We start from the raw sequence: 72,089 nt of genomic DNA, 5'->3' as shown, positions 1-72,089 counted from the left end.
AAAGGAGGAATGCTCACTAAGAGGGATGTAAACAAACATTAGAGAGAAATCAGCTTGTTGAGCAGTAAGGAACATTTCTGAGATATTTTATTTCAGCTCATGAAACATGAGACCAACACTTTACATGTTGCATTGTATATTTTAGTTCATTGTAATAACTGTAGCACACAACCAGTGAAAGCCACCCTATAAAACCCACACAACCAGTTCCCTACACAGCCCAGTTCAGTTCCACAGAAGATCTTCTCATTAAAGACAACAGCTGACCTCAGTTCAGTTCACAGTCTCAGCATGTAGTCTGTCCCATGCATGTTTCAGTACTGTGGCTATGTGCTATGTCATGCATTTGTGGACACGATTTCTCTACAAAACCAATTGTTTTGTCTTTTTAGTTACAGTAAATAAGTCTACTGGGTTGCTCAACAATCAAAAACTGGGTCACTGAAGGAGTATTGACAATTATAAAATTAGTGTTCCTCCTATTACAATAATACGTCGTTATAAAGACAACTTCTATGAGACCCAGAGCTTTGCAAAATATGTGTTATGCAGAGTGTGTGTGTGTGTGTGTGTGTGTGTGTGTGTGTGTGTGTGTGTGTGTGTGTGTGTGTGTGTGTGTGTGTGTGTGTGTGTGTGTGTGTGTGTGTGTGTGTGTGTGTGTGTGTGTGTGTGTCTAAAGATGTGTTATGCAAAATAAACCTGGCACAGTGTGTTTGTTTAAAGAGCCACGCCTGAAATGATCAAAACATCCTGCTCGGACTGGGCACCATCACTAGCCTGGATAAACCAGACGGGACTTCAGTGTCTATGGTGAGACAGTGGTTTAACCAATAGTCACACTATTGAATGTGCTGCTGTCTGACAATAACACGGACCCTGAGAACTGATATATACTGGAAACAAACACGGCAGATAGCCTAGCAGTAAAGAGCATTGGGACAGGACACTAGTCTATCCTGCTGGATTAATGACAGGACACTAGTCTATCCTGCTGGATTAATGACAGGACACTAGTCTATCCTGCTGGATTAATGACAGGACACTAGTCTAACCTGCTGGATTAATGACAGGACAGTACACTAGTCTACCCTGCTGGATTAATGACAGGACAGTACACTAGTCTACCCTGCTGGATTAATGACAGGACAGTACACTAGTCTACCCTGCTGGATTAATGACAGTACACTAGTCTACCCTGCTGGATTAATGACAGGACAGTACACTAGTCTACCCTGCTGGATTAATGAGAGGACACTAGTCTACCCTGCTGGATTAATGACAGGACAGTACACTAGTCTACCCTGCTGGATTAATGAGAGGACAGTACACTAGTCTACCCTGCTGGATTAATGAGAGGACACTAGTCTAACCTGCTGGATTAATGACAGGACACTAGTCTACCCTGCTGGATTAATGACAGGACAGTACACTAGTCTACCCTGCTGGATTAATGACAGTACACTAGTCTACCCTGCTGGATTAATGACAGGACAGGACACTAGTCTACCCTGCTGGATTAATGACAGTACACTAGTCTACCCTGCTGGATTAATGACAGGACAGTACACTAGTCTACCCTGCTGGATTAATGAGAGGACACTAGTCTAACCTGCTGGATTAATGACAGGACACTAGTCTACCCTGCTGGATTAATGACAGGACAGTACACTAGTCTACCCTGCTGGATTAATGACAGTACACTAGTCTACCCTGCTGGATTAATGAGAGGACACTAGTCTAACCTGCTGGATTAATGACAGTACACTAGTCTACCCTGCTGGATTAATGACAGGACAGTACACTAGTCTACCCTGCTGGATTAATGAGAGGACAGTACACTAGTCTAACCTGCTGGATTAATGACAGGACAGTACACTAGTCTAACCTGCTGGATTAATGACAGGACACTAGTCTACCCTGCTGGATTAATGACAGGACAGTACACTAGTCTACCCTGCTGGATTAATGACAGTACACTAGTCTACCCTGCTGGATTAATGACAGTACACTAGTCTACCCTGCTGGATTAATGAGAGGACACTAGTCTAACCTGCTGGATTAATGACAGGACACTAGTCTACCCTGCTGGATTAATGACAGGACAGTACACTAGTCTACCCTGCTGGATTAATGACAGTACACTAGTCTACCCTGCTGGATTAATGAGAGGACAGTACACTAGTCTACCCTGCTGGATTAATGAGAGGACACTAGTCTACCCTGCTGGATTAATGAGAGGACACTAGTCTAACCTGCTGGATTAATGACAGGACACTAGTCTACCCTGCTGGATTAATGACAGTACACTAGTCTACCCTGCTGGATTAATGACAGTACACTAGTCTACCCTGCTGGATTAATGACAGGACACTAGTCTACCCTGCTGGATTAATGACAGGACACTAGTCTACCCTGCTGGATTAATGACAGGACAGTACACTAGTCTACCCTGCTGGATTAATGAGAGGACACTAGTCTAACCTGCTGGATTAATGACAGGACACTAGTCTACCCTGCTGGATTAATGAGAGGACACTAGTCTAACCTGCTGGATTAATGACAGGACACTAGTCTACCCTGCTGGATTAATGACAGGACAGTACACTAGTCTACCCTGCTGGATTAATGACAGGACAGTACACTAGTCTAACCTGCTGGATTAATGAGAGGACACTAGTCTACCCTGCTGGATTAATGACAGGACAGTACACTAGGCTACCCTGCTGGATTAATGACAGGACAGGACACTAGTCTACCCTGCTGGATTAATGACAGGACACTAGTCTACCCTGCTGGATTAATGACAGGACACTAGTCTACCCTGCTGGATTAATGACAGGACACTCGTCTACCCTGCTGGATTAATGAGAGGACACTAGTCTAACCTGCTCTGGGCAACTGCTGCTCACCAGCCACATCCTCACAACTCACACACTAGACTCCTGTGGTGACTGAATAATTAGAAGCATTCTGTGAATAAGAGTACCCTTTATTGTATTAAACACACCATAAAAAGGTAACAGGACAGAGGATGATAAACAACACACACATAAACACCAGGCCAAAGCTCGTCTCGCTTTTGTCAGAAATCACAACATCTTCTTTGTTGGAGAAGATTTGTAAACGGTTGAGGGTGAGGCTAGTTGAGAGTAAATGGAAAGGGAAGTGGGTCTCAACTCGTGAACAGCTGGCATTTCCAGTAACTGCCTCTGTTACGACTTCCTCCCAGCATGGTAACTGAGCTGGTTTCCACAGAGATATCTCGGTTTGTCCATATTTTCTACTATACCTCATTACAGAGATAACAACATATCACAGTTTATATTATCATACCTCAGAGATAACATCCTGACATGTGTTATATTATACCTCATGACAGAGATAACAACCTGACATGTTTTATATTATACCTCATTACAGAGATAACATCCTGACATGTGTTATATTATACCTCATGACAGAGATAACAACCTGACATGTGTTATATTATACCTCATGACAGAGATAACAACCTGACATGTTTTATATTATACCTCATGACAGAGATAACATCCTGACATGTGTTATATTATACCTCATGACAGAGATAACAACCTGACATGTGTTATATTATACCTCATGACAGAGATAACAACCTGACATGTGTTATATTATACCTCATGACAGAGATAACAACCTGACATGTGTTATATTATACCTCATGACAGAGATAACAACCTGACATGTTTTATATTATACCTCATGACAGAGATAACAACCTGACATGTGTTATATTATACCTCATGACAGAGATAACAACCTGACATGTTTTATATTATACCTCATGACAGAGATAACAACCTGACATGTGTTATATTATACCTCATGACAGAGATAACAACCTGACATGTGTTATATTATACCTCATGACAGAGATAACATCCTGACACGTGTTATATTATACCTCATGACAGAGATAACAACCTGACATGTGTTATATTATACCTCATGACAGAGATAACAACCTGACATGTTTTATATTATACCTCATGACAGAGATAACAACCTGACATGTGTTATATTATACCTCATGACAGAGATAACAACCTGACATGTTTGATATTATACCTCATGACAGAGATAACAACCTGACATGTGTTATATTATACCTCATGACAGAGATAACAACCTGACATGTGTTATAGTATACCTCATGACAGAGATAACAACATGACATGTGTTATATTATACCTCATGACAGAGATAACATCCTGACACGTGTTATATTATACCTCATGACAGAGATAACAACCTGACATGTGTTATATTATACCTCATGACAGAGATAACAACCTGACACGTGTTATATTATACCTCATGACAGAGATAACAACCTGACATGTGTTATATTATACCTCATGACAGAGATAACATCCTGACATGGAGGCTGTTCAGTGGTAGTCTAGGAAACCAAACCACCTGTGTAATAACTGTTTAAAGCAACAACTGAATGTTATTACATATGCTGTGATCAATCACATTCACTTTTACTATACCATCTCCTCCTCACAGCTGAAACCATGGATACTGTTACACACCCTGTGGTTTTGGATTTGGTTCCTTTTACTATACCATCTCCTCCTCACAGCTGAAACCATGGATACTGTTACAAACCCTGTGGTTTTGGATTTGGTTCCTGTTTTGGTTCCTGTTTTGGTTCCAGATATAAAAGGCGACTTACCCAAGCCGCCTTGGCAGATGTCGGTTCTTGAGGCTCCACCAATGATGAACTCTGGGCTGGACACCAGTTCCTATTCAGGGAGGGACCAAAGCATGAGTAAAACTGTGAAAGATATTACTGAGAAGTTCAATAAAATAAAAGAAGTACAGATTTTGGAGATTCCAAACATTTGCAGCCCTAAATAAAGCAATACTCTAGCTGGGGGGGTAATATCTGCACAATGAGCTACTAGTGTAACCTCCGTTATTTCATAGAGTATTGCATTTGATATATTATCAACACTATTCAGGGACCAAAACATAATTAAAACTGTGTTTTGAACTTTTAAAGCAACTGTCCAGTGTTTCCAGATTTCTATTAGATAAAATAAATAAAAAATGACGTTCAAACTGCTCTCCTGCGAAGTCACGACATACGCCTAGTTTCCTGAATCAGGTCACACATGACCTATAATTAATTACAATATGAGTGAAATAGTTTTAATTCCCCCCCCAAAAAATGTGTAATTAAGTATGTTAAAAAAGCTTTTCTGTGTTTGAATGGTGTGTGGGCGTATACCGATCATTAAAACCATTCATGCGAGTAGACTGCTGATTGGCTCAGGAGGATTTCACCAGAGCGCAAGAGCTCAGGAGGATTTCACCATAGCAAGCATTTTTTAAATAGTCTGTTCGATATGGGGGGGGGGTTATTCTCCAATTTATGCTTTGGCCACAAATACGAGTATAGGATGAGTCAACAACCTTATCTGTGTATGAGTTAACAGAATATTAACTTTTAAAAGTCGACAGTAACATTCATAGCAGATTTGACTGGGAGGATCGGTCATTACCAATAATAGGTATGAAATAAAAGCACATGGGAATGAAGAGGGTAGACTGATAAACATTAAAAGTCATGCACAAGTAAAAAGGGCAGGGTCCACAATGACCTCACGTAACCTCAATTGTCTCAAAGTACACTGTCTACGAGTTGATCTGTTGACAGAGAAAACAAAAAGGTGTGGGATCAGATGACTAAACGCCAAAGTTCCTGCCAAATAGTTGGAGGATGAGTCACCCTGACCAGGTTCCTCGTTCATTGAGTCGTTATGGTAACAGTTCCAGTTGTTTTTGGGATTGAATGATGAACTGATTCCTTTACGGCCAACGGTCCAATCATATCAAACGGATAACAAGCATCTGGACACGCCCATCAGACTGCTGTGACATCACTGACTCAGGCTATAAAGAGATATTTCCAGTGAGGACTTTTGTTTGATGATAAAGAATTTGATCAGAACAAAGTATATATATATATATATATATATATTATGAAGAGATACATGATAATATATATATATATATATCATGTATCTCTTCATAATGTCTGATACATATTATGTACAGAAACGCAAGTGGGAAAAAGAAAAGCCCAGATTCTGACTTTTTCTAAATAAAATTGAATATTATTTGAAAATGCTGCATAGGCTGAAAACATTAAAGCAAAGGCAAGCCTAAAATGTAAGGCCTGTTAAACCTTATGCACCCTAAAATGTAAGGCCTGTTAAACGTTATGCACCCTAAAATGAACAGTCAAAATCATGTTTGTCATTTAAATGTGATGATATTTGAAGGAAACCAGATCAAAGTATGAAAACTGACTGTTTCTTCTACATAGATAAAGTTTGGTCATAAAGTTACTGGTTCCCTCCCCCATGTCAAACACTTGGATCCATTATTAAAGAGGACAAGGTGACATCGCCTTAACTCTCATTTTAATACACCAATGGTAACATGATGTTCTCTTACCTAATTTAAATAAGTAGAGCCTCGTTACCAACATCGGAGAAGGCGTGTTTGCAGAGGGGCGTGGTTTATATAGCTAGATAGCTACTCTACTGGTGCCAACATCTGATTATAGGGTGTCAGCAAATATAATTAAAAGTTTACCCTATTCATCTATGGCAAAGATACTTATATGTTTCCCCTTTCATCTGTGTCTGGTGTTAGCTAGTTACTGGCTAGCTAGGTCTTCATCTGTGTCTGGTGTTAGCTAGTTACTGGCTAACTAGGTCTTCATCTGTGTCTGGTGTTAGCTTGTTACTGGCTAGCTGGGTCTTCATCTGTGTCTGGTGTTAGCTAGTTACTGGCTAACTAGGTCTTCATCTGTGTCTGGTGTTAGCTAGTTACTGGCTAGCTAGGTCTTCATCTGTGTCTGGTGTTAGCTAGTTACTGGCTAGCTAGGTCTTCATCTGTGTCTGGTGTTAGCTAGTTACTGGCTAGCTGGGTCTTCATCTGTGTCTGGTGTTAGCTAGTTACTGGCTAGCTAGGTCTTCATCTGTGTCTGGTGTTAGCTAGTTACTGGCTAGCTGGGTCTTCATCTGTGTCTGGTGTTAGCTAGTTACTGGCTAGCTAGGTCTTCATCTGTGTCTGGTGTTAGCTAGTTACTGGCTAGCTAGGTCTTCATCTGTGTCTGGTGTTAGCTAGTTACTGGCTAACTAGGTCTTCATCTGTGTCTGGTGTTAGCTAGTTACTGGCTAGCTAGGTCTTCATCTGTGTCTGGTGTTAGCTAGTTACTGGCTAACTAGGTCTTCATCTGTGTCTGGTGTTAGCTAGTTACTGGCTAGCTAGGTCTTCATCTGTGTCTGGTGTTAGCTAGTTACTGGCTAACTAGGTCTTCATCTGTGTCTGGTGTTAGCTAGTTACAGGCTAACTAGGTCTTCATCTGTGTCTGGTGTTAGCTAGTTACTGGCTAGCTAGGTCTTGATCTGTGTCTGGTGTTAGCTAGTTACTGGCTAGCTAGGTCTTCAGCTGTGTCTGGTGTTAGCTAGTTACTGGCTAGCTGGGTCTACGTCTGTGTCTGGTGTTAGCTAGTTACTGGCTAACTAGGTCTTCATCTGTGTCTGGTGTTAGCTAGTTACTGGCTAACTAGGTCTTCATCTGTGTCTGGTGTTAGCTAGTTACTGGCTAACTAGGTCTTCATCTGTGTCTGGTGTTAGCTAGTTACTGGCTAACTAGGTCTTCATCTGTGTCTGGTGTTAGCTAGTTACAGGCTAGCTAGGTCTTCATCTGTGTCTGGTGTTAGCTAGTTACTGGCTAACTAGGTCTTCATCTGTGTCTGGTGTTAGCTAGTTACTGGCTAACTAGGTCTTCATCTGTGTCTGGTGTTAGCTAGGTCTTCATCTGTGTCTGGTGTTAGCTAGTTACTGGCTAACTAGGTCTTCATCTGTGTCTGGTGTTAGCTTGTTACTGGCTAGCTAGGTCTTCATCTGTGTCTGGTGTTAGCTAGTTACTGGCTAGCTAGGTCTTCGTCTGTGTCTGGTGTTAGCTAGTTACTGGCTAGCTGGGTCTTCGTCTGTGTCTGGTGTTAGCTAGTTACTCATCTGTGTTTAGTGTTAGCTAGTTGCTGGCTAGCTGGGCCTTCAGCCAGCATGCAACAAAAGGGGCGGGGGGGGGGGGGGAGTCGTTCAAAACTAAGACGCAGTTGTCAGGTCAACACATCTATCAGTGCTGCTGTGAACCGCATCACAAGAGAAATGCCAAACTGAAGATGTGTATAAAAAAATACTCAAACTTCCTGGTAGTTAGCCATGAGAGAGACGTTCTTGTTTGTTGTTCTTGCCATAATATTGACTTGGTCTTTTACCAAATAGGGTTGTCTTCTGTATACCACCTCTACCTTGTCACAACACAACTGATTGGCTCAAACTCATTAAGGAGGAAAGAAATTCCACAAATTAAACTTGTAACAAGGCAGACATGTTAATTGAAATACATTCCAGGTGACTACCTCATGAAGCTGGTTGAGAGAATGCCAAGAGTGTGCAAAGCTGTCATCGTGGCAAAGGTTGGCTAATTTGAAGAATCTCAAATATATTTTTATTTGTTTAACACTTGTTGTTGGTTACTACATGATTCCAAATGTGTTATTTCATAGTTTTGATGTCTTCACTATTATTTTACAATCTAGAAAATAGTTTTAAAGAAAACCCGTTGAATGAGTAGGTGTGTCCAAACGTTTGACTGGTACTGTACATATAAACATACATTAATATTTCAGCGGAAAACAATTCAGAAAACTAAACAGAAACATTTCAAGTATACATCTTGTCTTGTCGCATCTTCAAGCCTCGAAGATAACATCTGCAAACAGGAATACTTATTTCCTAAATAAACATTCAAGTTTTTCCTTCATCTCTAATCCAGAATAGTTCCTGTTTTCTTTGCAACATTTTTATCAAACAGTACAGCTCTCAGATCATCACATAAAGAACTATCAAATAAAAAGTTAATTCTCTACCTCCTCTAAATCACAGACAGTTCCTCTTCTTCATCTCTGTCATTGAACCTACCTACTCCAATTACCAGAGGCAATATACCGGTTTTCAACTGGGCACAGAAGGACATTTGGTTTCTGGTTAGGTGAGAGGTGACATAAGGTTCTGGATCTTAGCTGTTTTTGATCTGGTTGTAAAGTTCTGAGTTTTGGTTTAAACTATAAATCCATTTTCTTTGCGGTTTAGGGTTGGTTAACTTGTGTTTGATCATATTTACATTGCATCCTAACTTGTTTATGTTGTAGATCAACTTCCTGTGGATAAAGTTTGTCTGTTTTGTTTGGTATATGGTTTTATCAAATATTTTGTTATATATTTTGTTATATTTGTTGTAAAAAAACTTTTTTCCCCAGAGATAGATAACACTTGTCTATTTTGATCAATACAAATACAGCCATAGAGTAGGCATTTAACTTGTGTTTAAAGGCAGTAACTTACCCCAGGTCGTTTCCATTGCACACCTCTGGTTTTGGAAGAGTTCTGTCCAAGCTCATTGAATCCCAAGGACGCAGGTTCGGCTGGAAAAGTGGAATCCGTGAAAAGTGAACCTCTACTCAGACACTCGCTCCTGAGAGACTCGAAGTCCTGGTTTAGGTACTTCGACGCATTGGCATTAGTGCCAAATCCTGCGGCCAAAGCCCTCTTCTTGGCCAACGTTGATGCCACCCCAGCCATTGTGCAAGTCCTTTTCCTTCTCCTCTCTCGGGTCCGGTGGCTAACTGCGTCGACACAGTGAAAAGAGGAAAAGAGTTGGGATGCGTTTCACTGGTGGAAAAGTCTAAATTCCTTCTACGCCCCTGGTTTTTCAGGCGTGGTCTGTCTGCCTCTGACTGCAAGTCAGAGCCAGTTTTTTTCCCCAACAATATGTACATAAGATTTCTGTGACCGGAACTGTTGCTTCTCATCAACGTTTAACGTTACTAGTTCAAAAAGTATTTAGTGTGAATATGAACACTTTTTTAGGCATATGAACCAAACAATCAACCACTCAACTCATGTGTTTGAGTCTCATAACGGGTGGATGAATATAAAGTCCGAGTCGTAATATTCCATTTGAACCTGACGTAGCAGTCGTAACTCCACACAGGTAGACAGACACGGTTGATCGGTTGGTGGCCGGTAGATGTCCTTCTTCCCTACGACCTGTGTGAGAGTCAGTGTGACCTGTGTAGATTTAAAATGCCTCTGTGTTGATCGGCGTAAAGACATGTTCAGCGTTGGTCTATTGATGTTGTATTACGATAACGGAAAGAAACGACGGTGTTGCTGTTGTGTGTTGGGGAGCATCAATGGGGGGTTTGTATGTGTGAGTTGAGTATAAATGGTTGAACTGATTCCTGTCTGCAAGTTGAGGACGTTCATATAAATGGTTGAACTGATTCCTGTCTACAAGTTGAGGACGTTCATATAAATGGTTGAACTGATTCCTGTCTACAAGTTGAGGACGTTCATATAAATGGTTGAACTGATTCCTGTCTACAAGTTGAGGACGTTCATATAAATGGTTGAACTGATTCCTGTCTGCCGTCTGAACTGTTATAAAGATGCAGTAATGAAACACAACTCCTCTCTTGCACATGATGACAGCAGGCAGGGCGTAACGTACCACTGCTCTCGTCTATATCAGTACAGTGCGATGTAACGCAACGGACAGTATGTAGAGGCTATAAGCACAGGTAATAACAAGACGCCTATAAATACATGATCTATAGACCCAGGTTAGCCACCTGTCTCAGTGACAGACAGGCGTTACAGACACTAGTGACACAAGAGGTTTATAATCCGTCTTTGGAAGTGATGTGCACTAGCGTCAAAAATAGCTAGCTAGCTCAACAAACACACGACATGACTAACAATGTTCATCAATGAAAAGTTATGCTGCCCTTATAGTCCAACTGTCAGGTAACGATGAACAACGAAGGGGACATGAGTAGCCCTGCTATCCCAATGACAACATGTACACTACTATAGCTAGCTAGCAGGTAGAGCATAAATTAACAGAGAAAAAGTTCATAAATGCATTAAAATACATTAATATCCCAATATGCTGGTAGAATACCATATTGTTACAATGTCAGGGACCATATAAACTCATTATCTGTGTTTTTAAATATTAGATTGATGATTTTGTGTGTACCTACCTCTTACAGTACAGGGAAGCTGGTGTTTATGAGGGAATATTATTGATGTTTCCAACCTGTTGCAGTAACCATGCCTACCAACAGGGGTCAAAACAGAGCCAAATGATTTAAAAGCTACTTAAATCTGGATATTTGCAGGTACTCATTCACTTATGTAAGTTGTTCTGGATAAGAGTGTCTGCTAAATGACCAAAAATGTACTGCTAATGAAAATGTTCTGGATGCCAAATGTCTGGGCTAGGGTCAACCTTGTGCCCAGACAGGATCAACCTTGTGCCCAGACAGGGTCAACCTTGTGCCCAGACAGGATCAACCTTGTGCCCAGACAGGGTCAACCTTGTGCCCAGACAGGGTCAACCTTGTGCCCAGACAGGGTCAACCTTGTGCCCAGACAGGGTCAACCTTGTGCCCAGACAGGGTCAACCTTGTGCCCAGACAGGATCAACCTTGTGCCCAGACAGGGTCAACCTTGTGCCCAGACAGGGTCAACCTTGTGCCCAGACAGGGTCAACCTTGTGCCCAGACAGGATCAACCTTGTGCCCAGACAGGGTCAACCTTGTGCCCAGACAGGGTCAACCTTGTGCCCAGACAGGGTCAACCTTGTGCTGTAAAGTAAACATACCCTCATATCTAATCACATCTTCTTGGGCGACATTAGACCTGGGTCATATTTGACTGCTATATCTAACTGACCTGATCAGTGTAGGCTACTACATAGACTATCAAGACTGTGATTTCTCTGTCAATACAGGGTGGTAAAACACGATGGTAAACAAATTGCAATTCTGGGTCCATAATACACTCACCCTTCCTCTAAACCCACAGAACAGACTAGACCAGAACAGACCAGGCCAGAACAGACCAGGCCAGAGACCAGAACAGACCAGACCAGGCCAGAGACCAGACCAGAACAGACCAGGCCAGAACAGACAAGACCAGCCCAGGCCAGAACAGACAAGACCAGAACAGACCAGAACAGACCAGGCCAGACAAGACCAGACCAGGCCAGACCAGAACAGTCCAGACAAGACCAGGCAGAGAGAGAGAGAGAGAGATTTGGGACTGTGGTGGATAACTTCAGCACGGTGAGTCTCTCAGGACGCTCTGTGAAACCACTAGGTATGTAACCTCTCGTGATATTCAGGACACATTTGGTTCTAGGTTTCAGAGATTATTGTAGAACAGAGATTACAGGGTGTGTAGAGGACTGTAGAACAGAGATTACTGTAGAACAGAGATTACAGGGTGTGTAGAGGACTGTAGAACAGAGATTACAGGGTGTGTAGAGGACTGTAGAACAGAGATTACAGAGTGTGTAGAGGACTGTAGAACAGAGATTACAGGGTGTGTAGAGGACTGTAGAACAGAGATTACAGGGTGTGTAGAGGACTGTGGAACAGAGATTACAGGGTGTGTAGAGGACTGTAGAACAGAGATTACAGGGTGTGTAGAGGACTGTAGAACAGAGATTACAGGGTGTGTAGAGGACTGTAGAACAGAGATTACAGGGTGTGTAGAGGACTGTAGAACAGAGATTACAGGGTGTGTAGAGGACTGTGGAACAGAGATTACAGGGTGTGTAGAGGACTGTAGAACAGAGATTACAGGGTGTGTAGAGGACTGTAGAACAGAGATTACAGGGTGTGTAGAGGACTGTAGAACAGAGATTACAGGGTGTGTAGAGGACTGTAGAACAGAGATTACAGGGTGTGTAGAGGACTGTAGAACAGAGATTACAGGGTGTGTAGAGGACTGTAGAACAGAGATTACAGGGTGTGTAGCGGACTGTAGAACAGAGATTACAGGGTGTGTAGAGGACTGTAGAACAGAGATTACAGGGTGTGTAGAGGACTGTAGAACAGAGATTACAGGGTGTGTAGAGGACTGTAGAACAGAGATTACTGGGTGTGTAGAGGACTGTAGAACAGAGATTACAGGGTGTGTAGAGGACTGTAGAACAGAGATTACAGGGTGTGTAGAGGACTGTAGAACAGAGATTACTGGGTGTGTAGAGGACTGTAGAACAGAGATTACAGGGTGTGTAGAGGACTGTAGACAGTCATACTGATGATTCATATGTGCTTCTCTTTCAATGGACTTTATTCATGCGGTGGCCATGACTGTTCGAACAATAAACACGGGTTAGGAAATCCCCGAGGGTAAATACCATACGTAGCCACCCTCTAACGTCGTTCTCAAATGAATGTACGATGAGGAAATCCACTGAGACCACTAAAAGAGGGATGTAGATAGAGATATAGAAAGGGAGAGAGACTCTGAGCGTGAATGGAGAGGCGTGTTTCCTCATTCGAGGCTTCCTATTTGTCCAAGTCCCTTTATGACTGTTTACAGTATTTGAGTCACCACCAATATAATATGAGGCCTCTGATGGAGTAGAGTAGCATGTTGTAGTTATGTAGATAAATATCACAGGGTGGGGCTGGTGAGGAAGCCTGGGTTTTCCCTGCAGGATATAGGCTGTATCCTGTACAGGGGATAGCCAACCAGGTTTGTAACTTCTAGGACAGAGTTAAACCTAACCCCTTTAGGGGATGGTCTATCAGGTCTGTCACTTCTAGGACAGAGTTATACCTAACCCCTTTAGGGGATGGCCTACCAGGTCTGTCACTTCTAGGACAGAGTTATACCTAACCCCTTTAGGGGATGGCCTACCAGGTCTGTCACTTCTAGGACAGAGTTAAACCTAACCCCTTTAGGGGATGGCCTACCAGGTCTGGACAGAGTTAAACCTAAGCCTCTTTAGGGGATGGCCTACCAGGTCTGGACAGAGTTAAACCTAACCTCTTTAGGGGATGCCTACCAGGTCTGGACAGAGTTAAACCCCTTTAGGGGATGGCCTACCAGGTCTGGACAGAGTTAAACCTAACCTCTTTAGGGGATGGCCTACCAGGTCTGGACAGAGTTAACCCTAAGCCTCTTTAGGGGATGGTCTACCAGGTCTGGACAGAGTTAAACCTAACCTCTTTAGGGGATGCCTACCAGGTCTGGACAGAGTTAAACCCCTTTAGGGGATGGCCTACCAGGTCTGGACAGAGTTAAACCTCTTTAGAGGATGGCCTACCAGGTCTGGACAGAGTTAAACCCCTTTAGGGGATGGCCTACCAGGTCTGGACAGAGTTAAACCTCTTTAGAGGATGGCCTACCAGGTCTGGACAGAGTTAAACCTAACCCCTTTAGGGGATGGCCTACCAGGTCTGGACAGAGTTAAACCTCTTTAGAGGATGGCCTACCAGGTCTGGACAGAGTTAAACCCCTTTAGAGGATGGCCTACCAGGTCTGGACAGAGTTAAACCTCTTTAGAGGATGGCCTACCAGGTCTGGACAGAGTTAAACCTAACCCCTTTAGAGGATGGCCTACCAGGTCTGGACAGAGTTAAACCTCTTTAGAGGATTGCCTACCAGGTCTGGACAGAGTTAAACCCCTTTAGAGGATGGCCTACCAGGTCTGGACAGAGTTAAACCTCTTTAGAGGATGGCCTACCAGGTCTGGACAGAGTTAAACCTAACCCCTTTAGAGGATGGCCTACCAGGTCTGGACAGAGTTAAACCTCTTTAGAGGATTGCCTACCAGGTCTGGACAGAGTTAAACCTCTTTAGAGGATGGCCTACCAGGTCTGGACAGAGTTAAACCCCTTTAGGGGATGGCCTACCAGGTCTGGACAGAGTTAAACCTAACCCCTTTAGAGGATGGCCTACCAGGTCTGGACAGAGTTAAACCCCTTTAGAGGATGGCCTACCAGGTCTGGACAGAGTTAAACCTAACCCCTTTAGAGGATGGCCTACCAGGTCTGGACAGAGTTAAACCCCTTTAGGGGATGGCCTACCAGGTCTGGACAGAGTTAAACCTCTTTAGAGGATTGCCTACCAGGTCTGGACAGAGTTAAACCTAACCCCTTTAGGGGATGGCCTACCAGGTCTGGACAGAGTTAAACCTCTTTAGAGGATGGCCTACCAGGTCTGGACAGAGTTAAACCCCTTTAGGGGATGGCCTACCAGGTCTGGACAGAGTTAAACCTCTTTAGAGGATGGCCTACCAGGTCTGGACAGAGTTAAACCCCTTTAGAGGATGGCCTACCAGGTCTGGACAGAGTTAAACCCCTTTAGAGGATGGCCTACCAGGTCTGGACAGAGTTAAACCTCTTTAGAGGATGGCCTACCAGGTCTGGACAGAGTTAAACCCCTTTAGAGGATGGCCTACCAGGTCTGGACAGAGTTAAACCTCTTTAGGGGATGGCCTACCAGGTCTGGACAGAGTTAAACCCCTTTAGGGGATGGCCTACCAGGTCTGGACAGAGTTAAACCCCTTTAGGGGATGGCCTACCAGGTCTGGACAGAGTTAAACCCCTTTAGAGGATGGCCTACCAGGTCTGGACAGAGTTAAACCCCTTTAGAGGATGGCCTACCAGGTCTGGACAGAGTTAAACCTAACCTCTTTAGAGGATGGCCTACCAGGTCTGGACAGAGTTGTACCTAATTCTAAAGTTGATGTCTGCCTCCCCGTGTAAATCAAATTAGCATAGTATAAATCCCCATAAAAATCGGTCTGTTTTTTTTTGCATTGGATGAATCCACTGCATCCACCAATGTCGCACTCCCGTATCTACGGTGACAGGTGACAGAGCTAGAGCGGTGCTGGTCAGACCATAACACTTCCTGAGAATCGGTCTTCTAACACAATCGTCTGTAGCGTCTGAACAGGTTGGCCTACAAACTATTATACCCCACTGATAAGATGAGACTCTCACGAACAAGATGGCGTTCTCAGTTTTGGTGTACGACCTCCACGAGAGCCTTGAGACTCGTCTGAAGTGGGTACAGCAGATCTGCAGCGTGGGAAACCGTTTGGTGTACACACTGATATGACCCCTCTGTGTAAAGGTCAGACTCTTGTTTTGCTCTAGGATGCCCACACGCTTCACAATACTCGTCTGAAGGTCCCCTGGTACCAGTCTGATGTGTTGTTTTTAATGGAAGTGTATACGGACACTGTTTAATGACCAAAATATGGGGTTGAATACATGTCAAAAAAGCAAACAACTGTTTCCTGATTTTTCTTATCAAATCAAATTATATTTGTCACATACACATGTTTAGGAGGTGTTATTGCGAGTGTAGCAAAATGCTTGTGTTCCTAGCGCCAACAGTGCAGTAATATCTAACAATTCACAACAATACACACAAATCTAAAAGTAAAAGAATGGAATTAAGGAATATATAAATATTAGGATGAGCAATGTCTGAGTGGCATTGACTAAAATACAGTAGAATAGAATACAGTAGAATAGAATACAGTAGAATAGAATACAGTAGAATAGAATACAGTATATACATATGAGATGAGTAAAGCAGTATGTAAACATTATTAAAGTGGCCAGTGATTCCATGTCTATGTATAGAGGGCAGCAGCCTCTAAGGTGGAGGGTGGAGTAACATTATTAAAGTGACCAGTGATTCCATGTCTATGTATAGAGGGCAGCAGCCTCTAAGGTGGAGGGTGGAGTAACATTATTAAAGTGACCAGTGATTCCATGTCTATGTATAGAGGGCAGCAGCCTCTAAGGTGGAGGGTGGAGTAACATTATTAAAGTGACCAGTGATTCCATGTCTATGTATAGAGGGCAGCAGCCTCTAAGGTGCAGGGTGGAGTAACATTATTAAAGTGACCAGTGATTCCATGTCTATGTATAGAGGGCAGCAGCCTCTAAGGTGCAGGGTGGAGTAACATTATTAAAGTGACCAGTGATTCCATGTCTATGTATAGAGGGCAGCAGCCTCTAAGGTGGAGGGTGGAGTAACATTATTAAAGTGACCAGTGATTCCATGTCTATGTATAGAGGGCAGGTAGTTTGCCCCCGGTGATGTGTTGTGCACCACCCTCTGGAGAGCCTTGCGGTTGAGGACGGTGCAGTTGCCGTACCAGGCGGTGATACAGCCTGACAGGATGCTCTCAATTGGGCATCTGTAAAAGTTAGTGAGGGTCTTAGGGGCCAAACTACATTTCTTCAGCCTCCTGACCTTGAACCTAACACATCTGGACAAATAGGAACAGCTATGTGAGAATGCTGTTCATTGACTACATCATTCAACACTATTGTTGCCTCCAAGTGCGACACCAAGCTCAGAACCCTGGGTCTGGATACCACCCTCTGCAACTGAATCCTGGACTTCCTGACGGGCAGAACACGGGCTGTGAGGATTGGCAACAACACCTCCTCCACACTGACTCTTAATGTAACAGTTTAACTTTAGTCCGTCCCCTCGCCCCGACCCGGGCGCGAACCAGGGACCCTCTGCACACATCAACAACAGTCGTTACCCATCGCTCCACAAAAGCCGCGGCCCTTGCAGAGCAAGGGGAACCACCGATTGAAAGGCTATTAGCACGCACCACCGCTAACTAGATAGCCATTTCACATCGGTTACATTAACACAGGGGTCCCCCCGGGATGTGTCCTCAGTCCTCTGCTGTACTCCCTGTTCACCCACACTGATTCTTAACACAGGGGTCCCCCCGGGGTGTGTCCTCAGTCCTCTGCTGTACTCCCTGTTCACCCACACTGATTCTTAACACAGGGGTCCCCCCAGGGGTGTGTCCTCAGTCCTCTGCTGTACTACCTGTTCACCCACACTGATTCTTAACACAGGGGTCCCCCAGGGATGTGTCCTCGGTCCTCTGCTGTACTCCCTGTTCACCCACGACTGGGTGGCTTTGCACGACACCAACTCCATCATCAAGTCTGCTGACGACACCCACGGTTGTACGGCCTGATAACCGACAACAAAGAGTCAGCCTATAGGGAGGAGGTAAGTAAACTGGCATTGTGGTGTCATGACAACAACCTCTGCCTCAATCGTCAACAAAACAAAGGAGTTGATTGTTGACTTCAAGAAACAGAGGAGGGAACATGTCCTGATCCACAGCAACAGGGACTGCAGTAGAACGAGTCAGTAGTTTTAAGTTCCTCTGCGTCCACATCACCGAGGACTTGACATGGACCAACAACACCACCAATGTTGTCAAGAGGGCTCAACAGCGTCACTACTTCCTAAGGCCGCTGAGGAAATTTGGCATGCCGCCACGGGGTCCTCTCCAAGTACTACCGCTGCACCATCGAGAGCATCCTGACCGGTTGCATCTGGTACCTTCCCCAAAACGTGTAAATATTGGACTATAAATTGTGCCTTCCTGTATTATACTGATGCTAACATGTTTATTATTTTCTACTGAACCATTTCCTTTATGTTCATATTCTTAACCTTTTATTATTTCCTATTGTTGTTGCATCGTCCAGAAGGAACCCTGCAGTCAGCATTTCATGGCCGGTGTATACCATGTGTATCCTGTATATACTGTACGACAAATAAAACTTGAAACATGCAATGATGTCGTCTACAGATGTATAATAAAGTGATCTGTTTAAACATTGCATTCAGGAAGTATTCAGACCCCTTTACTTTTACCACATTTTGTTACGTTACAGCCTTATTCTAAAATGGATTAAACAAAAACAAATCCTAATCAATCTACACACACTACCCCATGATGACATCACAATACCTCATAATGACAAAGCAAATACAGTTTTTTCAAATACCTTATTTAGATAAGCATTCAGAGCCTTTGCTATGAGACTCAATTGAGCTCAGGTGCATCCTGTTTCCATTGATCATCCTTGAGATGTTTCTACAACTTGATTGGAGTCCACCTGTGGTCAATTAAATTGATTGGACATGATTTGGAAAGGCACACACATTTACATTTAAGACATTTAGCAGACGCTCTTATCCAGAGCGACTTACAAGTTGACACACCTGTCTATATAAGGTCCCACAGTTGACAGTGCCTGTCAGAGCAAAAACCAAGCCATGAGTTCAAAGGAATTGTCCGTAGAGCTCCGAGACAGGATTGTGTCGAGGCACAGATCTGGGGAAGGATACCCAAATATTTCTGCAGCATTGAAGGTCCCCAAGAACACAGTGGCCTCCATTATTCTTAAATAGAAGAAGTTTAGAACCACCAAGACTCTTCCTAGAGCTGGCCGCCCGGCCAAACTGAGCAATCGGGGGAGAAGGGCCTTAGTCAGGGAGGTGACCAAGAACCTGATGGTTACTCTGACAGAGCACCAGAGTTCCTCTGTGGAGATGGGAGAACCTTCCAGAAGGGCAACCATCTCTGCAGCACTCCACCAATCAGGCCTTTATGGTAGAGTGGCCAGATGGAAGCCACTCCTCAGTAAAAGGTACATGACAACCTGCTTGGAGTTTGCCAAAAGGCACCTAAAGGACTCTCAGACCATGAGAAACAAGACTCTCTGGTCTGATGAAACCAAGATTGAACTCTTTGGCCTGAATGCCAAGCGTCACGTCTGGAGTAAACCTGGCACCATCCCTACGGTGAAGCATGGTGGTGGCAGCATCATGCTGTGGGGATGTTTTTCAGTGGCAAGGACTGGGAGACTAGTCAGGATCGAGGGGAAGTTGAACAGAGCAAAGTACAGAGAGATCCTTGATAAAAACCTGCTCCAGAGCGCTCAGGACCTCAGACTGGGACGAAGATTCACCTTCCAACAGGACAATGACCCTAAGCACACAGCCAAGACAACGTAGGAGGGGCTTCGGGACAAGTCTCTGAATGTTCTTGAGTGGCCCGGCCAGAGCCCAGACTTGACACCGGTCAAACTCTGGAGAGACCTGAAAATAGCTGTGCAGCGACGCTCCCCATCCAATCTGACAGAGCTTGAGAGGATCTGCAGAGAAAAATGTGAGAAACTCTACAAATACAAGTGTCGTGGAAATTGCTACTAATGACCCCAAAGTCAAGCTTAAATGAATTTATGTTTATTCACGCCAGCGGAGAGATTACAGACAAACAGCACTTCATGTGGAGTTTAGTCAGAAGCTCTGACGAGGTATTTCCCCCTCAGCATATTTATACTATTACTACTACGGGTTACACAAGTGCATCCTTCCTCAGCAAAACGTTTCCTCCCAGAGATCGGTTGCAGAGGAGGAGAACACCTGGCAACAACACTCTGGGCGTTCAGCCAATATTTCCACTCCCTCTGAGCCGACCTTGTGAGAGCAAATCTCAGACACCCTGTCTGTCTACTACAGGCGCATTTCTAAATATGCTACAGGTCAAACATGTAAGTTAGAGAAACAGTAAAATTCCACTACACAGGTGTGTCATACCCAATAAAAATCGAGGCTGTAATCGCTGCCAAAGGCGCTTCAACAAAGTACTGCGTAAAGGGTCTGAATACTTATATAAATGTAATATTTTAAAAAATGAATTATTATTTTTAGCAAAAATTTCTAAAAACCTGTTTTTGCTTTGTCCTTATAGGGTGTTGTGTGTAGATTGATGAGGGAAAAAATATATATTTTTAAAGGCTGTAACGTAACAAAATGTGGACAAAGTCCAGGCTAGAAAACATACTGTAGTAGGAACAGATCTGGGACCAGGCTAGAAAACATACTGTAGTAGGAACAGATCTGGGACCAGGCCAGAAAACATATTGTAGTAGGAACAGAACTGGGACCAGGCTAGAAAACATACTGTAGTAAGAACAGATCTGGGACCAGGCTAGAAAACATACTGTAGTAGGTAAGAACAGATCTGGGACCAGGCTAGAAAACATACTGTAGTAAGAACAGATCTGGGACCAGGCTAGAAAACATACTGTAGTAGGAACAGAACTGGGACCAGGCTAGAAAACATACTGTAGTAGGTAAGAACAGATCTGGGACCAGGCCAGAAAACATACTGTAGTAGGAACAGATCTGGGACCAGGCTAGAAAACATACTGTAGTAGGTAAGAACAGATCTGGGACCAGGCTAGAAAACATACTGTAGTAGGAAAAGATCTGGGACCAGGCTAGAAAACATACTGTAGTAGGTAAGAACAGATCTGGGACCAGGCTAGAAAACATACTGTAGTAGGAACAGATCTGGGACCAGGCTAGAAAACATACTGTAGTAGGAAAAGATCTGGGACCAGGCTAGAAAACATACTGTAGTAGGTAAGAACAGATCTGGGACCAGGCTAGAAAACATACTGTAGTAGGAACAGATCTGGGACCAGGCTAGAAAACATACTGTAGTAAGAACAGATCTGGGACCAGGATAGAAAACATACTGTAGTAGGAACAGATCTGGGACCAGGCTAGAAAACATACTGTAGTAGGAACAGATCTGGGACCAGGCTAGAAAACATACTGTAGTAGGAACAGATCTGGGACCAGGCTAGAAAACATACTGTAGTAGGAACAGATGTGGGACCAGGCTAGAAAACATACTGTAGTAGGAACAGATCTGGGACCAGGCTAGAAAACATACTGTAGTAGGTAAGAACAGATCTGGGACCAGGCTAGAAAACATACTGTAGTAGGAACAGATCTGGGACCAGGCTAGAAAACATACTGTAGTAGGAACAGATCTGGGACCAGGCCAGAAAACATATTGTAGTAGGAACAGAACTGGGACCAGGCTAGAAAACATACTGTAGTAAGAACAGATCTGGGACCAGGCTAGAAAACATACTGTAGTAGGTAAGAACAGATCTGGGACCAGGCTAGAAAACATACTGTAGTAAGAACAGATCTGGGACCAGGCTAGAAAACATACTGTAGTAGGAACAGATGTGGGACCAGGCTAGAAAACATACTGTAGTAGGAACAGATCTGGGACCAGGCTAGAAAACATACTGTAGTAGGTAAGAACAGATCTGGGACCAGGCTAGAAAACATACTGTAGTAGGAACAGATCTGGGACCAGGCTAGAAAACATACTGTAGTAGGAACAGATCTGGGACCAGGCCAGAAAACATATTGTAGTAGGAACAGAACTGGGACCAGGCTAGAAAACATACTGTAGTAAGAACAGATCTGGGACCAGGCTAGAAAACATACTGTAGTAGGTAAGAACAGATCTGGGACCAGGCTAGAAAACATACTGTAGTAAGAACAGATCTGGGACCAGGCTAGAAAACATACTGTAGTAGGAACAGAACTGGGACCAGGCTAGAAAACATACTGTAGTAGGTAAGAACAGATCTGGGACCAGGCCAGAAAACATACTGTAGTAGGAACAGATCTGGGACCAGGCTAGAAAACATACTGTAGTAGGTAAGAACAGATCTGGGACCAGGCTAGAAAACATACTGTAGTAGGAAAAGATCTGGGACCAGGCTAAAAAAAACATACTGTAGTAGGTAAGAACAGATCTGGGACCAGGCTAGAAAACATACTGTAGTAGGAACAGATCTGGGACCAGGCTAGAAAACATACTGTAGTAAGAACAGATCTGGGACCAGGATAGAAAACATAATGTAGTAGGAACAGATCTGGGACCAGGCTAGAAAACATACTGTAGTAGGAACAGATCTGGGACCAGGCTAGAAAACATACTGTAGTAGGAACAGATCTGGGACCAGGCTAGAAAACATACTGTAGTAGGAACAGATCTGGGACCAGGCTAGAAAACATACTGTAGTAGGAACAGATCTGGGACCAGGCTAGAAAACATACTGTAGTAGGTAAGAACAGATCTGGGACCAGGCTAGAAAACATACTGTAGTAGGAACAGATCTGGGACCAGGCTAGAAAACATATTGTAGTAGGAACAGATCTGGGACCAGGCTAGAAAACATACTGTAGTAGGTAAGAACAGATCTGGGACCAGGCTAGAAAACATACTGTAGTAGGAACAGATCTGGGACCAGGCTAGAAAACATACTGTAGTAGGAACAGATCTGGGACCAGGCTAGAAAACATACTGTAGTAAGAACAGATCTGGGACCAGGCTAGAAAACATACTGTAGTAGGTAAGAACAGATCTGGGACCAGGCTAGAAAACATACTGTAGTAGGAACAGATCTGGGACCAGGCTAGAAAACATACTGTAGTAGGAACAGATCTGGGACCAGGCTAGAAAACTTACTGTAGTAAGAACAGATCTGGGACCAGGCTAGAAAACATACTGTAGTAGGTAAGAACAGATCTGGGACCAGGCTAGAAAACATACTGTAGTAGGAACAGATCTGGGACCAGGCTAGAAAACATACTGTAGTAGGTAAGAACAGATCTGGGACCAGGCTAGAAAACATACTGTAGTAGGTAAGAACAGATCTGGGACCAGGCTAGAAAACATACTGTAGTAGGTAAGAACAGATCTGGGACCAGGCTAGAAAACATACTGTAGTAGGAACAGATCTGGGACCAGGCTAGAAAACATACTGTAGTAGGTAAGAACAGATCTGGGACCAGGCTAGAAAACATACTGTAGTAGGAAAAGATCTGGGACCAGGCTAGAAAACATACTGTAGTAGGTAAGAACAGATCTGGGACCAGGCTAGAAAACATACTGTAGTAGGAACAGATCTGGGACCAGGCTAGAAAACATACTGTAGTAAGAACAGATCTGGGACCAGGATAGAAAACATACTGTAGTAGGAACAGATCTGGGACCAGGCTAGAAAACATACTGTAGTAGGAACAGATCTGGGACCAGGCTAGAAAACATACTGTAGTAGGAACAGATCTGGGACCAGGCTAGAAAACATACTGTAGTAGGAACAGATCTGGGACCAGGCTAGAAAACATACTGTAGTAGGAACAGATCTGGGACCAGGCTAGAAAACATACTGTAGTAGGAACAGATCTGGGACCAGGCCAGAAAACATATTGTAGTAGGAACAGAACTGGGACCAGGCTAGAAAACATACTGTAGTAAGAACAGATCTGGGACCAGGCTAGAAAACATACTGTAGTAGGTAAGAACAGATCTGGGACCAGGCTAGAAAACATACTGTAGTAAGAACAGATCTGGGACCAGGCTAGAAAACATACTGTAGTAGGAACAGAACTGGGACCAGGCTAGAAAACATACTGTAGTAGGTAAGAACAGATCTGGGACCAGGCCAGAAAACATACTGTAGTAGGAACAGATCTGGGACCAGGCTAGAAAACATACTGTAGTAGGTAAGAACAGATCTGGGACCAGGCTAGAAAACATACTGTAGTAGGAAAAGATCTGGGACCAGGCTAAAAAAAACATACTGTAGTAGGTAAGAACAGATCTGGGACCAGGCTAGAAAACATACTGTAGTAGGAACAGATCTGGGACCAGGATAGAAAACATACTGTAGTAGGAACAGATCTGGGACCAGGCTAGAAAACATACTGTAGTAGGAACAGATCTGGGACCAGGCTAGAAAACATACTGTAGTAGGAACAGATCTGGGACCAGGCTAGAAAACATACTGTAGTAGGAACAGATCTGGGACCAGGCTAGAAAACATACTGTAGTAGGAACAGATCTGGGACCAGGCTAGAAAACATACTGTAGTAGGTAAGAACAGATCTGGGACCAGGCTAGAAAACATACTGTAGTAGGAACAGATCTGGGACCAGGCTAGAAAACATATTGTAGTAGGAACAGATCTGGGACCAGGCTAGAAAACATACTGTAGTAGGTAAGAACAGATCTGGGACCAGGCTAGAAAACATACTGTAGTAGGAACAGATCTGGGACCAGGCTAGAAAACATACTGTAGTAGGAACAGATCTGGGACCAGGCTAGAAAACATACTGTAGTAAGAACAGATCTGGGACCAGGCTAGAAAACATACTGTAGTAGGTAAGAACAGATCTGGGACCAGGCTAGAAAACATACTGTAGTAGGAACAGATCTGGGACCAGGCTAGAAAACATACTGTAGTAGGAACAGATCTGGGACCAGGCTAGAAAACATACTGTAGTAAGAACAGATCTGGGACCAGGCTAGAAAACATACTGTAGTAGGTAAGAACAGATCTGGGACCAGGCTAGAAAACATACTGTAGTAGGAACAGATCTGGGACCAGGCTAGAAAACATACTGTAGTAGGTAAGAACAGATCTGGGACCAGGCTAGAAAACATACTGTAGTAGGTAAGAACAGATCTGGGACCAGGCTAGAAAACATACTGTAGTAGGTAAGAACAGATCTGGGACCAGGCTAGAAAACATACTGTAGTAGGAACAGATCTGGGACCAGGCTAGAAAACATACTGTAGTAGGTAAGAACAGATCTGGGACCAGGCTAGAAAACATACTGTAGTAGGAACAGATCTGGGACCAGGCTAGAAAACATACTGTAGTAGGAACATATCTGGGACCAGGCTAGAAAACATACTGTAGTAGGTAAGAACAGATCTGGGACCAGGCTAGAAAACATACTGTAGTAGGTAAGAACAGATCTGGGACCAGGCTAGAAAACATACTGTAGTAGGAAAAGATCTGGGACCAGGCTAGAAAACATACTGTAGTAGGTAAGAACAGATCTGGGACCAGGCTAGAAAACATACTGTAGTAGGTAAGAACAGATCTGGGACCAGGCTAGAAAACATACTGTAGTAGGAAAAGATCTGGGACCAGGCTAGAAAACATACTGTAGTAGGTAAGAACAGATCTGGGACCAGGCCAGAAAACATACTGTAGTAGGAACAGATCTGGGACCAGGCTAGAAAACATACTGTAGTAGGTAAGAACAGATCTGGGACCAGGCTAGAAAACATACTGTAGTAGGAAAAGATCTGGGACCAGGCTAGAAAACATACTGTAGTAGGTAAGAACAGATCTGGGACCAGGCTAGAAAACATACTGTAGTAGGAACAGATCTGGGACCAGGCTAGAAAACATACTGTAGTAAGAACAGATCTGGGACCAGGATAGAAAACATACTGTAGTAGGAACAGATCTGGGACCAGGCTAGAAAACATACTGTAGTAGGAACAGATCTGGGACCAGGCTAGAAAACATACTGTAGTAGGAACAGATCTGGGACCAGGCTAGAAAACATACTGTAGTAGGAACAGATGTGGGACCAGGCTAGAAAACATACTGTAGTAGGAACAGATCTGGGACCAGGCTAGAAAACATACTGTAGTAGGTAAGAACAGATCTGGGACCAGGCTAGAAAACATACTGTAGTAGGAACAGATCTGGGACCAGGCTAGAAAACATACTGTAGTAGGAACAGATCTGGGACCAGGCCAGAAAACATATTGTAGTAGGAACAGAACTGGGACCAGGCTAGAAAACATACTGTAGTAAGAACAGATCTGGGACCAGGCTAGAAAACATACTGTAGTAGGTAAGAACAGATCTGGGACCAGGCTAGAAAACATACTGTAGTAAGAACAGATCTGGGACCAGGCTAGAAAACATACTGTAGTAGGAACAGAACTGGGACCAGGCTAGAAAACATACTGTAGTAGGTAAGAACAGATCTGGGACCAGGCCAGAAAACATACTGTAGTAGGAACAGATCTGGGACCAGGCTAGAAAACATACTGTAGTAGGTAAGAACAGATCTGGGACCAGGCTAGAAAACATACTGTAGTAGGAAAAGATCTGGGACCAGGCTAAAAAAAACATACTGTAGTAGGTAAGAACAGATCTGGGACCAGGCTAGAAAACATACTGTAGTAGGAACAGATCTGGGACCAGGCTAGAAAACATACTGTAGTAAGAACAGATCTGGGACCAGGATAGAAAACATAATGTAGTAGGAACAGATCTGGGACCAGGCTAGAAAACATACTGTAGTAGGAACAGATCTGGGACCAGGCTAGAAAACATACTGTAGTAGGAACAGATCTGGGACCAGGCTAGAAAACATACTGTAGTAGGAACAGATCTGGGACCAGGCTAGAAAACATACTGTAGTAGGAACAGATCTGGGACCAGGCTAGAAAACATACTGTAGTAGGTAAGAACAGATCTGGGACCAGGCTAGAAAACATACTGTAGTAGGAACAGATCTGGGACCAGGCTAGAAAACATATTGTAGTAGGAACAGATCTGGGACCAGGCTAGAAAACATACTGTAGTAGGTAAGAACAGATCTGGGACCAGGCTAGAAAACATACTGTAGTAGGAACAGATCTGGGACCAGGCTAGAAAACATACTGTAGTAGGAACAGATCTGGGACCAGGCTAGAAAACATACTGTAGTAAGAACAGATCTGGGACCAGGCTAGAAAACATACTGTAGTAGGTAAGAACAGATCTGGGACCAGGCTAGAAAACATACTGTAGTAGGAACAGATCTGGGACCAGGCTAGAAAACATACTGTAGTAGGAACAGATCTGGGACCAGGCTAGAAAACATACTGTAGTAAGAACAGATCTGGGACCAGGCTAGAAAACATACTGTAGTAGGTAAGAACAGATCTGGGACCAGGCTAGAAAACATACTGTAGTAGGAACAGATCTGGGACCAGGCTAGAAAACATACTGTAGTAGGTAAGAACAGATCTGGGACCAGGCTAGAAAACATACTGTAGTAGGTAAGAACAGATCTGGGACCAGGCTAGAAAACATACTGTAGTAGGTAAGAACAGATCTGGGACCAGGCTAGAAAACATACTGTAGTAGGAACAGATCTGGGACCAGGCTAGAAAACATACTGTAGTAGGTAAGAACAGATCTGGGACCAGGCTAGAAAACATACTGTAGTAGGAACAGATCTGGGACCAGGCTAGAAAACATACTGTAGTAGGAACATATCTGGGACCAGGCTAGAAAACATACTGTAGTAGGTAAGAACAGATCTGGGACCAGGCTAGAAAACATACTGTAGTAGGTAAGAACAGATCTGGGACCAGGCTAGAAAACATACTGTAGTAGGAACAGATCTGGCACCAGGCTAGAAAACATACTGTAGTAGGTAAGAACAGATCTGGGACCAGGCTAGAAAACATACTGTAGTAGGAACAGATCTGGGACCAGGCTAGAAAACATACTGTAGTAGGTAAGAACAGATCTGGGACCAGGCTAGAAAACATACTGTAGTAGGTAGGAACAGATCTGGGACCAGGCTAGAAAACATACTGTAGTAGGAACAGATCTGGGACCAGGCTAGAAAACATACTGTAGTAGGAACATATCTGGGACCAGGCTAGAAAACATACTGTAGTAGGTAAGAACAGATCTGGGACCAGGCTAGAAAACATACTGTAGTAGGTAAGAACAGATCTGGGACCAGGCTAGAAAACATACTGTAGTAGGAACAGATCTGGCACCAGGCTAGAAAACATACTGTAGTAGGTAAGAACAGATCTGGGACCAGGCTAGAAAACATACTGTAGTAGGAACAGATCTGGGACCAGGCTAGAAAACATACTGTAGTAGGTAAGAACAGATCTGGGACCAGGCTAGAAAACATACTGTAGTAGGTAGGAACAGATCTGGGACCAGGCTAGAAAACATACTGTAGTAGGAACAGATCTGGGACCAGGCTAGAAAACATACTGTAGTAGGAACAGATCTGGGACCAGGCTAGAAAACATACTGTAGTAGGAACAGATCTGGGACCAGGCTAGAAAACATACTGTAGTAGGAACAGATCTGGGACCAGGCTAGAAAACATACTGTAGTAGGTAAGAACAGATCTGGGACCAGGCTAGAAAACATACTGTAGTAGGAAAAGATCTGGGACCAGGCTAGAAAACATACTGTAGTAGGTAAGAACAGATCTGGGACCAGGCTAGAAAACATACTGTAGTAGGAACAGATCTGGGACCAGGCTAGAAAACATACTGTAGTAGGAACAGATCTGGGACCAGGCTAGAAAACATACTGTAGTAGGTAAGAACAGATCTGGGACCAGGCTAGAAAACATACTGTAGTAGGAACAGATCTGGGACCAGGCTAGAAAACATACTGTAGTAGGTAAGAACAGATCTGGGACCAGGCTAGAAAACATACTGTAGTAGGTAAGAACAGATCTGGGACCAGGCTAGAAAACATACTGTAGTAGGAACAGATCTGGGACCAGGCTAGAAAACATACTGTAGTAGGAACAGATCTGGGACCAGGCTAGAAAACATACTGTAGTAGGAACAGATCTGAGACCAGGCTAGAAAACATACTGTAGTAGGTAAGAACAGATCTGGGACCAGGCTAGAAAACATACTGTAGTAGGTAAGAACAGATCTGGGACCAGGCTAGAAAACATACTGTAGTAGGAACAGATCTGGGACCAGGCTAGAAAACATACTGTAGTAGGAACAGATCTGGGACCAGGCTAGAAAACATACTGTAGTAAGAACAGATCTGGGACCAGGATAGAAAACATACTGTAGTAGGAACAGATCTGGGACCAGGCTAGAAAACATACTGTAGTAGGAACAGATCTGGGACCAGGCTAGAAAACATACTGTAGTAGGAACAGATCTGGGACCAGGCTAGAAAACATACTGTAGTAGGAACAGATCTGGGACCAGGCTAGAAAACATACTGTAGTAGGTAAGAACAGATCTGGGACCAGGCTAGAAAACATACTGTAGTAGGAACAGATCTGGGACCAGGCAAGAAAACATACTGTAGTAGGTAAGAACAGATCTGGGACCAGGCTAGAAAACATACTGTAGTAGGAACAGATCTGGGACCAGGATAGAAAACATACTGTAGTAGGAACAGATCTGGGACCAGGCTAGAAAACATACTGTAGTAGGAACAGATCTGGGACCAGGCTAGAAAACATACTGTAGTAGGAACAGATCTGGGACCAGGCTAGAAAACATACTGTAGTAGGAACAGATGTGGGACCAGGCTAGAAAACATACTGTAGTAGGAACAGATCTGGGACCAGGCTAGAAAACATACTGTAGTAGGTAAGAACAGATCTGGGACCAGGCTAGAAAACATACTGTAGTAGGAACAGATCTGGGACCAGGCTAGAAAACATACTGTAGTAGGAACAGATCTGGGACCAGGCCAGAAAACATATTGTAGTAGGAACAGAACTGGGACCAGGCTAGAAAACATACTGTAGTAAGAACAGATCTGGGACCAGGCTAGAAAACATACTGTAGTAGGTAAGAACAGATCTGGGACCAGGCTAGAAAACATACTGTAGTAAGAACAGATCTGGGACCAGGCTAGAAAACATACTGTAGTAGGAACAGAACTGGGACCAGGCTAGAAAACATACTGTAGTAGGTAAGAACAGATCTGGGACCAGGCCAGAAAACATACTGTAGTAGGAACAGATCTGGGACCAGGCTAGAAAACATACTGTAGTAGGTAAGAACAGATCTGGGACCAGGCTAGAAAACATACTGTAGTAGGAAAAGATCTGGGACCAGGCTAAAAAAAACATACTGTAGTAGGTAAGAACAGATCTGGGACCAGGCTAGAAAACATACTGTAGTAGGAACAGATCTGGGACCAGGCTAGAAAACATACTGTAGTAAGAACAGATCTGGGACCAGGATAGAAAACATAATGTAGTAGGAACAGATCTGGGACCAGGCTAGAAAACATACTGTAGTAGGAACAGATCTGGGACCAGGCTAGAAAACATACTGTAGTAGGAACAGATCTGGGACCAGGCTAGAAAACATACTGTAGTAGGAACAGATCTGGGACCAGGCTAGAAAACATACTGTAGTAGGAACAGATCTGGGACCAGGCTAGAAAACATACTGTAGTAGGTAAGAACAGATCTGGGACCAGGCTAGAAAACATACTGTAGTAGGAACAGATCTGGGACCAGGCTAGAAAACATATTGTAGTAGGAACAGATCTGGGACCAGGCTAGAAAACATACTGTAGTAGGTAAGAACAGATCTGGGACCAGGCTAGAAAACATACTGTAGTAGGAACAGATCTGGGACCAGGCTAGAAAACATACTGTAGTAGGAACAGATCTGGGACCAGGCTAGAAAACATACTGTAGTAAGAACAGATCTGGGACCAGGCTAGAAAACATACTGTAGTAGGTAAGAACAGATCTGGGACCAGGCTAGAAAACATACTGTAGTAGGAACAGATCTGGGACCAGGCTAGAAAACATACTGTAGTAGGAACAGATCTGGGACCAGGCTAGAAAACATACTGTAGTAAGAACAGATCTGGGACCAGGCTAGAAAACATACTGTAGTAGGTAAGAACAGATCTGGGACCAGGCTAGAAAACATACTGTAGTAGGAACAGATCTGGGACCAGGCTAGAAAACATACTGTAGTAGGTAAGAACAGATCTGGGACCAGGCTAGAAAACATACTGTAGTAGGTAAGAACAGATCTGGGACCAGGCTAGAAAACATACTGTAGTAGGTAAGAACAGATCTGGGACCAGGCTAGAAAACATACTGTAGTAGGAACAGATCTGGGACCAGGCTAGAAAACATACTGTAGTAGGTAAGAACAGATCTGGGACCAGGCTAGAAAACATACTGTAGTAGGAACAGATCTGGGACCAGGCTAGAAAACATACTGTAGTAGGAACATATCTGGGACCAGGCTAGAAAACATACTGTAGTAGGTAAGAACAGATCTGGGACCAGGCTAGAAAACATACTGTAGTAGGTAAGAACAGATCTGGGACCAGGCTAGAAAACATACTGTAGTAGGAACAGATCTGGCACCAGGCTAGAAAACATACTGTAGTAGGTAAGAACAGATCTGGGACCAGGCTAGAAAACATACTGTAGTAGGAACAGATCTGGGACCAGGCTAGAAAACATACTGTAGTAGGTAAGAACAGATCTGGGACCAGGCTAGAAAACATACTGTAGTAGGTAGGAACAGATCTGGGACCAGGCTAGAAAACATACTGTAGTAGGAACAGATCTGGGACCAGGCTAGAAAACATACTGTAGTAGGAACATATCTGGGACCAGGCTAGAAAACATACTGTAGTAGGTAAGAACAGATCTGGGACCAGGCTAGAAAACATACTGTAGTAGGTAAGAACAGATCTGGGACCAGGCTAGAAAACATACTGTAGTAGGAACAGATCTGGCACCAGGCTAGAAAACATACTGTAGTAGGTAAGAACAGATCTGGGACCAGGCTAGAAAACATACTGTAGTAGGAACAGATCTGGGACCAGGCTAGAAAACATACTGTAGTAGGTAAGAACAGATCTGGGACCAGGCTAGAAAACATACTGTAGTAGGTAGGAACAGATCTGGGACCAGGCTAGAAAACATACTGTAGTAGGAACAGATCTGGGACCAGGCTAGAAAACATACTGTAGTAGGAACAGATCTGGGACCAGGCTAGAAAACATACTGTAGTAGGAACAGATCTGGGACCAGGCTAGAAAACATACTGTAGTAGGAACAGATCTGGGACCAGGCTAGAAAACATACTGTAGTAGGAACAGATCTGGGACCAGGCTAGAAAACATACTGTAGTAGGTAAGAACAGATCTGGGACCAGGCTAGAAAACATACTGTAGTAGGTAAGAACAGATCTGGGACCAGGCTAGAAAACATACTGTAGTAGGAACAGATCTGGGACCAGGCTAGAAAACATACTGTAGTAGGAACAGATCTGGGACCAGGCTAGAAAACATACTGTAGTAGGAACAGATCTGAGACCAGGCTAGAAAACATACTGTAGTAGGTAAGAACAGATCTGGGACCAGGCTAGAAAACATACTGTAGTAGGTAAGAACAGATCTGGGACCAGGCTAGAAAACATACTGTAGTAGGAACAGATCTGGGACCAGGCTAGAAAACATACTGTAGTAGGAACAGATCTGGGACCAGGCTAGAAAACATACTGTAGTAAGAACAGATCTGGGACCAGGATAGAAAACATACTGTAGTAGGAACAGATCTGGGACCAGGCTAGAAAACATACTGTAGTAGGAACAGATCTGGGACCAGGCTAGAAAACATACTGTAGTAGGTAAGAACAGATCTGGGACCAGGCTAGAAAACATACTGTAGTAGGTAGGAACAGATCTGGGACCAGGCTAGAAAACATACTGTAGTAGGAACAGATCTGGGACCAGGCTAGAAAACATACTGTAGTAGGAACATATCTGGGACCAGGCTAGAAAACATACTGTAGTAGGTAAGAACAGATCTGGGACCAGGCTAGAAAACATACTGTAGTAGGTAAGAACAGATCTGGGACCAGGCTAGAAAACATACTGTAGTAGGAACAGATCTGGCACCAGGCTAGAAAACATACTGTAGTAGGTAAGAACAGATCTGGGACCAGGCTAGAAAACATACTGTAGTAGGAACAGATCTGGGACCAGGCTAGAAAACATACTGTAGTAGGTAAGAACAGATCTGGGACCAGGCTAGAAAACATACTGTAGTAGGTAGGAACAGATCTGGGACCAGGCTAGAAAACATACTGTAGTAGGAACAGATCTGGGACCAGGCTAGAAAACATACTGTAGTAGGAACAGATCTGGGACCAGGCTAGAAAACATACTGTAGTAGGAACAGATCTGGGACCAGGCTAGAAAACATACTGTAGTAGGAACAGATCTGGGACCAGGCTAGAAAACATACTGTAGTAGGTAAGAACAGATCTGGGACCAGGCTAGAAAACATACTGTAGTAGGAAAAGATCTGGGACCAGGCTAGAAAACATACTGTAGTAGGTAAGAACAGATCTGGGACCAGGCTAGAAAACATACTGTAGTAGGAACAGATCTGGGACCAGGCTAGAAAACATACTGTAGTAGGAACAGATCTGGGACCAGGCTAGAAAACATACTGTAGTAGGTAAGAACAGATCTGGGACCAGGCTAGAAAACATACTGTAGTAGGAACAGATCTGGGACCAGGCTAGAAAACATACTGTAGTAGGTAAGAACAGATCTGGGACCAGGCTAGAAAACATACTGTAGTAGGTAAGAACAGATCTGGGACCAGGCTAGAAAACATACTGTAGTAGGAACAGATCTGGGACCAGGCTAGAAAACATACTGTAGTAGGAACAGATCTGGGACCAGGCTAGAAAACATACTGTAGTAGGAACAGATCTGAGACCAGGCTAGAAAACATACTGTAGTAGGTAAGAACAGATCTGGGACCAGGCTAGAAAACATACTGTAGTAGGTAAGAACAGATCTGGGACCAGGCTAGAAAACATACTGTAGTAGGAACAGATCTGGGACCAGGCTAGAAAACATACTGTAGTAGGAACAGATCTGGGACCAGGCTAGAAAACATACTGTAGTAAGAACAGATCTGGGACCAGGATAGAAAACATACTGTAGTAGGAACAGATCTGGGACCAGGCTAGAAAACATACTGTAGTAGGAACAGATCTGGGACCAGGCTAGAAAACATACTGTAGTAGGAACAGATCTGGGACCAGGCTAGAAAACATACTGTAGTAGGAACAGATCTGGGACCAGGCTAGAAAACATACTGTAGTAGGTAAGAACAGATCTGGGACCAGGCTAGAAAACATACTGTAGTAGGAACAGATCTGGGACCAGGCTAGAAAACATACTGTAGTAAGAACAGATCTGGGACCAGGCTAGAAAACATACTGTAGTAGGAACAGATCTGGGACCAGGCTAGAAAACATACTGTAGTAGGTAAGAACCGATCTGGGACCAGGCTAGAAAACATACTGTAGTAGGAACAGATCTGGGACCAGGCTAGAAAACATACTGTAGTAAGAACAGATCTGGGACCAGGCTAGAAAACATACTGTAGTAGGTAAGAACAGATCTGGGACCAGGCTAGAAAACATACTGTAGTAGGAACAGAACTGGGACCAGGCTAGAAAACATACTGTAGTAGGTAAGAACAGATCTGGGACCAGGCTAGAAAACATACTGTAGTAGGAACAGATCTGGGACCAGGCTAGAAAACATACTGTAGTAAGAACAGATCTGGGACCAGGCTAGAAAACATACTGTAGTAGGTAAGAACAGATCTGGGACCAGGCTAGAAAACATACTGTAGTAGGAACAGATCTGGGACCAGGCTAGAAAACATACTGTAGTAGGTAAGAACAGATCTGGGACCAGGCTAGAAAACATACTGTAGTAGGAACAGATCTGGGACCAGGCTAGAAAACATACTGTAGTAGGTAAGAACAGATCTGGGACCAGGCTAGAAAACATACTGTAGTAGGAACAGATCTGGGACCAGGATAGAAAACATACTGTAGTAGGAACAGATCTGGGACCAGGCTAGAAAACATACTGTAGTAGGAACAGATCTGGGACCAGGCTAGAAAACATACTGTAGTAGGAACAGATCTGGGACCAGGATAGAAAACATACTGTAGTAGGAACAGATCTGGGACCAGGCTAGAAAACATACTGTAGTAGGAACAGATCTGGGACCAGGCTAGAAAACATACTGTAGTAGGAACAGATCTGGGACCAGGATAGAAAACATACTGTAGTAGGAACAGATCTGGGACCAGGCCAGAAAACATATTGTAGTAGGAACAGATCTGGGACCAGGCCAGAAAACATATTGTAGTAGGAACAGAACTGGAGGAGAGTAAATGAAGCTGATATAGCGAGCAGGTAGTTAGTAGGAGAGTGAATGAAGCTGCTATAGTGAGCAGGTAGTTAGTAGAAGGAGAGTAAATGAAGCTGCTATAGTGAGCAGGTAGTTAGTAGAAGGAGAGTAAATGAAGCTGATATAGTGAGCAGGTAGTTAGTAGAAGGAGAGTGAATGAAGCTGATATAGTGAGCAGGTAGTTAGTAGAAGGAGAGTGAATGAAGCTGATATAGTGAGCAGGTAGTTAGTAGAAGGAGAGTGAATGAAGCTGATATAGTGAGCAGGTAGTTAGTAGAAGGAGAGTAAATTAAGCTGATATAGTGAGCAGGTAGTTAGTAGAAGGAGAGTAAATGAAGCTGATATAGTGAGCAGGTAGTTAGTAGAAGGAGAGTGAATGAAGCTGATATAGTGAGCAGGTAGTTAGTAGAAGGAGAGTGAATGAAGCTGATATAGTGAGCAGGTAGTTAGTAGAAGGAGAGTGAATGGAGCTGCTATAGTGAGCAGGTAGTTAGTAGAAGGAGAGTAAATGAAGCTGATATAGTGAGCAGGTAGTTAGTAGAAGGAGAGTGAATGAAGCTGATATAGTGAGCAGGTAGTTAGTAGAAGGAGAGTAAATGAAGCTGATATAGTGAGCAGGTAGTTAGTAGAAGGAGAGTAAATGAAGCTGATATAGTGAGCAGGTAGTTAGTAGAAGGAGAGTGAATGAAGCTGATATAGTGAGCAGGTAGTTAGTAGAAGGAGAGTGAATGAAGCTGATATAGTGAGCAGGTAGTTAGTAGAAGGAGAGTGAATGGAGCTGCTATAGTGAGCAGGTAGTTAGTAGAAGGAGAGTAAATGAAGCTGATATAGTGAGCAGGTAGTTAGTAGAAGGAGAGTGAATGAAGCTGCTATAGCGAGCAGGTAGTTAGTAGAAGGAGAGTGAATGAAGCTGCTATAGCGAGCAGGTAGTTAGTAGAAGGAGAGTGAATGAAGCTGCTATAGTGAGCAGGTAGTTAGTAGAAGGAGAGTGAATGAAGCTGCTATAGTGAGCAGGTAGTTAGTAGAAGGAGAGTGAATGAAGCTGATATAGTGAGCAGGTAGTTAGTAGAAGGAGAGTGAATGGAGCTGCTATAGTGAGCAGGTAGTTAGTAGAAGGAGAGTGAATGAAGCTGCTATAGTGAGCAGGTAGTTAGTAGAAGGAGAGTGAATGAAGATGCTATAGTGAGCAGGTAGTTAGTAGAAGGAGAGTGAATGGAGCTGCTATAGTGAGCAGGTAGTTAGTAGAAGGAGAGTGAATGGAGCTGCTATAGTGAGCAGGTAGTTAGTAGAAGGAGAGTAAATGAAGCTGATATAGTGAGCAGGTAGTTAGTAGAAGGAGAGTGAATGAAGCTGATATAGTGAGCAGGTAGTTAGTAGAAGGAGAGTGAATGAAGCTGCTATAGTGAGCAGGTAGTTAGTAGAAGGAGAGTGAATGAAGCTGCTATAGTGAGCAGGTAGTTAGTAGAAGGAGAGTAAATGAAGCTGATATAGTGAGCAGGTAGTTAGTAGAAGGAGAGTAAATGAAGCTGATATAGTGAGCAGGTAGTTAGTAGAAGGAGAGTGAATGAAGCTGATATAGTGAGCAGGTAGTTAGTAGAAGGAGAGTAAATGAAGCTGATATAGTGAGCAGGTAGTTAGTAGAAGGAGAGTGAATGAAGCTGATATAGTGAGCAGGTAGTTAGTAGAAGGAGAGTGAATGGAGCTGCTATAGTGAGCAGGTAGTTAGTAGAAGGAGAGTGAATGAAGCTGCTATAGTGAGCAGGTAGTTAGTAGAAGGAGAGTGAATGAAGCTGCTATAGTGAGCAGGTAGTTAGTAGAAGGAGAGTGAATGGAGCTGCTATAGTGAGCAGGTAGTTAGTAGAAGGAGAGTGAATGGAGCTGCTATAGTGAGCAGGTAGTTAGTAGAAGGAGAGTGAATGGAGCTGCTATAGTGAGCAGGTAGTTAGTAGAAGGAGAGTAAATTAAGCTGATATAGTGAGCAGGTAGTTAGTAGAAGGAGAGTGAATGAAGCTGCTATAGTGAGCAGGTAGTTAGTAGAAGGAGAGTAAATGAAGCTGCTATAGCGAGCAGGTAGTTAGTAGAAGGAGAGTGAATGAAGCTGATATAGTGAGCAGGTAGTTAGTAGAAGGAGAGTGAATGAAGCTGCTATAGTGAGCAGGTAGTTAGTAGAAGGAGAGTGAATGAAGCTGCTATAGTGAGCAGGTAGTTAGTAGAAGGAGAGTGAATGAAGCTGATATAGTGAGCAGGTAGTTAGTAGAAGGAGAGTGAATGAAGCTGCTATAGTGAGCAGGTAGTTAGTAGAAGGAGAGTGAATGAAGCTGCTATAGCGAGCAGGTAGTTAGTAGGAGAGTGAATGAAGCTGCTATAGTGAGCAGGTAGTTAGTAGAAGGAGAGTGAATGAAGCTGCTATAGTGAGCAGGTAGTTAGTAGAAGGAGAGTGAATTAAGCTGATATAGTGAGCAGGTAGTTAGTAGAAGGAGAGTGAATGAAGCTGCTATAGCGAGCAGGTAGTTAGTAGAAGGAGAGTGAATGAAGCTGATATAGTGAGCAGGTAGTTAGTAGAAGGAGAGTGAATGAAGCTGCTATAGTGAGCAGGTAGTTAGTAGAAGGAGAGTGAATAAAAGCTGCTATAGTGAGCAGGTAGTTAGTAGAAGGAGAGTGAATGAAGCTGCTATAGTGAGCAGGTAGTTAGTAGAAGGAGAGTGAATAAAAGCTGCTATAGTGAGCAGGTAGTTAGTAGAAGGAGAGTGAATGAAGCTGCTATAGCGAGCAGGTAGTTAGTAGGAGAGTGAATGAAGCTGCTATAGTGAGCAGGTAGTTAGTAGAAGGAGAGTAAATGAAGCTGATATAGTGAGCAGGTAGTTAGTAGAAGGAGAGTGAATGAAGCTGATATAGTGAGCAGGTAGTTAGTAGAAGGAGAGTAAATGAAGCTGATATAGTGAGCAGGTAGTTAGTAGAAGGAGAGTGAATGAAGCTGATATAGTGAGCAGGTAGTTAGTAGAAGGAGAGTAAATGAAGCTGATATAGTGAGCAGGTAGTTAGTAGAAGGAGAGTAAATGAAGCTGATATAGTGAGCAGGTAGTTAGTAGAAGGAGAGTGAATGAAGCTGCTATAGCGAGCAGGTAGTTAGTAGAAGGAGAGTGAATGAAGCTGCTATAGCGAGCAGGTAGTTAGTAGAAGGAGAGTGAATGAAGCTGCTATAGTGAGCAGGTAGTTAGTAGAAGGAGAGTGAATGAAGCTGCTATAGTGAGCAGGTAGTTAGTAGAAGGAGAGTGAATGAAGCTGATATAGTGAGCAGGTAGTTAGTAGAAGGAGAGTGAATGGAGCTGCTATAGTGAGCAGGTAGTTAGTAGAAGGAGAGTGAATGAAGCTGCTATAGTGAGCAGGTAGTTAGTAGAAGGAGAGTGAATGAAGCTGCTATAGTGAGCAGGTAGTTAGTAGAAGGAGAGTGAATGAAGCTGATATAGTGAGCAGGTAGTTAGTAGAAGGAGAGTGAATGAAGCTGATATAGTGAGCAGGTAGTTAGTAGAAGGAGAGTGAATGAAGCTGCTATAGTGAGCAGGTAGTTAGTAGAAGGAGAGTGAATGAAGCTGCTATAGCGAGCAGGTAGTTAGTAGGAGAGTGAATGAAGCTGCTATAGTGAGCAGGTAGTTAGTAGAAGGAGAGTAAATGAAGCTGATATAGTGAGCAGGTAGTTAGTAGAAGGAGAGTGAATGAAGCTGATATAGTGAGCAGGTAGTTAGTAGAAGGAGAGTGAATGAAGCTGATATAGTGAGCAGGTAGTTAGTAGAAGGAGAGTAAATGAAGCTGATATAGTGAGCAGGTAGTTAGTAGAAGGAGAGTGAATGAAGCTGCTATAGCGAGCAGGTAGTTAGTAGAAGGAGAGTGAATGAAGCTGCTATAGCGAGCAGGTAGTTAGTAGAAGGAGAGTGAATGAAGCTGCTATAGTGAGCAGGTAGTTAGTAGAAGGAGAGTGAATGAAGCTGCTATAGTGAGCAGGTAGTTAGTAGAAGGAGAGTGAATGAAGCTGATATAGTGAGCAGGTAGTTAGTAGAAGGAGAGTGAATGAAGCTGATATAGTGAGCAGGTAGTTAGTAGAAGGAGAGTGAATGAAGCTGCTATAGTGAACAGGTAGTTAGTAGGAGAGTGAATGAAGCTGCTATAGTGAGCAGGTAGTTAGTAGAAGGAGAGTGAATGAAGCTGCTATAGTGAGCAGGTAGTTAGTAGAAGGAGAGTGAATGAAGCTGATATAGTGAGCAGGTAGTTAGTAGAAGGAGAGTGAATGAAGCTGCTATAGTGAACAGGTAGTTAGTAGGAGAGTGAATGAAGCTGCTATAGTGAGCAGGTAGTTAGTAGAAGGAGAGTGAATGAAGCTGCTATAGTGAGCAGGTAGTTAGTAGAAGGAGAGTGAATGAAGCTGCCATAGTAAGCAGGTAGTTAGTAGAAGGAGAGTGAATGAAGCTGCTATAGCGAGCAGGTAGTTAGTAGGAGAGTGAATGGAGCTGCTATAGTGAGCAGGTAGTTAGTAGAAGGAGAGTGAATGAAGCTGCTATAGTGAGCAGGTAGTTAGTAGAAGGAGAGTGAATGAAGCTGCTATAGTGAGCAGGTAGTTAGTAGAAGGAGAGTGAATGAAGCTGATATAGTGAGCAGGTAGTTAGTAGAAGGAGAGTGAATAAAAGCTGCTATAGTGAGCAGGTAGTTAGTAGGAGAGTGAATGAAGCTGCTATAGTGAGCAGGTAGTTAGTAGAAGGAGAGTGAATGAAGCTGCTATAGTGAGCAGGTAGTCAGTAGAAGGAGAGTGAATGAAGCTGCTATAGCGAGCAGGTAGTTAGTAGAAGGAGAGTGAATGAAGCTGCTATAGTAAGCAGGTAGTTAGTAGAAGGAGAGTGAATGAAGCTGCTATAGCGAGCAGGTAGTTAGTAGAAGGAGAGTGAATGAAGCTGCTATAGTGAGCAGGTAGTTAGTAGAAGGAGAGTGAATGGAGCTGCTATAGTGAGCAGGTAGTTAGTAGAAGGAGAGTGAATGAAGCTGCCATAGCGAGCAGCCCCCTCTGCTGGACAAAACAAGCACAACGCGATTGACACGTCAACCGGTAGGCTCTGCTGTCCTGTCTTTCTTAAAATATTATTTCACTTTGCAGTATTATTTTAACGCACAGTTAAAAACGAGGACATTTCCGGGGACAGCTCCAGCCGGGGACAGGCCACCAAAAACGGGGACGTCTGGTCACCCTACACTACACTGAAATCCTTTCAAGAGCTCTGCAGTGAATTCAATGCGCCAAGATCCCATTTTTTTTTTTTTTATATCTTCAAATTAGACATGTAATTTCCTCATTTACTTCCAAGAGGAGGTTTAGAACTCAGTTGAATGAAGTTGAAACCCTTCTTGTCTCAGCACAATCCATTAAAGGCAAAATATCTTATATCTATAGACTCCTTTCTGAGAAAGGAGGCTCCTCCTTTACTCCTTTGAAAATAATCTGGGAAAAGGACCTTGGTCTGACTATCAGTGATGAGTTATGGGCGGAGGTTTGCGACAGGGTATACTGCTCCTCTACTAATGTAAAAATGAAAGAATCTAATTACACATTTTTGTACAAATTTTATTACACTCCTTTGAGACTCCATAGAATGAAAACAGACATTTCTCTTAACTGTAAAAGATGTACCTCTGAAAGTGGAACCTATATGCATGTATTTTGGAGCTGTAGAGAGATTGCCAGATTTTGGCAATCTATACATACTGCTGCACAGAAAATACTAGATGTACAGTTTGATATTGACCCCGTGTATCTTTCTTCTTAATGCCCAGCAGGACTTTGTTCTTGATCCTGACAGAGAATATTTGTTTATGACCATTACATACGTTGCTAAGAAATGTATTCTTCTATTGTGGGCCTCTAATTCTTCTCCTACATTTAAAATGTGGATTGACTAGATTGTTGACTTTCTTCCTCTTGAAAAGCTCACTGATGACCTCCGCAAGAGACAGAACCAAGTTTGATAGACTCTGGTCTCCACTACTCAACGATATTTCACATTGGACAGAGTGAATGGGGTGATGAGGGAGATGAGCGGATACATGTTGTGTAATAAGGTGCTGTAAAATCTAAAAACTAATTATCAGCTAAGGCTGGAAATAGCTAATAAGAACCTTGATAGTGCTGCTGCAAGTTTTATATTTTTATTTTTTAATTTTTTAATAATTATTCTTTGTGTGTATGTATATGTATGTATGATATGTGTATATATATATATATGTTATTATTTTTTATTTAATTTTTTTAAGTCTGTCACATCTGTGAATGTGGAATGTGTTTTGTTGGTTGATTGAAAAACAAGAAAACTTAATAAAACTTGAAAAATAAAAAAATAAAAAAATAATAATTATGGAAGCCCTCAATTGCAATGTCCATGCTAAAACGAGTCGTCTATCTATCTCTATGACAACAGGTACAACTGTGATATAATGTGTCGAGATGCCACATAAGTCCACTTATATCAGTGCATTCGTAACAACCTAACCACTACGAAAATTATATTCGATCAAATATGCCCCACGTAGCAAATTACCGATAACAAAATCTGTTGACCGAATTCGACACTCTCATTGACCTAACATACAAAAATTCCTCACTTTGTGAGCTCTCCTGAGTTTTTTTGTTGTTGAGCAGACCTGCCTGGAGGAGAGTGTATTAATCATGCTATATGTCTCATTGCAGCCAGCACTATTTTTAATTTGATCTTTATTTAACTAGGTAAGTCAGTTAAGAACACTTTTTTTTTTTTTAGCTTAACGGCCTACCCCGGACTCCCCTAACCCGGATAACGCTGGGCCAATTGTGCGCCGTCCTATGTGACCCCCGGATCACGGCCAGTTATGATACAGCCCGGGATCGAACCAACTAGCAGATCAAACGAACCACTAAAAGGCAGAAAAACAAAATAAATGACTCTCGAGTAATTAAAAAGAGTCATTCAAAAGAACGAATCGATTACGGACTGCGCATCACTACTCCACATCCATTCAGTTGTCTGACTCGGCTACCTTATCTTACTGCTAGTTCACACGAGGTCACACAAGGTCACACCCTGGAGCGGCGAAACCACGCGTATTATATCTGATAGACAAAACTGAAAAAGCATCATTATTACCTCAGTGATGGCGGGGATAGCATCCAAACTGCAGCACGACCGGGAGAAGGCGCAGGGCATCGGTTCCAACGCGCGGGCGGTCAAATATCTCGGTCAGGACTTCGAGGCGCTGAAAGCCAGTTGTCTTGAACGCGGGCAGCTTTTTCAAGATGAGCTTTTCGAAGCGATCCCCGCGTCTCTTGGATTCAAAGATCTTGGACCAAATTCTAGTAAAGTTCGTGGTATCAAATGGATGCGACCGATGGTCGGTAACTCGAACCGGGGTCCCTGTATATTCCTGTCGAACTGACATAAAAAACATGAAATGATTGTGGTTGTTTGGATGCCCCGGTTCTTACACCTGTTAACCTGCCTCTCCTTCCTATTCTGAGAATGAGACCAACATCATAAACATACCTGTTTTAATGTCTCGATTGTCTCTTGTCAAAGAATTGCTTATATCTTAGAGAGTAAGTGAGATATTTTCAACTTTCTATTTGTTTGTTATTTTCCCAGGAGTTGACCTTTAATCCCCAATTTATAGCTGGAGGGGCCACCAGGACAGACATCTGCCAGGGGGCACTGGGTAAGATGTACACACACACACAATGGACACGTTAAAAAAAGAGCCAGAATCTAAATAGGTGGGAATGAAACGGAACAAGTCACATGCACTAGATTCCCCAGAGTTTTAATTGATGAGAAGTTATCAGGGAAAGATCCTATTCAATTTCCCTGCAGCAAATGTTATGAAATATGTTTGTATTATCAGAAAGATTAGTGGGTTGGTTCATCAGGCTTGTTTCCTAACTGTTCACTATAGCTTACTTTACATATCTAATTTACTGTACTGTGTCCGGGCCAGTACAGTTCTGTGGAATTAAATAGATCCTAACTGTCACAGTATGTTAAGTCTTTAACCTGCATATGCCTCCTAACTGCAAAAATTACTCATCGTAGAAAATACATTTGCAAGACTAGGCACCCTATAATTACCTGGCTCCATCTACAAGACTAGGTACCCTATAATTACCTGGCTCCATCTACAAGACTAGGCACCCTATAATTACCTGGCTCCATCTGCAAGACTAGGCACCCTATAATTACCTGGCTCCATCTACAAGACTAGGCACCCTATAATTACCTGGCTCCATCTACAAGACTAGGTACCCTATAATTACCTGGCTCCATCTACAAGACTAGGCACCCTATAATTACCTGGCTCCATCTACAAGACTAGGTACCCTATAATTACCTGGCTCCATCTACAAGACTAGGCACCCTATAATTACCTGGCTCCATCTACAAGACTAGGCACCCTATAATTACCTGGCTCCATCTACAAGACTAGGCACCCTATAATTACCTGGCTCCATCTACAAGACTAGGCACCCTATAATTACCTGGCTCCATCTACAAGACTAGGCACCCTATAATTACCTGGCTCCATCTACAAGACTAGGCACCCTATAATTACCTGGCTCCATCTACAAGACTAGGCACCCTATAATTACCTGGCTCCATCTACAAGACTAGGCACCCTATAATTACCTGGCTCCATCTGCACCTTTGTTTAATAAGCTCAATATTTTGTCTATGTACGACATTAATGTCTACCAATTATGCACTTTCATCTACAAATACTCATCCCTCCTAGACAGTTTTACCTAAACCCTTCAATGGATTCTTCCAGGTGAATTCTGAAATCCATCTATATAACACAAGACACTGTGATAACCTTCACCCTCCCCGCACCTCACATAGTCATTTACCTATCAGATACCGTACCAGACTCTGGCATTCTTATCTTCAAAAACTCATCATACCTCAAGCGAAGACTGGGGGTCAAGCCTGATGAACCAAACTACCCAATAATCTCCTCCATGAAGACTGGGGGTCAGCTTGATTTAAAAATGTTTAACTAGCAAGTCAGCTAAGAACAAATACTTATTTACAATGACGGCCTAGGACCAGTGGGTTAACTGCCTTGTTCAGGGGCAGAACGACAGATTATTACCTTGTCAGCTCGGGGATTTGATCTAGCAACCTTTTGGTTACTGGCACAACGCTCTAACCGCTAGGCTACATGTCTCTAACCGCTAGGCTACATGTCTCTAACCGCTAGGCTACCTGTCTCTAACCGCTAGGCTACCTGTCTCTAACCGCTAGGCTACCTGTCTCTAACCGCTAGGCTACCTGTCTCTAACCGCTAGGCTACCTGCCTCTAACCACTAGGCTACCTGCCTCTAACCACTAGGCTACCTGCCTCTAACCACTAGGCTACCTGCTCTAACCACTAGGCTACCTGTCTCTAACCACTAGGCTACCTGCCTCTAACCACTAGGCTACCTGCCTCTAACCACTAGGCTACCTGCTCTAACCACTAGGCTACCTGCCTCTAACCACTAGGCTACCTGCTCTAACCACTAGGCTACCTGCTCTAACCACTAGGCTACCTGCCTCTAACCACTAGGCTACCTGCCTCTAACCACTAGGCTACCTGCCTCTAACCACTAGGCTACCTGCCTCTAACCGCTAGGCTACCTGCCTCTAACCGCTAGGCTACCTGCCTCTAACCGCTAGGCTACCTGCCTCTAACCACTAGGCTACCTGCTCTAACCACTAGGCTACCTGCTCTAACCACTAGGCTACCTGCCTCTAACCACTAGGCTACCTGCCTCTAACCACTAGGCTACCTGCCTCTAACCACTAGGCTACCTGCCTCTAACCACTAGGATACCTGCCTGAAGATTAACTCTCTCACACATATAATCAAACAATGTTTTTTCTTGTTTCCTGAATGTATCATGTACAATTATAATTAATGTTTTGTTTAACTGACTGAACAATGATTTATATATATATATATATATATATATGTAAAAAGTATTTTTTACTTTTATTAGTGTTGTGGTTTCCATATCCTCACCTGCACACTGTTTTTACCAGTTTCTGTTATCTGGACTGTTTTGTCTTTAACTATTTTTTTCATTGGTGCGAATAAATAAAACCTAAAACCAGTCCTGCGATTTCATGTGATCATCAAACTATTTATTATGTGCATCAAAGATAGAAACAGGACACTGCTCTCTGAGGTTATTACTCCGCATGCCGTTCTGAGACTTTCTACCACTGTAGAATAGTGTGGTGGCGACCCGTCATACCAGCCACTGTAGAATAGTTCTATGTGGTGGCGACCCGTCATACCAGCCACTGTAGAATAGTTCTATGTGGTGGCGACCCGTCATACCAGCCACTGTAGAATAGTGTGGTGGCGACCCGTCATTCAGGGCAAGTGGGGCATATTGTTCTGGCATTAATACTCGTCAAATATGTGACCGATCGGCTCGATCCGGTCTTGCGTAGCAACATTTGAAATTGTGTTTTTTATATTGGATAAAAGTAGAGACTCAGAGATACAAAATGGTATATCATACACAGCAGTTGAGGAACAATGGGGAAAGTAATTCTACTTTTGAAAGTTGATAAACTTGTATACTCACTTTTGAGAAAATGACCTTTAGAATGTTTTGGTACACCTACTGGAGAGCTCTTTGTTGTCGTTCACACCCTCTTTTAAGCTTTAGCCCTACCCATCTCTTTAAGGGTTGATCCGAACGTTCTGTACTAACAGCAGTCAAGCAGCCAAGCTAACTTGCTAGTTACTTCCAGACACAAATGAGAGAACAGCTCACTGTTCAATACTCGCACTAGCAGAGCTGGTTAGGCTGTTTTCATGTTATCCCCACCTGCCCTGAATGACGGGTCGCCACTACATAGAACTATTCTACAGTGATTGGTAGAGAGTTGGTGACTGTAACTGTGCTGCTGGACACAATTGTCATTACGCTTTTTTTTGTCGACGTTTACTGACACAGTCCAAAGTCAATGAATGTTGATCGTTTTGTAAATTCATCAGTTCTTCAGAGCTCTGGCACACTCAGATGAGAGGGCTCTGAAATTGGAGTAGATGGCCAGACGGAATTTAGGAACGCACCCAAAATGGTTACTTGCATAGTGGAGTCTTTTGTTAAGACATGTAGGTAAACAATGAACCATAATCCCAACTCATGATGTTACTACCCTGCATGAATCTGCAGGTAGCTAACCAACCAGGTTCTATGTTAGCTAGTTAACATTAGGCTATAGCTAGCCAAGCAAATGGCTCTGAGATATGTGTATGAACTTATTATTCGTAACGTTAGCTAGCGAGCCAGCCAAGCAAATGGCTCTTTATGTCAAAATTAGAAACGTGTAATATCTGAAAATGTAGCTCGCTAGACTATCTTATATACATCATTCATGGATAGACGCGTCTCCTGTTGGATGCCATTGTTGCCTTTAGTTTGAAGATGTAATCCGGAGACAGGTGTTTTCTCCATCTCTTTAGCTATCAGACTCTAATTCCACTGATTTCAAAACTCAGTCCTTCAGAAAGTGGAGAGCAACACTTATGCAGCTCAACTACACAGTTAGACAGGATTACCTAGACATACTGCCCAGATCTAATAGACAGAAGCATGCTATATGGCAAACCAATCCAAACTCATCTCTCGGCATGTCCAGCCCACTCAGCAAACCCAATCATGGCATATATATATATCTCTGTCTCTCTGTGTCTCTCTGTCTCTCTGTGTCTCTGTCTCTCTCTCTCTGTGTTGGGAATTCCACTCGGTGTGGAGAGCAGGGATCGTCCAGACAGTTAGTGTAAAAAACCACGTTTTAGCTGTCTAACTAATCCCTGTCTTTTATATGACAGTCTGCAGATATATATATATATATATATCTAACTAATCCCTGTCTTTTCCCAGGTGACTGCTGGCTGTTAGCAGCTATAGCTTCTTTGACCCTCAACAAACAGGTGTTGTCCCGGGTGGTTCCCAACGGACAGAGCTTCGACAAGGACTATGCTGGCATCTTTCACTTTGAGGTACACACACACACACCCTCACACACACACTACACACACACACACACACCCTCACACACACACACACACACACACGGGTGCAACTTTGATTTTAGAATTGGGGGAGGGGTACATAAACTGGTGGGGGTCTTTTTGGGGTCATCTAAAGCTTCCTGCATTTCTACACAATCTAATATTACCTTTTTTGGGTTATTTTGGGGATACTTCTATTGTAAATAAGAATCTGTTTCTAAACACTTCTACATGAATGTGGATGCTACCATGACTACGGATATTCGTGAATGAATTGTGAATAATGATGAGTGAGTTTTATAGATCCACAAATATCTATACTGACTGTGATTGGGGCAAAAATATCTAACTTTAGCCAACTTTTGGCTAGCTCTAATGATACATTATTTGACAAAAACGAGCCAAGTTAATTTACTTCCGTTGAAACGGGACAAAACAAAGGCTACAAAGCATTTCCATACACACAACAGCTGTTAGATACGGCTACCTGAAAAATAGCTAGAGGATAGAGCTGAACTGGCTGTGGTAGCTAGCTAGTTCATTAACTTTAGACAGAACTTCAGTCGAGAGGGGATGAAACATTAGCTAACGTTACATGTCACTTACACGACTAGCTCATCACTAGAAGTAAATACTTTTTTTATGTTACATCAAACCGCTGTTACCTTGCCAGCTACATCAGTTAAATAAAGAGCAGCCAGTTCCTGCTCTGCTTGCTTTTACAACTCAGAGGAAAAAGTACAACACACACAGACAACAGCTGCCTCTGTTCGCACTCTGTGGTGTCCGAGCGGTTCTAAATCTACCCGGCTGAAACCACCAAACAGCTGACCGCTCGGAGGCGTCCGCATGGTCCTAAAGCCAATGACCCTTTTTGTATCACAATACAATGATAAAACCGGGGGGGGGGGACAAAAATGCCATTTCAGAATTTAGGGGGGGGTCATGTCCCCGTCCCCCAGTGACAGTTGCGCCCCTGCATACACATGTACACACACACACACATACACAAATTGGCATGTTGACATCAGGGTTGTGCTATATTCAGAATTAAATTCTATTCAACTGAAGTTGAAATTCAAATTTGATGTAGAATTTTTGAGTTTGAATGACAGGAAGTAGAATTGTATTCAGTGCAATTCAAATAAAATTCCACTCAGTCATAGAACATGAGTTTCTTTTAATCTAAACTGGTCACACTTCCAGATACCAAAGATTAGAAACAAAGTTAATCTTTTTACCTTACTGCGTAGAATAGACCATTATGTTTCCACCAACCATTTCAGTTGTTTTGGCTTCTTTTTTTTGGAAGGCCTCAGGGTCAAGTTGAGGGTTAAACTAATGCATTCTGGGAAATGTAGTATTTTCCCCATATTGAACAAAATATAAGTGATTAATGAAATATAATACAATATTTGCATACAGGTTTTGTTTTCCTTGATCATTCATTTTAAGAGTTTGTCATGGCTCACATCAACACCATCATCCCAGACACTCTGGACCCACTCCAGTTCTCATACCGCCCCAACAGATCCACAGACTCTCTATTGTGCTCCACACTGCCCTTTTCCACTTGGAGAAAAGGAACACCTACAGTGCATTTGGAAATTATTCAGACTCCTTGAACATTTTCTACATTTTGTTACGTTACAGCCTTTATTCTAAAATTGATTCCATTTTCCCCATCGATCTACACAGAATAACCCATAATGACAAATGGAAAGCAGTTTTTTTCAAATGTTTTGCAATAGTATTACATAAGTATTCAGACCCTTTGCTATGAGACTTTAAATTTAACTCTGGTGCATCCTGTTTCCATTGATCATCCTTGAGATGTTTCTACAACTTGATTGGAGACCACCTGTGGTAAATTCAATTAATTGGACATGATTTGGAAAGGCACACACCTGTCTATATAAGGTCCCACAGTTGACAGTGCTTGTCAGAGCAGAAACCAAGCCACAAGGTCGAAGGAATTCGTAAAGCTAAGACACAGGATTGTGTCGAGGCACAGATCTGGGGAAGGGTACCAAAACATGTCTGTAGTATTGAAGGTCCCCAAGAACACAGTGGACTCCATCATTCTTCAATGGAAGAAGTTTGGAACCACCAAGACTATTCCTAGAGTTGGCCTCCTGGCCAAACTGAGCAATCGTGGGAGAAGGGCCTTGCTCAGATTGGTGACCAAGAACCTGATGGTCACTCTGATAAATCTCCAGAGTTCCTCTGTGGAGATGGAGAACCTTCCAGAAGGACAACCATCTCTCCAGCACTCCACCAATCATGTATTTATGGTAGAGTGGGCGGACAGAAGCCACTCCTCAGTAAAAGGCACCTGACAACCTGCTTGGAATTTGCCAAAAGGCACCCAAAGGACTCTCAGACCATGAGAAACAAGATTATCTGGTATGATGAAACCAAGATTGAACTCTTTGGCTTGAATGCCAAGCGTCACGTCTAGAGGAAACCTGGCGCCATCCCTACGGTGAAGCATGGTGGTGGCAGCATCATGCTGTGGGGATGTTTTTCATTCATAATGAAAACCTGTTTCAGAGCTCTCAGGACCTCAGACTGAGACGAAGATTCACCCTAAGCACACAGCCAAGACAACGCAGGAGTGACTTCGGGACAAGTCTCTGAATGTCCTTGAGTGGCCCAGCCAGGGCCAGGGCCCGGACTTGAACCCGATCAAATATCTCCGAAGAGACCTGAAAATAGCTGTGCAGCGACGCTACCCATCCAACCTGACAGAGCTTGAGAGGATCTGCAGAGAAGAATGGGAGAAACTCCCCAAATACAGCTGTGCCAAGCTTGTAGCATCATACCCAAGAAGACTCGAGGCTGTAACCGCTGTCAATGGTGCTTCAACAAAGTACTGAGTAAAGGGTCTGAATACTTATGTAAATGTGATATTTCCGTTTTTCTATATATATTTATATCATCCCCCCCCCCCCCTTTTTCTCCCCAATTGGTAGTTACAATCTTGTCTCATCACTGCAACTCCCGTACGGACTCGGGAGAGGCGAAGGTTGAGAGCCTCCGAAAGACAACCCAACCTAGCCACACTGCTTCTTGACACAATGCACATCCAACCCGGAAGCCAGCCGCACCAATGTGTCGGAGGAAACACCGTACACCTAGCCAACCTGGCTCGCCACAGGAGTCGCTAGTGCGCGATGAGACAAGGCTATCCCTGCCGGCCAAACCTCTCCCTAACCCGGACGACGCTGGGCCAAATGGTGCGTCGCCCCATGGACCTCCCGGTAACGGCCGGCTGCGACAGAGCCTGGGCTCCAACCCAGAGTCTCTGGTGGCACAGCTAGCACTGCGATGCACCACCCGGGAGGCCTGTTTTTAAATTTATTTTTAATACATTCGGAAACATGTCAACCTGTTTTTGCTTTGTCCTTTGGGGTGTTGTGTGTAGATTGATGGGGGATTTTATTTTTTTTGCCATACATTTTTAATAAGGTTGTAAGGTAACAAAATCTGGAAAAAGTCAAGGGGTCTGAATACTTTCAAAAATGCACTGTATGTGAGAATGCTGTTCATTAACTGCAGCTCAGCGTTCAACACCATAGTGCCCTCCAAGCTCATCACTAAGCTAAGGATCCTGGGACTAAACACCTCCCTCTGCAAGTGGATCCTGGATTCCTGATGCCCCCCCCCCCCCCATGTGGTGAGGGTAGGCAACAACAGATCCACCACGCTAACCGTGAACACAGGGGCCCCTCAAGTATGCCTGCTAAGTCCCCTCCTGTACTCCCTGTTCCCACAACTGAGTGGTCTCCACAACCATCATTTAAGTTTGCAGATGACATGATGGTGGTGAGACAGCTTACGGTGAGGTCAGAGAACAGACAATGCGGTGCCAGGACAACGACCTCTCCCTCAACGTCAGCAAGACAAAGGATCTGGTCGTGGACTACATGAAACAGAGGGCCGAGCACGCCACCATCCTCATCGACGAGGCTGTTGTGGAACAGGTCGAGAGCTTCCTCAGTGTCCACAACACTAACAACACTCTACACACATCAACACATTCGTGAAGAGGGCACGACAACTTCTCTTCCCCCTCAAGAGGCTGAAAAGATTTGGCCCTCAGATCCTCAAAAGTTCTACAGCTGCACCATCGAGAGCATCCTGACTGGCTGCATCACTGTTTGTGTCCGACGGCAAGGCACTACAGAGGGTAGTATATACGTCGCTGTACATCACTGGAGCCGAGCTCCCTGCCATCCAGGACCTCTATACCAGGCGGTGTCAGAGGAAGGCCTTAAAAGAAGACTCCAACCACCCAAGTCATAGACTGTTCCCTCTGCTACCGCACTGCAAGTGGTACCGATTCACCGAGTCTGGAACCAACAGGACCCTGAACAGCTTCCCCCCCCCCCCCCCCCCCCCCCAAGCCATAACACTGCTAAATAGTTAGTCTGGGTAGCTATTGGTTATCTGTTTAACCATCAGCGTTGACACTTTTTGACTCACTGCTGCTAAGGTTTATTATCTATCCTGTTGCCTAGTCACTTTATCCTGACCTATATGTACATATCTACCTCCATTACCTTGTACCCCTGCACATTGACTTGTTCCTGGTACCCCGTGTACTGTATATAGACAAGTTATCATTACTCGGTATGTATTTATTCCTCGTTATTTTTCAAATTTTCCCTTTTTATTTCAAAAATTCTCTCTGCATTGTTGAGGTCCTGTAAGTAAGAGTTTATTGTTAATTTACACCTGTTTACTAAGCATGTGACAAATAACATTTGATTTGACATGTTTGATGTTTTTAATACAATATGTATATTTGTTAAGACTACGCCTAATATAGAAGAGGCATTTGAATTTCACTGAATTCAATACTATTTGCTTTGCTTCAAATAAAAAATTCTGAGTTGGAATTTGAGGCATTCTGAGTTGGAATTTGAGGCATTCTGAATTGAGCCCAACCCTGGTTGACATGCTGATACATTTCTGCAATCGTAATGTTCACTGTATGAAAAAGAGACATTCGGGGCTCACAAACCATCTGTGCAGAGTGAGATCCCTGGGGGCTCACAAACCATCTGTGCAGAGTGAGATCCCTGGGGGCTCACAAACCATCTGTGCAGAGTGAGATCCCTGGGGGCTCACAAACCATCTGTGCAGAGTGAGATCCCTGGGGGCTCACAAACCATCTGTGCAGAGTGAGATCCCTGGGGGCTCACAAACCATCTGTGCAGAGTGAGATCCCTGGGGGCTCACAAACCATCTGTGCAGAGTGAGATCCCTGGGGGCTCACAAACCATCTGTGCAGAGTGAGATCCCTGGGGGCTCACAAACCATCTGTGCAGAATGAGATCCCTGGGGGCTCACAAACCATCTGTGCAGAGTGAGATCCCTGGGGGATCTCCCCCCCCCCCCCCCCCCAATCAGCTGTGTAGTGCTAGGGCATAAACCAAAACGGCCCTAAGGACCGAGTTAGGGAAACCCTTCAGTAGCCGGTTTGAATTTAGTTCCGTGAGCTATAAAATGAGGTCCGAATTGGTAACTGGAGGGCCGCTTGTTTCAGATCCCAGGTATATAATGTCCTGCCGTTGTGCCCTTGAGCAAGACACTTAACCCTGAAACCAGCTGTTGTTGACCCTGTCTCTCTCTCTCTCGCTCAGGGTGAATGGATGCTATGAGGCTCTCTCCGGAGGCTCCACCACTGAGGGCTTTGAGGACTTCACCGGGGGCATCGCTGAGGTCCATGAATTGAGGAACGCTGGACCGAAACTCTTCAAGATCATCAGGAAAGCTCTGAGCAGAGGCTCCCTGCTAGGCTGCTCTATCGATGTACGACACACACACACACACACACACACACACACACACACACACACACACACACACACACACACACACACACACACACACACACACACACAGTCTTGTACAGCTAACCTTGTGGGGACATACAATTCAGTCCCATTCAAAATCCTATTTTCCCTAACCCCTAACCCTAAACCTAATCCTAACCCGTATTCTTACCCTAACCCTAACCTTAACCCTAACCCTAACCCAAAAACCTAAACTTTATCCAAACCCTAAACCTAACCCTAGCTCCTAACCCTAACCCTACAACTAACCCTAGCTCCTAACCTTAATATTTAACTTAATTCTAACACCAATTCTAACCTTAACCCTAAACCCCCTAGAAATAGCATTTGACCTTGTGGGGACTAACAAAATGTCCCCAGTTGGTCAATTTTTACTTTACTTTGTTTACTATTCTTGTAGGGACTTCTGGTTAAACACGTCCACACACACACACACACACAGGTTGAAAATGGCAGATTCTGTCATTACTACGCACCTATATTGGAACACAGTGGCTGTAGAGTAACATGCTCTTCATGACGTCAGAGCTCAGTTTCTCCACTTCACAGGTCTGTATGGGTTTTGACTGACAGCTGTTCTGAACTAGTGCACTGTGCTGTGACATGATGTCCCTCATCCCTCCAGCTGACTGGGAAACTGTTGAACATCTGTTGTTGTCTGAGTGAGGGGGGAAATGCTGTAAATCCAGAGGAGTCGATGTATTTTGAAAAATCAGACATCGAGGATTATAATAAATACAAGCAAATGTTCACTTCACATTTCCATATTTAAACTCATGTTCAGGTTTATCATCCCTTTATGCGCGTGATCCACAGTTAGGAGGAAGACGTGTTATTATACCCTGGGTTGTCCTGAACACAATGAGCCTTTTTTCCTATTGTGAAGAACATTTGCAGTGGAACAGACATTTGAATGCACTGGTGACTACATTCTACGTGCGTCAGAATTACAATCCGTTTGTCTGAAGTGCGTGGTGAAAAGCCTAGCACTGTTAGATCATAGTTTATAACTTCGCTAGCCATGTTGGCAATAGAATACACTTTCAAATGATGCCCAACTGACTCTTTGGATTGCGTAAACAGCAATAGTAATTGTGTGGGCTGTGTTCCAAACAAAAAACGACAAGTGTGCTCGCTCTAGTTCCTCAACAGCACAGCTAGGAGATCTCAAAAAGTACCTTTATAGTTGAAGACTCTTTTCTTGAGGCATTGAAATGACTAAGGAACCGTGAACACTTTGGAGAGGTGTGTGTGTGACCACTTGGAGACTCCAGTTAGTCCTCTACACTCAAACCGTTGTAATCGGGGGGAAAAACTATCTTGCACCTACTCCAACATTTCAATTAACATTCTTATGTTACTGCATGTGTCCAGAGTATTTTCAGATTTCGTTATTGACAAATGCTGTGAAAAGTACAGTAAATGTAAAAATCAACAGTGTAATGTTTGGATTCAATCTTGTCAGGTGCTCTGTTGTGTCCTCATCCTTTTTGGTCTGATACTTTCCCCATAATCTCCAAAGTGTTCTCTCTTTCAGTGGCTGCCATGGTCATGCAGATACGTGTTTTAAATATTTCTTCTGTTGGAAACATTTCCATTCGTCCCTGTTCATATAGGCCAGTTTCCACCAGTGTAAAGGAGTTACCGTGTGTTCTCTGTTCTTCTTTACAGATCAGTAACCTAGCTGACTCGGAGGCCATCACGTCTAGTAAGCTGGTGAGGGGTCTACTCTCTGACTGGAGCAGAACTGGTGAGCTATAACGACTTCGTTATATGTTCAGGGTTCTCGTTTCTTTGCCTCGCCTTGCTCAAACTGATCCCGTGTCTAGGTGTCGTACAGAGGAGACTCCCTGCAGCTGGTCAGGGTGCGTAACCCCTGGGGACAGGTGGAGTGGACTGGAGCCTGGAGCGACAAGTGAGTAAACCCTCTCCTAGGCCTGCTGGGATGCTGTTAGGGTAAAGCCCTATCCTAGGACTGCTGGGATGCTGTTAGGGTAAAGCCCTATCCTAGGTCTGCTGGGATGCTGTTAGGGTAAAGCCCTATCCTAGGTCTGCTGGGATGCTGTTAGGGTAAAGCCCTATCCTAGGCCTGCTGGGATGCTGTTAGGGTAACGCCCTCTCCTAGGCCTGCTGGGATGCTGTTAGGGTAAAGCCCTCTCCTAGGCCTGCTGGGATGCTGTTAGGGTAAAGCCCTATCCTAGGTCTGCTGGGATGCTGTTAGGGTAAAGCCCTATCCTAGGTCTGCTGGGATGCTGTTAGGGTAAAGCCCTATCCTAGGTCTGCTGGGATGCTGTTAGGGTAAAGCCCTATCCTAGGTCTGCTGGGATGCTGTTAGGGTAAAGCCATATCCTAGGTCTGCTGGGATGCTGTTAGGGTAACGCCCTCTCCTAGGTCTGCTGGGATGCTGTTAGGGTAAAGCCCTCTCCTAGGCCTGCTGGGATGCTGTTAGGGTAAAGCCCTCTCCTAGGTCTGCTGGGATGCTGTTAGGGTAAATCCTAGGTCTGCTGGGATGCTGTTAGGGTAAATCCTAGGTCTGCTGGGATGCTGTTAGGGTAAAGCCCTATCCTAGGTCTGCTGGGATGCTGTTAGGGTAAAGCCCTTTCCTAGGTCTGCTGGGATGCTGTTAGGGTAAAGCCCTTTCCTAGGCCTGCTGGGATGCTGTTAGGGTAAAGCCCTATCCTAAGTCTGCTGGGATGCTGTTAGGGTAAAGCCCTCTCCTAGGTCTGCTGGGATGCTGTTAGGGTAAAGCCCTATCCTAGGTCTGCTGGGATGCTGTTAGGGTAAAGCCCTATCCTAGGTCTGCTGGGATGCTGTTAGGGTAAAGCCCTATCCTAGGTCTGCTGGGATGCTGTTAGGGTAAAGCCCTATCCTAGGTCTGCTGGGATGCTGTTAGGGTAAAACCCTATCCTAGGTCTGCTGGGATGCTGTTAGGGTAAAGCCCTTTCCTAGGTCTGCTGGGATGCTGTTAGGGTAAAGCCCTTTCCTAGGCCTGCTGGGATGCTGTTAGGGTAAAGTGTGTGTCCTGATTTAAAGAAGCAATAAAACTGGCCTTCTTTATACTAGTTGAGTATCTGGAGCATCAGCATTTGTGGGTTCGATTACAGGCTCAAAATGGCCAGAAACAAAGACCTTTCTTCTGAAACTCGTCAGTCTATTCTTGTTCTGAGAAATATTCCATGCGAGAAATTGCCAAGAAACTGCAGATCTCGTACAATGCTGTGTACTACTCCCTTCACAGAACAGTGCAAACTGGCCCTAACCAGAATATAAAGAGGAGTGGGAGGCCCTGGTTCTCTAGTTTGAGAAACAGACGCCTCACAAGTCCTCAACTGGCAGATTCATTAAATAGTACCCGCAAAACACCAGTCTCAACGTCAACAGTGAAGAGGCGACTCTGGGATGCTGGCCTTCTAGGCAGAGTTGCAAAGAAAAAGCTATATCTCAGACAGGCCAATAAAAATAAAAGATTAAGATGGGCAAAAGAACACACACTGGACAGAGGAACTCAGTTTTCAGCTGTGCTAACATAATTGCAAAAGGCTTTTCTAATGATCAATTAGCCTTTTAAAATGATAAACTTGGATTAGCTAACACAACGTGCCATTGGAACACAGGAGTGATGGTTGCTGATAATGGGCCTCTGTACACCTATGTAGATATTCCATAAAAAATCTGCCGTTTCCAGCTACAATAGTCATTTACAACATTAACAATGTCTACACTGTATTTCTGATCAATTTCATGTTATTTTAATGGACAAAAAATTAGATTTTCTTTAAAAAACAAGGACATTTTGAAGTGACCCCAAACTTTTGAACGGTTTTGTGTGTATTTGCTATAGAGCAGAACTTTTATCCAAAGCCACTTCCAGTCATGCGTGCCTACATGTTTAAGTATGGGTAGTCTTGGAAATCTAACCCACAATGCTGGCATTGCAAACGCAATGCTCTGCTAACTGAGCTACGGAGGACCACCGCTCTGCTGACTGAGCTACGGAGGACCACCGCTCTGCTAACTGAGCTACGTAGGACCACCGCTCTGCCGACTGAGCTACGGAGGACCACCGCTCTGCCGACTGAGCTACGGAGGACCACCGCTCTGCCGACTGAGCTACGGAGGACCGCCGACTGAGCTACGGAGGACCATCGCTCTGCCGACTGAGCTACGGAGGACCACCGCTCTGCTAACTGAGCTACGGAGGACCACCGCTCTGCTGACTGAGCTACGGAGGACCACCGCTCTGCTAACTGAGCTACGGAGGACCACCGCTCTGCCGACTGAGCTACGGAGGACCATCGCTCTGCCGACTGAGCTACGGAGGACCACCACTCTGCCAACTGAGCTACGGAGGACCACCGCTCTGCTGACTGAGCTACGGAGGACCACCGCTCTGCCGACTGAGCTACGGAGGACCACCGCTCTGCTGACTGAGCTACGGAGGACCACCGCTCTGCTAACTGAGCTACGGAGGACCACCACTCTGCCGACTGAGCTACGGAGGACCACCGCTCTGCTGACTGAGCTACGGAGGTCCACCACTCTGCCGACTGAGCTACGGAGGACCACCGCTCTGCTGACTGAGCTACGGAGGACCACCGCTCTGCCGACTGAGCTACGGAGGACCACCGCTCTGCTGACTGAGCTACGGAGGACCACCGCTCTGCTGACTGAGCTACGGAGGACCACCGCTCTGCCGACTGAGCTACGGAGGACCGCCGACTGAGCTACGGAGGACCATCGCTCTGCTGACTGAGCTACGGAGGACCACCGCTCTGCTGACTGAGCTACGGAGGACCACCGCTCTGCTGACTGAGCTACGGAGGACCACCGCTCTGCTGACTGAGCTACGGAGGTCCACCGCTCTGCCGACTGAGCTACGGAGGACCACCGCTCTGCCGACTGAGCTACGGAGGACCACCGCTCTGCTAACTGAGCTACGGAGGACCACCGCTCTGCCGACTGAGCTACGGAGGACCACCGCTCTGCCGACTGAGCTACGGAGGTCCACCGCTCTGCTGACTGAGCTACGGAGGTCCACCGCTCTGCCGACTGAGCTACGGAGGACCGCCGCTCTGCCGACTGAGCTACGGAGGTCCACCGCTCTGCCGACTGAGCTACGGAGGACCACCGCTCTGCTGACTGAGCTACGGAGGTCCACCGCTCTGCCGACTGAGCTACGGAGGACCACCGCTCTGCCGACTGCTCATAGCGTGGAACTGAGAAAAATTACCTTGGTTTCACAGTAACTTTATGCAGTTAATGCTAACATGACCCCCATTTTCTGCAAAACACACAAGAGGCAGGATACTTGTCCACATGATTAAGCATCTATTTAATGTAGCAAAAATGACAACTCATTTTTGACCAAATGAGCAGTTACTTCCTTTTTGCTTGGTGGGGCAGTATGGCTCTGCTCTGTGATGTTTGGTTTGCCATAGAAATAGTTGCTGTGATAATTTCTGTGTCTAGACCGCAGCTTCTTGTTTGTATTACTGCAAAAACGGCCTACCGGGGAACAGTGGGTGAACTGCCTCGTTCAGGGGCAGAACGACAGAATTTTACCTTGTCAGCTCGGGGATTTGATCTTGCAACCTTTACGGTTACTAGTCTAACGCTCTAACCACTAGGCTACCTGCCGCCCCTACACTCTAACCACTAGGCTACCTGCCGCCCCTCCACTCTAACCACTAGGCTACCTGCCGCCCCTACACTCTAACCACTAGGCTACCTGCCGCCCCTACACTCTAACCACTAGGCTACCCTGCAGCCTTTAGTCCCCTTGCTGGCGTTGTTGTAATGCTGTAGGGTTATTGTAAAGATGACTCAAGTCTGTGCCATTGACTAGTCTAGTTCTACAAGTTCTGCTATCTTCGGTTGTATTGCGCCATGATAATGAGGGCTTTTGTCTCCCTGGCGTGCATGGTATGGTACAGAGCCAGCAGAGAGCGGGTGTTGCTGACCTTTTGAAGACTGAGTCAGCCCATTTGACATTTAAAAGTAGAACTGACAGTGTTTTTAACTACTTTGCAGATAATGAAACAGACAATCATATCAGTCAAAAATATCAATTTCCTGGTTTATGGAACAAAACCAACTTTTATAAGAGGTTTTAAAAATAGGTTCTCTTTGACCATAAATTACATAATGTAGGGTAAAACATTGTTGGCACAATAAATGGAGGTCGTTCAATGCCTGGTTAATGTTATTCACCAATACATTTTCTTGGTTGTCCCAAAAATATTGCTATCAGGTTGTAAATCCCAGGTGGCCTGGTACATTGTTGGCTGCCTCCATTCAGGATGCACTGTTTCAGTTTCCATTAATAAATATATTTGGACAAAAATAGACAAATCTAACTCAGGCTGGGAAGTTCATACAATCAAACTAGCAAGGGCAAGGATTACAAGTCAGTCATCACGTGGCTAATAGGCTGATCTATTTATTTAGCCAGCTAAAAACACGGAGCCTAATGATGGCTAGCTAGGTAGCTGCTGGGAGGATGTCATGTCATTGGAATGGTGGTTGACTTTTTAGAGATGCACGTGTCATTTGCTTAGCTAGAAAGAAATGTGAATTGCTTCGCTAGCTGCTATGAACTTGAATGACTGTTATCATTCAACTCGGGGCTCCCGTGTGGTGCAGCGGTCTAAGGCACTGCATCTCAGTGCTAGAGGTGTCACTACAGACACCCTGGTTCGATTCCAGGCTGTTTCACAACCGGCCGTGATTGGGAGTCCCATAGGGCGGCGCACAATTGGCCCAGCGTCAGCCGGGTTTGGCCGGTGTAGACCGTCATTGTAAATAAGAATTTGTTCTTAACTGACTTGCTTAGTTAAATAAAGGTTTTAAAAAATCCACACTTAGCATGCATATCTCTTAGTTGTTGATCGATGCCAAATACATTTAATTAAAGGTGGTTGGGCAGGCAGTTCCCATTCAGTTGTCAAAACGTGGGTTGTCACAAACAAGCATTGGCAGTCAGATTGCATAAGGGCGGGCAGGCTACTATTACCCCATCGTTTATCAGTGCAATTTTGACGGCCAACTACAAGCTGAAAAATTCTGAAAAATCTACTCTTGCCTTATTAGATTTGAGCTCATCTCACTCTGGCTAACATTAGTGGTTGATCTTAGGGAGGGAGAGAGAGCCTACCTGTTCACGGTTGTTTAATCAATAGGACTGTAAAGTAAAGACTCCCTGGTATTTACAGAAATCCATTCAGGTGTATTTTGAAAAATCCTTTCTAATGATCTAAACTCACGCTGTTGCTACTTCCTGTAAACACACAGTCCGGTTCATAGTGAATGATGACAGGCCCTACTGCCTGTAAACACAGTCCAGTTCATAGTGAATGATGACAGGCCCTACTTCCTGTAAACACACAGTCCAGTTCATAGGGAATGATGACAGGCCCTACTTCCTGTAAACACACAGTCCAGCTCATAGTGAATGATGTCAGGCCCTACTGCCTGTAAACACACAGTCCAGTTCATAGTGAATGATGACAGGTCCTACTGCCTGTAAACACACAGTCCAGTTCATAGTGAATGATGACAGGCCCTACTGCCTGGAAACACACAGTCTAGTTCATAGTGAATGATGACAGGCCCTACTGCCTGTAAACACACAGTTCATCATAGTGAATGATGACAGGCCCTACTTCCTGTAAACACACAGTCCAGTTCATAGTGAATGATGACAGGCCCTACTTCCTGTAAACACACAGTCCAGTTCATAGTGAATGATGACAGGCCCTACTTCCTGTTAACACACAGTCCAGTTCATAGTGAATGATGACAGGTCCTACTGCCTGTAAACACACAGTCCAGTTCATAGTGAATGATGACAGGCCCTACTGCCTGTAAACACACAGTCCAGTTCATAGTGAATGATGGCAGGTCCTACTTCCTGTAAACACACAGTCCAGTTCATAGTGAATGATGGCAGGTCCTACTGCCTGTAAACACACAGTCCAGTTCATAGTGAATGATGGCAGGTCCTACTTCCTGTAAACACACAGTCCAGTTCATAGTGAATGATGGCAGGCCCTACTGCCTGTAAACACAGTCCAGTTCAAAGTGAATGATGGCAGGCCCAACTACCTGTAAACACAGTCCAGTTCAAAGTGAATGATGACAGGCCCATGTGGCAAATAGCTTATTTGCATAAAGGCCTACTGTAGCTCTGATTGGCTATGGCGCACCAGTCTGCATAGACTCCGGTCCTGGACTAGACGGATGTTTTATGTACTGCAGTGTCTATTAATTGTCCAAACGCTTTCCCACTCCTATTTTGATATAGAATTTTCACAAATACCTTACTCTACGTCTTTCACAAACATTCAGTGAATTTATCAACACTTAGATGTGGTCATCGTCAGGTGTTCATTCTTCCTGGAGGAGGTGTTGAGGAGATTTAATGGTGCTAAAATGTTGTCAGTTCCACTTTTTAAAGGTATTAATGACGAGGGTTCTTTTCTTTTCTAATGAAATGTGTTTGTTTTCTCCAAGTTCCTCAGAGTGGCACCATGTCAGTGGACCGGGCCAGACTGATCAACAAATCTGAAGATGGAGAGTTCTGGTAAAAACAGACCGAGTTGTACTTCCGATATACCTTTACATGAACTATCATAAGGAGACCCCTGTTATAATGGTTCTATCTATTTTAGTCATGTGTTTTAATGGTGTGTGTGTGTGTGTGCGTACTTCTTTGTGTTCCAGGATGTCGTTCTCAGACTTCCTCAGTCAGTACTCGCGTCTGGAGATCTGTAACCTTACACCGGACACCCTCTCAGAGGATGAGTACCAGAATTGGGCCCTGAACAAGTTTGAAGGCGCCTGGAGGAAAGGCTCCACAGCCGGGGGCTGCCGTAACTTCCCCAGTATGGACCCTGGACCTTCTCTTCTGTCTACGTCTTACTGACCCATCATCCTCTTCCTGCTTAAATCTTAAACATTGGTTTTGTAGCCAGAGAGATCTCTCTCCATGCTGATGGTATAGCTAGACTTTATTTAACCAGGCAAATCAGTTAAGAACAAATTCTTATTTACAATGACGGCCTAGGAACAGTGGGTTAACTGCCTTGTTCAGGGGCAGAACGTCAGATTTATACCTTGTCAGCTCGGGGATTTGAAGTTGCAACCTTTTGGTTACTGGCCCAACGCGCTAACCACTAGGCTACCTGGCGCTAACCACTAGGCTACCTGGCGCTAACCACTAGGCTACCTGGCGCTAACCACTAGGCTACCCGGCGCTAACCACTAGGCTACCCGGCGCTAACCACTAGGCGACCCGGCGCTAACCACTAGGCGACCCGGCTCTAACCACTAGGCGACCCGGCTCTAACCACTAGGCGACCCGGCTCTAACCACTAGGCGACCCGGCTCTAACCACTAGGCGACCCGGCTCTAACCACTAGGCGACCCGTCTCTAACCACTAGGCGACCCGTCTCTAACCACTAGGCGACCCGTCTCTAACCACTAGGCGACCCGTCTCTAACCACTAGGCGACCCGGCTCTAACCACTAGGCGACCCGGCTCTAACCACTAGGCGACCCGTCTCTGACCACTAGTATACATGTCTCTGACCACCAGGCTACCTGCCGCCCCATATGACCATATGGTCAGGGTTTCAACTATTATGGGGGATGGTATCCCCCTTATTAAGGAGAAGACATACGGTAGTCCTCCATCCCCCTTCTAAACTGGCCTATAAATGGTGAAAAGCACAGGACCCAGAATAGAGCCTTGGGGACACCAGTCCCAGTCAATTCCACATTGTCCAATGTAACGCCATTCACTGATTTTCTGATCTGTATTTCCCCAAACAACATGCATACAACTAATAGGTGGACCCCCTGCTGTTTCCCTCCCCAGATTCATTCTGGCAGAACCCCCAGTTTGTGATCAAGCTGGAGGAAGAGGATGATGATCCTGACGACGATGAGGCTGGCTGTACCTTCCTCGTTGGACTGATCCAGAAGAACAGGCGCAGGATGAGGAAGACAGGAGAGGACATGCAGACCATTGGATTCTCCATCTATGAGGTGAAGTATGTTTGGGATTAAAAGTCTGGAGTTACACAATCATTTTAGATCAACCATAGTCATCACCTGCATGAAGTTACATTCCATTTGCTTATTGTAACACACACAAACAGGCTAGCTAGCATGCCCAGTCTGTAACACACACTAACAGGCTAGCTAGCATGCCCAGTCTGTAACACACACTAACAGGCTAGCTAGCATGCCCAGTCTGTAACACACACTAACAGGCTAGCTAGCATGCCCAGTCTGTAACACACACTAACAGGCTAGCTAGCATGCCCAGTCTGTAACACACACACACTAACAGGCTAGCTAGCATGCCCAGTCTGTAACACACACACACACTAACAGGCTAGCTAGCATGCCCGGTCTGTAACACACATACACTAACAGGCTAGCTAGCATGCCCAGTCTGTAACACACACACACACTAACAGGCTAGCTAGCATGCCCAGTCTGTAACACACACACACACTAACAGGCTAGCTAGCATGCCCAGTCTGTAACACACACACACACTAACAGGCTAGCTAGCATGCCCAGTCTAAACTCTTTGTTCTCCTTTTCTCCACAGGTGCCAAAGGAGGTATGTGTGAAAGGGGGCGGGTCTCTTTGTGATCGGTAACCATGGAAATGGGGTATTACAGGGGCAACTGGTTCTGCGCCATCAGCATTTAAAGCTTATTATAGGATAGGTAGTCATTAACCCTGCATTAACTTTTCCACAAGTTAAAACACAAACATTTTACTTACTTAAATACTTATTTAACTCACAAGGCTGGCCCAGGGATATATCACTAAGTCTGAATGTCAGAACCCAGAACAGTATATAGTGTGCGCTGTTACAAGACAGTTATGTCATGTGTTGTAATGGAGGTCTGAGATGAGACGGAGTCACTGGTCTCCCCCCCCCGTGTTTCTGATGGGTTTCAGAAGAAAGGTCTTTGTTTCTGGCCATTTTGAGCCTGTGGTCAAACCCACAAATGCTGATGCTCCAGATACTCAACTAGTATAAAGGCCAGTTTTTTATTGCTTCTTTAATCAGAACAATAGTTTTCAGCTGTCCTAACATCATTGCAAAAGGTTTTCTAATGATCAGTTAGCCTTTTAAAATGATAAACTTGGATTAGCTAACACAACGTGCCATTGGAACACAGGAGTGATGGTTGCTGATAATGGGCCTCTGTACGCCTATGTAGATATTCCATAAAAACTACAATAGTAATTTACAACATTAACAATATCAACACTGTATTTCTGATACATTTGATGTTATTTTAATGGACCAAAAATGTGCTTTTTTTTTCAAAAACAAGGACATTTCTAAGTGACCCCAAACGGTAGAGTGTGTAAATAAATAAAACGTGTGTTTTTGTTCCAGTACTCAGGCCAGAGACGGGTCCACCTGAACAAGAACTTCTTCCTGCGTAACGCGTCAGCAGCTCGCTCCGAGACCTTTATCAACCTCAGGGAGGTGTGCAACCGCTTTTGTCTTCCCCCCGGAGAATACCTCATCATCCCGTCCACGTTCCAACCTAACAACAATGGAGACTTCTGCGTCAGGGTGTTCTCTGAAAAACAGGCTGAGTTCCAGTAGGTTCTATTCAAAATCCAAAATGTATTTATAAAGCCCTTCTTACATCAGCTGATATCTCAAAGTGCTGTACAGAAACCCAGCCTAAACCCCCAAACAGCAAGCAATGCAGGTGTAGAAGCACGGTGGCTAGGAAAGACTCCCTAGAAAGGCCAAAACCTAGGAAGAAACCTAGAGAGGAACCAGGCTATGAGGGGTGGCCAGTCCTCTTCTGGCTGTGCCGGGTGGAGATTATAACAGAACACGGCCAAGATGTTCAAATATTCATAAATGACCAGCATGGTCAAATAATAATGATAATAATCACAGTAGTTGTCGAGGGTGCAATAGGTCAGCACCTCAGGAGTGTTCTGCTCTGTTCTATTCCGTTTGATTCTGTTCTATTCTGTTTTAACTTCTCTCCTTTTCTACCAGAGATCTTGATGATTCTGTGGAGTCCCACGTTGAGGAGGTAAAAATGATGGGATGGGTTGTGGTTATTGGTATATTGATTATTGGTAATCTTTGGTAGTCTGGAATCAAACAGTAGTGCGGATCGATGTTCCATAAGTACATGTCCCTTCTGCAGATCGTGGTGGAGAAGGAGGATGTCGGTGAAAGATTTAGGAATCTATTTGGACAGCTAGCTGGACACGTGAGTACTGTGTTACAGAAATATGTATATTTTTTAACGTTTTTATCGCGAACGCTCGACAGTAATATTTCCAATGTATTCACATTAACACATTAACTTACAGATTTTAATACAGACCAAAACGTAAATTCAACAACATTCACAAAGGCTTGTCTTGGCAATAGTTACCAACCTGGGTACTTGTATCTTCGTTTATCTGCCCGTGTAGGACTGTGAGATCTCTGCATTTGAACTGCGGAGGATTCTGAACAGAGTTGTGACCAAGCGTAAGACATTATTAATTTTCTTTTGTATTTCATACTGCTGTGTTCATGTCTGTTGGAGCTGGAATACCTTTCATACTGCTGTGTTCATGTCTGTTGGAGCTGGAATACCTTTCATACTGCTGTGTTCTTGTCTGTTGGAGCTGGAATACCTTTCAAACTGCTGTGTTCATGTCTGTTGGAGCTGGAATACCTTTCATACTGCTGTGTTCATGTCTGTTGGAGCTGGAATACCTTTCATACTGCTGTGTTCATGTCTGTTAGTGCATGTAAGGTATTCCAGCTCCATGCTGTGTTGTCTTCTCCAGGTGATGACATCATTACCGATGGCTTCAGCTTGGCGACGTGTCGTAACATGGTCAACCTGTTGGACGTATCCTTTCACTCCGAGATCTCTTTTGAGATGGGTTCTGTTGTGATTACCTGGTTCTGTTGTGATTACCTGGTTCTGTTGGGATTACCTGGTTCTGTTGGGATTACCTGGTTCTGTTGGGATTACCTGGTTCTGTTGGGATTACCTGGTTGTGTTGGGATTACCTGGTTCTGTTGGGATTACCTGGTTCTGTTGGGATTACCTGGCTGTTACCTACCTTGACGCCTGCCTGTCACAGAAAGACGGAAGCGGCAAGCTGGGTCTGGTGGAGTTCAAGATCCTGTGGATTAAGATTGAGAAATATCTGGTGTGTTAAACTTCCAACAGCTCACTTTAGTTTCTTCATATTGTAAAAAAACAGATTCACAAATCGGAACTGCTCACCAGCAACCTCATGTGGTTGATGCACTGTCTGATGTGATGTTCTCTCTCTCCCTCCTCCCTTTCCTGTTTCTGTCTCAGGACTTGTACAGGGAGAAGGATGTGGATGACTCTGGTCAAATGAGCTCAGCTGAGATGCGTATCGCTGTGAAAGATGGTGGTGAGTAAACGATACAACAGAGGTATAGTTACTACTGTTAACTGGTAGTGGTTTAATAGGTATAGTTACTGCTGTTAAGACACGGGTCTCTCGGTCCTCCCTTCCTGTGGATTTCTCTCTGATCATTCTCTCTCTGTTTTTCCTCCTGTAGGTTTCTCTCTGATCATTCTCTCTCTGTTTTTCCTCCTGTAGGTTTCTCTCTGATCATTCTCTCTCTGTTTTTCCTCCTGTAGGTTTCTCTCTGAACAGTTCTCTATACCAGATCATCGTGGCCCGCTACAGTGAATCTGGCCTGACTGTGGACTTTGACAACTTTGTGGGCTGCCTGATTCGCCTAGAGACATTGTTCAGTAAGTTACCTCTACACACACACACACACACACACACACACACAGTGGTCTGTATGGAGACTGTTTAATACATTTCCTCTTTCTACACAGAAACACACAACACTGTATATGACATCAGAAAGGTGCTCAGGTCTCTGAACTCTCTTCTTTCCAGTTACCTTCAAAACTCTGGACAAGGATGAGTCCGGAGAGGTCGAGCTGACCATGCTGGAGGTAGGGAAGAATCTAGTCTGTCTGACCATGCTGGAGGTAAGGAAGAATCTAGTCTGTCTGTCTGACCATGCTGGAGGTAAGGAAGAATCTAGTCTGTCTGACCATGCTGGAGGTAGGGAAGAATCTAGTCTGTCTGACCATGCTGGAGGTAGGGAAGAATCTAGTCTGTCTGACCATGCTGGAGGTAGGGAAGAATCTAGTCTGTCTGACCATGCTGGAGGTAGGGAAGAATCTAGTCTGTCTGTCTGACCATGCTGGAGGTGGGGAAGAATCTAGTCTGACTGACCATGCTGGAGGTAGGGAAGAATCTAGTCTGTCTGACCATGCTGGAGGTAGGGAAGAATCTAGTCTGTCTGACCATGCTGGAGGTAGGGAAGAATCTAGTCTGTCTGACCATGCTGGAGGTAGGGAAGAATCTAGTCTGTCTGACCATGCTGGAGGTAGGGAAGAATCTAGTCTGTCTGTCTGACCATGCTGGAGGTAAGGAAGAATCTAGTCTGTCTGACCATGCTGGAGGTAGGGAAGAATCTAGTCTGTCTGACCATGCTGGAGGTAGGGAAGAATCTAGTCTGTCTGACCATGCTGGAGGTAGGGAAGAATCTAGTCTGTCTGTCTGACCATGCTGGAGGTAAGGAAGAATCTAGTCTGTCTGTCTGACCATGCTGGAGGTAAGGAAGAATCTAGTCTGTTTGTCTGACCATGCTGGAGGTAAGGAAGAATCTAGTCTGTCTGTCTGACCATGCTGGAGGTAAGGAAGAATCTAGTCTGACTGACCATGCTGGAGGTGGGGAAGAATCTAGTCTGACTGACCATGCTGGAGGTAGGGAAGAATCTAGTCTGTCTGTCTGACCATGCTGGAGGTAGGGAAGAATCTAGTCTGTCTGTCTGACCATGCTGGAGGTAGGGAAGAATCTAGTCTGTCTGTCTGACCATGCTGGAGGTAGGGAAGAATCTAGTCTGTCTGACCATGCTGGAGGTAAGGAAGAATCTAGTCTGTCTGTCTGACCATGCTGGAGGTAGGGAAGAATCTAGTCTGTCTGTCTGACCATGCTGGAGGTAAGGAAGAATCTAGTCTGTCTGTCTGACCATGCTGGAGGTAGGGAAGAATCTAGTCTGTCTGACCATGCTGGAGGTAGGGAAGAATCTAGTCTGTCTGTCTGACCATGCTGGAGGTAGGGAAGAATCTAGTCTGTCTGTCTGACCATGCTGGAGGTAGGGAAGAATCTAGTCTGTCTGTCTGACCATGCTGGAGGTAAGGAAGAATCTAGTCTGTCTGACCATGCTGGAGGTAGGGAAGAATCTAGTCTGTCTGACCATGCTGGAGGTAGGGAAGAATCTAGTCTCTGTGGAGCACCCTATATCCTATGAACTACTTTTGACCGACGAGGGCGTAGGCTGAGACGAGGGCGTAGGCTGAGACGAGGGCGTAGGCTGAGACGAGGGCGTAGGCTGAGACGAGGGCGTAGGCTGAGACGAGGGCGTAGGCTGAGACGAGGGCGTAGGCTGAGACGAGGGCGGAGACTGAGACGAGGGCGGAGACCTACACTGACTGGTTTGTTCTCTTGTTTTTGTCCACAGTGGCTGAATGTGTCCCTGCTCTAGAAGAAGGATTCTACGTGTTTGAGGAAATTCTAATGAACATTCACACATTCACTTTGATAATAAAAAAACATATGTGATGTTTTCATTTTCAGTTTGATTCTGATCCACAACAGCAAAGCCCTGACATTTGGAACGTTTTAAAGCTAATGGAAAACAGGTCTAGTTTGTGGACAAGACTTTAATGGTCTGTTGGCTGTCTTGGAATAGATTTGCATGTTAGTCATTTAGCAGATGCTCGTATTCACAGTGACTTACAGTAGTGAATACATTTTCATACTTTATTTTGTTCTGGTCCCCCGTGGGAATCGAACCAAACAACCCTGGCGTTGGAAATTCTCAAAGCTGCTAATGAGAAGCTTGACGACCTTGTACCTAGCCGGTGGGGATTCCGGTGGGGTGTTTCTTGGCAATTTCTCACATGGAATAGCCTTCATTTCTCAGAACAAGAATAGACTGACGAGTTTCAGAAGACAATTATTTGTTTCTGGCCATTTTGAGTCTGTAATCGAACCCACAAATGCTGATGCTCCAGATACTCAACTAGTCTAATAAAGGCCGGTTTTATTGCTTCTTTAATCAGGACAACAGTTTTCAGCTGTGCTAACATAATTGCAAAAGGGTTTTCAAAAGGGGTAGCAATATTAGGGGTGTGTCCTTAAAGACAATTTAATGCAGTGAAAACAACCAAGGAAAAGCAGGTCTTAGCGGTAACCCTGTTGATAAATGGCTTTTGAAAGCGGAAGAGCAAGCTATCCAGCCGTGAAGCAGTGCCTTATGGGACAACAAGATAGGCGTTTTTTTGTTCCAGTAAGTCCATATTCCCATCATGAAACAAGAAATGAGATGATGCTGGTGATAGTGTGGAAATATGAGGTTGGAATAAAACTTTGAAATGTTGAAAATGATAATACCCTTTTTGTGTAAGAGCTGTTTGAAAACACAGTTTGAAATTTCTGCTTGTTTGATGAGATGGAGTTCTGGCCTGCCTGGTGACATCACCGTGTGGTAAATTAGTAAACCTGTCTGCCAAACGTTTTGATAAAAACAAAGACTTTCTGTCTGAAACCATCTCAGGGAAGCTCATCTGCTCGTTGTCCTCACCAGGGTCTTGACCTGACTGCAGTTCGGCATCGTAATCAACTTCAGTGGGCAAATGCTCACCTCCGATGGTTACCGGCATGCTGGAGAAGTGTGCTCTTCACAGATTAATCCTGGTTTCAACCGGGCAGATGGCAGACAGCACCAGTGGTGATTTTTGCATGCAAATCATGGTGGGGCAAACTCCCCCCAAAAATGTTTGGGATGCATGCCAGCAAAGCCACAACACTAAATACGTTCATTGCACTATAATGGTGATAAACGGTGCCCACAAACTGTTAGGGCCTACATATAGCCCTTTTCAGCACCATGGAGTGAATGCTTAGCCAGGTGTAGCAAGGGTATCAGTGGAGGCTTGTTTGGCAGCAAACCAAAAAAAAAACATGGCTGACTTGCTTAAACAAATGTGGTTTCTACTGAGAATTGAGATGTACAAACTATGGCGTAAGGGAATAACGAGCGGATAAGAGGTAATCCGTCATTTCGATTAAGACATTAATGAGCGAGCTGGGACGGACGTAATCAATATAACTTTGTTCCGCACTTTTAAAATGTACAATGACAGAATTCAGAACATGGGCTGTTAGTACAGTATTCTCCCTGTACCCCAAGTCAGAACCGTAGGATAAAGGGGGCATGTAAGCTTACAATATTCGATGATGACATTTCTCTAAAACAGACATGTGCACCACTAAGTCAGAACAGTAGGCTAAGTTATGAGGGGGAAAGGGACCAAATTATTAGTGAGGCACATGGGCGACTCAGTTTACTACACAACATAAACTTAGTATTCCTTTCTTAGCTACACCAATACATATCTCCATGGCATATTACATAATTTATGCAGCAGCATACAATCCAATTTTTGGACACACCTTGTTGTGCTCACTTGAACAGGAAGGTGGTGCAGCAGTCCTTGTGGGCAAATTTTGTCATCAAACTTTTTCATCAAAGTCTGACATTTTCTGGATTTATGGTGCTTTCAAGACAACTGGGAACTCGGGGGAAAAACGAGGTTGAATCATGACGTCAGTGATCTTCAGGTCGGAGATTGAGAAAGAGGCCCGAGTTCCTCACTTTTTTTTCTTTTTTTCCCCAGAGTTCCCAGTTGTCTTGAACTCACTGAAGTCTGATATTTCCCAGTTCCGAGTTTCCAGTTGTTTTGAATGTGGCAGAAGTCATGCTGGATTGACAGCATGGCCAATGTGTTCAACCTTTTCTGGCCCATGGCATGTGAATGTTTATCCTTTTTAAGGTTGGAAATGAGACCCTTAAACTCAAACCGTCTCTGGCTCCACACCCGCCCGGCCATCTAGTTGTGTGAAAGTTAGTGTATAAGCTAATCCATCATGTATGACATTCCTGGGAGTGTGTAAACTTACATTTTGTATTACCATGTACTTTTTGTATGTTCTCTATAGTTATGTACTTGAAAATGTATCAATTGACCAAGACTTGATACAAAATATTGTCCATTACTGCAACGCTTCACTGGAGCAATATTATATTATGGCCTTTCTCTTGGATTTCAAAGATGATTTTTTAAAAACATGTTTTTTTTGTTTGTATTATTTTTTACCAGATCTAATGTGTTATATTCTCCTGCATTAATTTCACATTTCCACAAACTTCAAAATGTTTCCTTTCAAATGGTACCAAGAATATGCATATCCTTGCTTCAGATCCTGAGCTACAGGCAGTTAGATTCGGGTATGTCATTTTAAGCAAAACATTTTTAGAAAAGGGTCTGATCCTTAAGAGGATGTTGTCATTAACAACTTTGTCTGCCAACGCTCCAAACATATTTAGCAAAAACTGGATGTGTTTTACTGTTGCTATTAATGGTTGCTGTAGCCTGTGCTATTTAATAAACGGTAACAATCTACAATGGACTAGGAAGAGAATATTCCCCCCAGCCGGCTTGGGAGTAGACGTTA

The 72,089-nt window shown here is 44.2% G+C and overlaps 1 protein-coding gene and 1 pseudogene across 1 annotated transcript in view; one reads left to right on the top strand and one right to left on the bottom strand.

The window, feature by feature from the left end:
• The window catches only part of LOC139580503 (calpain-2 catalytic subunit-like), a 39,350-nt gene extending 29,500 nt beyond the window's left edge, over positions 1-9,850 (bottom strand). The window contains exons 1-2 of the mRNA XM_071409259.1: positions 9,477-9,850; positions 4,721-4,790 (exon numbers count right to left, since the gene is read on the bottom strand). Coding sequence (XP_071265360.1) covers positions 4,721-4,790; positions 9,477-9,713 — 307 coding nt within the window. The 5' untranslated portion in view covers positions 9,714-9,850. The remainder of the gene's footprint in view (positions 1-4,720; positions 4,791-9,476) is intronic.
• Positions 9,851-42,556: 32,706 nt separating this feature from the next.
• On the top strand, positions 42,557-69,135 carry LOC139580302 (calpain-2 catalytic subunit-like; annotated as a pseudogene).
• The last annotated feature ends 2,954 nt before the right edge of the window (positions 69,136-72,089 follow it).

This window comes from Salvelinus alpinus, chromosome 7, assembly GCF_045679555.1.
Source record: "Salvelinus alpinus chromosome 7, SLU_Salpinus.1, whole genome shotgun sequence".
In the NCBI taxonomy this organism is placed as follows: Eukaryota; Metazoa; Chordata; class Actinopteri; order Salmoniformes; family Salmonidae; genus Salvelinus; species Salvelinus alpinus.
Note: the sequence above shows the minus strand (reverse complement) of the source record. Positions and strands in the feature narration are given on the sequence as shown.